The 61,394-nt window shown below is 35.7% G+C and overlaps 3 protein-coding genes and 1 pseudogene across 3 annotated transcripts in view; 2 read left to right on the top strand and 2 right to left on the bottom strand.

The window, feature by feature from the left end:
* Positions 1 to 2,752: 2,752 nt before the first annotated feature.
* LOC146138161 (uncharacterized) lies at positions 2,753 to 17,805 on the bottom strand. The gene is made up of 32 exons (XM_083393391.1): positions 16,448 to 17,805; positions 16,217 to 16,362; positions 15,937 to 16,042; positions 15,732 to 15,865; positions 15,468 to 15,610; positions 15,322 to 15,401; positions 14,832 to 15,059; positions 14,317 to 14,458; positions 13,882 to 14,204; positions 13,539 to 13,658; positions 13,370 to 13,449; positions 13,118 to 13,302; positions 12,783 to 12,825; positions 11,570 to 11,696; positions 11,259 to 11,362; positions 10,944 to 11,175; positions 10,686 to 10,836; positions 10,482 to 10,622; positions 10,323 to 10,398; positions 9,581 to 9,675; positions 9,398 to 9,511; positions 9,178 to 9,305; positions 9,005 to 9,106; positions 8,776 to 8,936; positions 7,976 to 8,060; positions 7,693 to 7,895; positions 7,524 to 7,628; positions 7,134 to 7,251; positions 5,685 to 5,779; positions 4,103 to 4,201; positions 3,444 to 4,005; positions 2,753 to 3,380 (listed from the first exon to the last, which is right to left on the bottom strand). Exons 1-32 carry the CDS (start codon positions 16,936 to 16,938, stop codon positions 2,945 to 2,947), a joined length of 5,355 nt encoding a protein of 1,784 aa, XP_083249517.1. The 5' UTR covers positions 16,939 to 17,805; the 3' UTR covers positions 2,753 to 2,944.
* Positions 17,806 to 22,304: 4,499 nt separating this feature from the next.
* LOC146138159 (putative ATP-dependent RNA helicase DDX10) lies at positions 22,305 to 38,548 on the bottom strand. The gene is made up of 16 exons (XM_083393176.1): positions 38,436 to 38,548; positions 38,090 to 38,252; positions 34,567 to 34,743; positions 34,393 to 34,503; positions 33,552 to 33,720; positions 28,133 to 28,247; positions 27,860 to 28,061; positions 27,627 to 27,789; positions 27,302 to 27,465; positions 27,125 to 27,232; positions 26,126 to 26,287; positions 25,948 to 26,052; positions 25,621 to 25,755; positions 24,997 to 25,075; positions 24,786 to 24,931; positions 22,305 to 24,548 (listed from the first exon to the last, which is right to left on the bottom strand). Exons 2-16 carry the CDS (start codon positions 38,234 to 38,236, stop codon positions 24,309 to 24,311), a joined length of 2,223 nt encoding a protein of 740 aa, XP_083249302.1. The 5' UTR covers positions 38,237 to 38,252; positions 38,436 to 38,548; the 3' UTR covers positions 22,305 to 24,308.
* On the top strand, positions 30,824 to 31,370 carry LOC146138160 (uncharacterized; annotated as a pseudogene).
* A 13,639-nt stretch (positions 38,549 to 52,187) lies between the features above and the next one.
* Positions 52,188 to 61,394, top strand: part of LOC146138158 (akirin-2-like) — a 9,490-nt gene continuing 283 nt past the window's right edge. Inside the window, exons 1-5 of the mRNA XM_083393941.1 lie at positions 52,188 to 52,506; positions 52,925 to 53,017; positions 58,208 to 58,317; positions 59,217 to 59,304; positions 59,825 to 59,896. Coding sequence (XP_083250067.1) covers positions 52,230 to 52,506; positions 52,925 to 53,017; positions 58,208 to 58,317; positions 59,217 to 59,304; positions 59,825 to 59,896 — 640 coding nt within the window. The 5' untranslated portion in view covers positions 52,188 to 52,229. The remainder of the gene's footprint in view (positions 52,507 to 52,924; positions 53,018 to 58,207; positions 58,318 to 59,216; positions 59,305 to 59,824; positions 59,897 to 61,394) is intronic.

The raw sequence follows: 61,394 nt of genomic DNA, 5'->3' as shown, positions 1-61,394 counted from the left end.
AAGAGAGCTAAAACGATTACGTCACCATATGTTTTAGGTTTTTTGTCCCTCAAACGAAGGACCCTAGGGCTACAGATTCATAAACCTCTTATGCACTACTCTACGTCTTTTTTGAAAATTTGAGAATTCTACGATGTATACTTTTTTTATAAGGCCTCGGACAAAAATCGGTCTGAAACATTTTCCGGCAAAAACAAGATATGTCTCCAAATAATAATTTTCGGCCCATATAATACGAGGAAAAAAAGATATGTCCCGAAAATGAATTTTCGGCCCATATAAATAGCGGCAAAAAAAAGATATGCCCCGATATTAAATTTTCGTCCCACATAATTTAGCAAACCTGAAGTTACGTTACGGCAGTGGTTCTCAACCGGGGTGCCGCGGCACCCTGGAGTGCTATTTCTAATTCTCAAAGGTGCCGAGAGATATTTGAGAGTCTGCAAGAATCTGATTATTGTTTAACTATTACAAATGTTTTTGTATGATAAGAGTGGAATAAAATTGTAGCTTTCTACCTTGCTCCAGCTCCGTTTACTGCGACATTATAGTGAATTATCTACGGAACAATCTTATAGGGGTGCCGCAATCTATTTATTATTGCTGAGCGGTGCCGCTAGCCATAAAAGGCTGAGAAGCATTGCGTTACGGCATAGCATAGCCCTAGTTTCCCTGGTAGGCTATAATTACAAGCAACGAAGATTTTACTTTTTATTATGATATTTTGATTTTTGAGGAGCATAACTGTGGTATTCGGGCAGAAGCTGACATACGACCAATACAGAAACCTACTTTTGTATTTGCAAGTTAACGCACGACTCTTGTGTTTTAAACAAACACGCATTTCTTTTTTTCTTTGCCTTCTTTTCATTGAGTAATAGAATTTCTATACAATGTTACTGTCAATGAATGTCACAAAGGTAGGTTTACTTAGATAAAATCAGACGGCGCATTGTGTAAAAAAGTGTTCGGCTGAATTTTTGTGTGGAAAGTATCAGTCAGAAGTAAATTAGGAGAGTAGTTAGCGAAACTATCCTACGTCAAAAGGACAGTGTGGGGTACCATTTTTAATTCCGGCGCCGCGAGTATTGATATGTTTTCAAAGGACGTCGTCAAACAAAAGTTTGGGACCGCTGCTGTATACTTGCTCTGCTTCAAAACCTTGCTAGTTGTGCCGTAAGGCATTGGCGCCCGCACGGGGGGGGGGGGGGGGGGGGGGAAGGGGGGACACTTGCCCCCCCCCTGGAATTTCAAAATGCGATTATTAGTATTATTTATAAGTGTAATATGTATTACTTAAGAAGTTTAAAAATATTATACATTATCCATTGCCCACAGTGGCGTATCCAGGGGGGCGGGAGTTCTTACCCCCTTTTTGTAAGTGACATTATCGTTTTTTGTTCGTTGTCATCGTAACAAATTGTTCGGAGCGGCGTGCTTTTTAAGTAATTGGGTCACACGTCTCAATCTAATGCGAAACCAAAATCGAGCGCAAAACGCCGTTTTTCGTCTTTTGTTTGGTCAATCGTAAACGCTGGAAGTTTTTCTCTTTCGTTATTTGTTTAGGTTGACTGATTAGCAAGTGTGTATTCGACAATTGACAACGCTCAGTCAAACCTTTTTTTCTCGCTCGTCGATTTATACGCAGTACGTTCCTCGCCATTCGGTCTCTGCGCTAATATCCGATGTTCGTGTAACATCGACATTTGTTTAACTGAAGCAGATTCTTAAAAGGAGGTATAATGGTGACTGTCGTGCGCGTTTCAAAATCTCCATTTTTAAGTAATGATGGTTAACGCAAAATTATGCTCTTTAAGCATACTCTAAGACCACGTGCTAAGTGTGCAATGGACACAACTTATTTCCCCTCAACCGCAGCTTGTAACTTAGCTGACTTTCACACAGATCGGCGCAGATGTTGCGCTAATCGTGGCATAATAACACCCGGAAAAAATGATCTTCGTTTAGTATTGCAGGTGGTGAAAGACGTGCTTGTAATTAAGCGCTCGTTCCGTTCATGGAACTTGAAAACTGCGCTGCTGATAGTCGAATTATGTGTGATTCTACCACAATTAATCACACATATTTCACGGTCTTGGTTTGTTTTTTTGCCTGAAGTTAACGATTGCACACCGTGATTTCGCAGCTGGCGCCTGACAGGATTGTCGATGACGCACGTGGTCGCTTTTGCTGGACGTATTTGGTTGTTTCTGATTAGTTTTTTTCTCACGTCTGGATATCACCATTCTATGACGTCATACTGTCACTGTTTTATGACGTCATTATTCAATAACGTCAGACGAAAAATAGGGTAATTCCCTAAGCTGAAAATTCAGGACCCACTTTTTGATTTTCTGGTTACGCCCCTGATTGTCCCCCCCCCTGGAAAAATTTCTGCGGGCGCCCCTGCCGTAAGGTAATTGCATTATTTATTGTTGTGCTTTCTAAACTAACTGTCGATTAGTCATTAAAGGTAGGCAAGAAACCCAGGCCGGCATTTTTGTATAAAATCAATACCTACGTTATACGTTTAAACAAACTCAACTTTAAGGCGATTAGCGCTTTTAAATTATGTAACAAGCAATTGTTTTGCACCTCTATACTAAAACAAAATTATATAGACACTATCCATATGTTCGAAACCATTGCAATTTTGTTAAAACATATTTTGGCATTTTCTCTTTGCTAATAGCCTATTTCGGTCCGCACTGTATAAACTTAACAATGTTGGTGTTCCAAGTTAAAACCTAATTATAAAATTACTAATTTAATGCCATGCAGTTTACCTAAAGCTTAGCAATCTTATTATCAGCCTGACTTTCGTGGCGTGCATTATATTTTTATGCGAAAAGTTCATTAACATAAAACACATATATGCAGTATATACAATAAAATAAAGTATAATGTAACCAAAATACAGTACATTAAAGCCAGTCGTAGGCACTTAAGAACAGGTATCATGAAAACTCCCTCGATTTATTCGAAATGTTATCATTTTTATCGAATCATTTGTTGAATTTAAAGGAACTTCTATTATCTTATTTTCCAGTGGAGCAACGGTTGAATTTGTTTGGTTATCTACTGCATTAAATTTCAAACTGTTTAGCGCATTGAGTTCGCGATTAACCTGTTTTTCACCTAATGGAATTCCTTTATGTTTACCACTAAAAGATGGTGAACGTCGCTCCTTGAAGGATGCAGCAGCATTTCTTCCCATGTCTGGTTGGGAGCATGAACGAAATTTGTTTGTAAGTTTCCATGATTTATGAGGAACTTTGCTGGTATTCGCCAAAGGTTGTGGACAATCGCCACGCTTTATTACGATTGGTGGTTTCCACATTTTCTCATCCTTTTTTGGTTCGTCATTTTCCTGCTCAGGTCTGTCAAGCAAAGTTTGTTCAATAAATAATGAATTTTAAAAAACACTATTTTTGCTAGCTTACTGTATTTGCACGTAATCTCCATCTACTTGCTCTGAACACGTCCAGCTGTACGTGCTTTCTATACTTATTCCATCAAGAGTGTTTTCTTTAAAGCATTTTGATATGGTTTCCTGTTGACTGCTGCTCTTGCCTTCCGACGAAATGTGCGTACCTAAAAATAGTTTGTCTTCCGAAAAGGCGCAGTCAGATTTTCCACTGATATTATCCGAATATACGCCGCTTTCGTTTGATGAAGATGTAGAAACAATTTGGTGAGTACGAAAGGCGTCCAGTTCTGCTTCCTGTGGAGGTTGCATCGATGTACATGGAGTGGAGGATGACCACCTATCCATATCAACGCCGTTTAACGATATTATACGATACTTTTCACCGTAGTTAGTTCCTGTTGAAAAAGATTTGTGTGCTTTGCTTTTGTTAGGAGTGGCAGGTTCGGTTTGCACAGCGACTGAAGTGGTGGGTGGCGATATGACAGGACGAGGAATCCGACGTATCAATCTTGTAGGGGTGGGAAGTACTTGTTTCTTTTCGGCGAACGTATATTCAGGCAACGATTGAAAGCGACCTGTTAAAAGCATTTATACCATTAAATTAACAATGAACAAACTGGAATTTTTGTTCAAGATCAAATTGCTAGTATGTGTAATTGTGTATATACGCACGAGTTTCGTTTACTCCGGTCCATGTGGGATCCTTCTTTTCCAAGTTATCTTTATCGCACGTCTTTGCATCCAAATCGGTACAACGATTCTCAGAGCAATCTGTTTTTGTTTAGGAAAATTAAATTACAATAATTGCGGGTGTGTGTTTATTTAACCGGTCACTTGTAAGACTAGTTTTAACTATTTTTTGCAGTTCATTTTTATCCCCCCTATAGGGGCAGATCTAGGAAGTTTGTTCGGGGAATGACATTTTCAGAGATAATTTGCAAAAGTAACGTAACAACCTGTTATGCTAAGCAGGTTTGCTTAAAATATTATACCCCAAAACGCTTTAAAATATACTAAAAATCCATTAGCCATTGCAAAAAAATTGCCTTTGTTTAAGCAAAATGGTAAAAAATATAGTCTTGTAGGTCATGGCCTCTTGCCCTCCTCTTGGATCGGCCCATGATTACTAATATTTTGTTTTAACTCGGCGACACGCCACTACAAAAACATACATGATTTGCCTGACAAATGTGTTTACTTTTACAAATGTTTAAACGTCAGAACGTATTGATTTTGGTGAATTGTATGTAAATATTCAAATTTTTGCACTACGGCTTCAATAACCGGTTATTTTCTTGCGAATTAATGCTAAACGTCGTAAGACTGTTTATGGATTTCTGTTTAGTTTAGGACAGGGGTAGGCAACCTTTTTGGCCCTGCGGACCGGTTTGAAACTTAAAATTTTCCGCGGACCGGCTTAAAACAACAAATGCTCAGTAAAGGTAGTTTATTAAAACATTTTTTCAATGAACTAATTAAAATGCATACGCTTGTGTCTAACACTTTCCTGCCTGAACATCAAAATAATAAATCGTTTTTCAATGCATCTCATTTGGTCACAGCACACTGGTTTGTTTTGAACCTCACGAGTGCTTAATATATTACCCTGCTACGGACCGGTAACCAACTCCTCGCGGACCGGAACCGGTCCGCGGACCAGTGGTTGCCGACCACCGGTTTAGGACATAGTATGTCCCGTTGCTGTCCTTGGTGGCCCTGGGGCCTGGGTGCACTCAAGTATACACATTAGATTACTACTTTGCATCGTGGCTTTTATCGATGTTCCCAAATGTCAAATAACTTAGCATTTTGAAAACATAATGTTTGTTCATTTATGTTATTTTGCGTTTCAAATTAATTGTTATAACTTGCTTTAACTAATTTCCACACTACTTGTTGTACTGTTTAAGTTAGAAAAAAGTAACTTTGCGTGAGAATAAGACATTACCACAACATTGTCGAAAGAAACCAAAAAAATCGCTAGTTTTATATAAAATGGGTACTTCACTATTATATAAGATGGGTACTTCACTACCAAAACACATAGGTTACGTTAGTGACGGTGACACAAAAATAAAAAAACGGACGAGATTAGATATATAACGTGAAAGTGGCGTGGTCGCAAGTTTAGGAACCCTTGATCTAGATTCTAAACCTTCTGAATTGGCTGAAATAAACTCTTGTTAACAAAAAAAATAGATCGAGTTCAAAATTTTAGTTTTTGAATGACCACTCTTTCTCCATTAAAACAAACCCAAAGCTCGAATGGAAGCGGTTGACTGGGTCCTCGACGCCGTAGTTGTACATCTGCTGCCCTTGGTCGTCACACTTGAATTGCCACTTTCTTGTCTACAACACAGAATGCAACGTTTTGTACTACCTGCTGGAAGACAGTCAAAACGAAACGAAACAACCAGGTTTGCGTTTTTGGCGTTTGTGGAATAGAATGGAATCTAGTTAAGAAAGATGCATCTGCCCCTTTCCCTCTTATCTCCAGGACTACCTCTATTTGTAGTTTAATGAAATTAATTAGGGTGATTCAAACACTGCCAATCCGACAACGTGTAGCTTTCGTGCAACATTTTCTAAAGCAATTATCAAAGCTCTCCTAAAGCTTACAATCTTTATGTTCGGCGACTCGAACATATAATAAGTTTTGTGTTTGGCGCTGTTTCATTCGCATTTTATTTTAAAGTAATAGAATATCTTATTCTTATGTATCTTTTTTAATTGTCTGTTTGTTTAAAACCATTTATTACGCAGTGAACTAAAAGCTGCCACCACTTCCTGCACGCCCCACTGCTTCTAAAATGCTTGTACAAAACCCTGTAAGTGACGTCATGTGGCGTGAAATATTGCCGGCCTAGTGATATTACAACAATGGTTGAATCACTATACATACTACAGAATTTTGGCGCAATTCTATGGGCCAACTAAATTTGGTGTGAATGTAAGTCGGCTAAAAGTTATGCAACGCAGGCGGACCTTCAGGTTGAAATTATATCTACGTTAACGTCCTTTTTGTATTAATAAATTTATGACCTAAAAAAAAAGTTTTAGACCCATCACTTTTTTAAGATTGCTGGAATCCGTGGCTGGGAATCTGTGTGATGGGTAACAGGGGCAAAACTGTTTTTTCATGTCTTAAACTGTTTTTTCATGTCTTTAGCCTACTGTTCGTAATTGTAATTTTGTTTGCGCCTTAAGCTAACCTATTTTTAATTACTAGCATAGTTTACCCCGTTTGACGCCGAAATAAATCAATTATTTCAATTTGTTGTGCTTCACGTGATTAAAACTCGACTTCACTTGCATGATTGCGCACGAGTTCTCTATTATTTTTTTATATTTTTGTGATGTCGTTTGTACATTTTTCATCGCCGGTGAATATGCACAGTAAGAAAAGAAACTCAGTTTAAAAAATCTTGCCGTCGACAGAGAACTGCTTTTGGCATGGTGACAATTAAATATCTGAAAGTGAGGCGTGATAGATGAGAGCTTAAGCAACACTTCGATATATAATAGATTTCAGTTAAACATTTGAGCACGAGTTTTAGCATAAACAGCAGGTTTCATAAAGGTACTTGTTTTGTGAGGTTTTTTCTTTGTGACGTATTTTTTAATAAAATGTATGCCTTATTTAGTCAAAAATCCTGGAACCGGCCCTGATGCATGATACTAACACAATAGAAAAGTAACATACCTTGTCCATTGCTTAGACAACGACCGTGGTTCAAAATCTTTTTTGCTTTGAAACACTTGACGCCAGCCTTTGCAAATATCAGCTTTCAAAAAGCAATGGAAAATGAAAACCCACAGACCTATGAGAATATATAATTAAAAAGACGCAATAAAAACTATAATACAAACTGTGTGGTGTTTAATAATTTCGGGAAAAGTATGCTTATTGCAGGTGATTGCAAAACCATAATGACATATTGCATTGAACATTTTACTGTTAAAACAATCACGTTATACATTTTATTTCATATTTTAATAAAAGGCTGAGTGAGTTGCATTTAAGGAAAATGTTTTGCGCTTGAGATTAGCACGGGTTTCACGCTGTGAAATCGTTGAAAAACGTCTTATATACCTTGGGTGGAGTTGAGTATTACGAAGGCGTAGGACAGAGTCAAGCTGGCTTCTCCAATCTCGACGAACGCCAAGCCCCACGCTATGCCGAGCAATGCCAATAAACCTAACGTAAAATATGGCGATTTATTGTTGAATGGTTGACACGAAGACGGGGGCATAAAACTCACCAACGGCTCCTCTGAACTTGCGTGCATTTTCACGCTTGCTTGGTTTTTTTACTCGTCGCGAGTCGCGCTTTGACAACTTTCGACGCGACGACATTCCAAGCAACTGACCAAGGACAAGAAAAAATATTATACAGTTAAAAATGAAGACGACGCCGAACGGTCCGATCAATGTCCCATACAAGATTGTGGGTCGTAACCAGCAACTGTGAATAAAATATTTTAACATTGCAAGTAAAAGCAAACCTGATGGGTGTTAATAATTTTATATTAGGTTACAACTTACATGTTATGTTGCGGTTTGTGGATGTAACTGGGTTCCAACCAGAAATGTGTCCCAATTGCAACACTTACGAATATTAAAGGAACACCTATATTCAAAAAATGAAAATGGTAAAGGTTGTCCAACGACCCAACTTGAGAAACACTCAGCTGGCATTATGAAATACATCTCATTTATCATAACACCCACTCTTTTAGAAGTGGAGCCCGACAGCTGCTGAGGGTAAATATCACCTTTTTAATGAAAAATACAATCCTATAGACGAAATACCCGGCGTAAGGTTTTCCAAATTTAACAGAGTAATAACCAGTTCAATTCTAAACCGGCGTTGCCCATGTTAAATAGAGTATATACCAGTTTAATTCTTACTTGTAAAGAACTACTGGCGTATTGTCCGACGAAATAAAACTGCAATAAGCGCGACAATTTGCAATTTTTTTTAAATTGCGCGTCCTTCAACAAAATGAAACAATTTAGATCTTATTCCTTATTGCACATTAAGTTGTAACACGTCCGTGTAAATTTGCTAGCCTTGTTTAAATTTTGCTAGCTCCGTGGATAGACCATGTTATAAAAAACGAAATGTGACAATTTCATTAGCGCTTGTATTTAAATTAATTGACTATTATGTTGCAATTCTATTGCTCGTCCTTATACTAATTGTTGTTGATTATTTTTTTACAAAGTATATTACCATCCCAACGTTAACATCTAATAATTTAAACTTCATTATAGCAATATAGGCTACACACATAACATCAAGTTGACTTTACAGTGGTTACGAAATCGCGAGTTGATCTTACCCCATCCTGCAATAGAGAGCTTCAGGTAATACTTTCGATAATAGGCGTTGAATACTCGAATAAGTGCAATGTACATATTGAGAGCTTCAAGACCCATCCACATCAAAGCGCACAGGAGAAAATAATGAAGTAAAGCAGCTACGGTAACACACGAAATTGGGCTGCAAGTACATTTCCATCATAAATGGTTAGTTTTTCATAGACCAAATATATTTTAACTGCTTCATACTTGTCATAAGCCACGCGTCCACAAAGAAAGAAAATGTTGACAAAAATAAGAGCTATACAGAGGCTCATTAATATTTTTGATGGAACATCTTTGTGAAGTTTTCTGCGAACAAAATAGGTATTTTCTTATAAATTATTAGGGACTTCGGAATATTAAAAAATAAGTTTTAGTACCCAAATAATGCGTATGAAATAATAGTAAGGACCAGTCCCAAGATAGAAACTCCGCATCCAATGTAGGTGAGGAGTCGTAAAAGTTTGTTGTGTATTTCAGGAAATGTATCTTGCGTCTGATATATGTCCTAATAATTCAAAATAATTATGTCTTAAAACCCAACTCATTGGCCAGTTATAAAAATCAGGTTGTCATATCTGGACAATAAACAAAAGTTACCAGGAGCACAGCAAAGTTGGTTAGATGGTCGCACTTGCATATGGTTCGGTTGGTGCCGTTTTGTAATGTTTCACAGCCATCACTCGACCAATATCCCTCTGACTCAAAATCCATCTATTAGGAGTTGAAAGCACGTTACGCTTGCAAATTTTTAACCAGACCCAGAATATAAAAAAAACTTGCCGGGGGTTTCCAAAACACGCAGTATGGTTTTGAAGTAGAGTTGTGAGCAATTGTAACCGTAATAGGCTCAGACAGGTTGTGTACAGTATTATTCCCTGTTTTAACAAAAAATGACAGTAATTAATTATTTATTATTTTAGGCTACATCGTTGGTTGGTACAAGCAGGGCTGTGGAGTCGGACTTGGGACTCGATGGATTCGCTTTATTTAGCTTAAGCCGGACTCAGAACTAAAGTAAAACTACTCAATATTACTTGATTCCCGATTTCGGCGTTTCTTTGTACAATAACAGGTTTGGAACAGATAAGATGGCACAATTTCAATCGAAAGCGTGAAATAAATTAGTTGGAATATTTTTAACCCACGCTATGTCGGTGAGTGACTTTTATGACACATTTGTGAATAGATTACTGGGCATTCACCATGTTTTGGTTACATGGATGGGTGGACTACAGGGACATATCTTATTATTTTCTCCTCCATTTTTTCATTTCACCTAGTTTTCTAAAATTTAAAATTACAAGATTCCTAGCCAAATCATGGATCGAAGTTAGTATAATATTGAACAAACAAAATTGTTTTCGATCTCTACGCAACCTTTTCCTTTTTTTCTCTTTTTTTGGGGCGCACACCGATCGCCATCTTGTTTAAAACGCAACAAAGCCTCAATATATAATTGCTACACACATATCATTTGCCCCCACCACACTCAAAACATACAAAATTAGCAGTAAACTTGTACCTATAGAAGCGCTGATAACTTGATCGCTTAGCACGAGTTTCTTCGAATTTCCACCTATATCCCACTTCCCTGAAAACTTCAATCCAATTTATGTGGTGAAAGCAGTGTAGTGAAAAAATAAAAAATACACAAAATAGAACAGAAAAGGATAATAATAACCTTGAATAATTTGGAATTTTTGTAAGCGACAAATTGTACCGATCGCACGATGGATTCTAAATTCGGGAATATAGTTGCTGGCAAAACTATTGAAGCCTGGACTTTTTCGAAGCGTCTGTCATGAAATTCGTCCAAAGTTGTCTAGATACAGCGAAATAAAATTTGTGCATAACGGCTTTTAAGAAATCTCATCAAACAACTTACGACATTGAGGGGAGAAAGGGAAAACAAAAAACCCGAAGCAGGTATCGGAGAATTAGTAACAATCATGTTTAGAGACGTGGATTGAACCTGAGTGGTGTTTGCTGAACTTGATTTCAATTTAAAAGCGGTTCTTTCTATGGCTTTAACCATCCTATTATGAAAAAATATATTAAAGTTTTATTTTAAACATCGAAATAAATAAACGTGACTACAGGAAATAAAAGTTTTTATCTAGCTTCAAAATATTAAATTACTTACAAAACATTAGCTGAAGTTAGCTGACCGGCGAGAGACCTCTCTTTGTCAGAGCTGAAAAGCACATTACTAATTGTCCCGAGAATATTACTTGCCAATGACTGGTTTAAATGAACGATGACATTAACTGCCCGCAAGAGAACAGATGCCACGTTACCAACATCAAATGCAGTTAACGAACCAGGTTGTTTGCTTGTGAGTTTGGCAAGTTGGCTGACTATTGTTGATGCGTTTTCTGGAAGCATTTGCACTTTTTGTTGTATGTAAATTTGGATAGCGTTAATTTATACTTGACTACATCAAAACCAAGCTGCTTACCCGCTGTTATCGTACTTAGAAAAAGTCCCTGAAAGAACACACTTGTTGGGGACAAATTTTGACAATTGCTCATGTTAGGCGGTCTCCATCCGAAATATCCGTCACTACAATTGGTTTCAAATGTAAATAAATATGCTGTTGCTACCAGGCATAGTAAGCTAAACAAGTTCTTCTGGTATCTATTTAACTCCACAACGTGTTCTGAGAATTTTCAAACTTAAATAAGTTAACTTAAACCAGGTATAGATGAGTTAATAACTGTCCCTATCCTATGTACCTCACACTGTGTCGCCTCTGTGCCGGGTACTTACCAAAGACGAGACGCAAACTGGTCGCTTGGAGTTGGACATCGTGCATAAATAACATTTTTCGATAATGTTTCTTTCCATACAATGTAACCTTGATAGTTTGACCCAATGCGTTCAGCAGAACACGAAACTGTTAACAACAAAAATACTGTATTCTCTTGTTTTCTTTCTGCGAACTTAAGAGCAAACTAGAGTAATGTTTTTAAGTTACGTTTCATCCTATAATTTAATTAAAACTCGAATAATAAGCATCATTCGCGTTTTGTGAAGAGTCTGAGTCAACACTGAGCTAGCCGCCTAAAACACATTTAGAAAAATACTTGCAGATGCTTTCGTTTATCTAGTTTAAATTCATTTTAATGTTTTGTTTGAATGACGAAAAACTTGACATGATATCGACGGGGCCTTTTTTCTTAAAATATTACCAGAAAACGGATCCCTTTTTCCCGATACTTGTTATCAACACATATGCATTGTTAAATTACCACCAATAACTCTGGGCCAAATTACATTCTTAAACAAAAAAAAAAAGTTAAACATACTGGAAGTTATACCTACAATATTGGTTTATAATAGTTCTACAAATAAAAATACAAATGTACTTTCATTTTTTTAATTCTCGGATGGTAAAATTGCTGTAAAATTTAAACACTTGTATATTGTATATAGCCAACACTAAGCAAAACACGTATTTTTTGAGCTTTAAATGATTGGTAGGTTTAACACAAGTCGTCCGGAACTTTACGCGGTGCCAATGAATCTTAGGCAACAGAAAAAATAAGCTCAGCCCAACGTAAAACTTGCCTTGGTTATGCGTGTTTGTTTCTGTTGTTTAACTCATTGCATGCTCTCGGGATAAATGTCTTGTAAATTCATACTAGTTACCTTGCAAATAAGCCAAGCAACAAGCGCACTTTGCTACATTTTACTTAAGGCCTCATCATATCGAAATAAGTATGTGCGCAGCGCAGCGCATTTTATGTGGTACTGCGTGTTGCGGTTTTCTCACACAAGCAGCGAAACAACTTAAAAAGCTCTTGGGCAAGTTTGAAGCAAAGTAATGCTATAAGGTAATATAACAAATATAGTAATTTTCTAAGTTACTTAATTTAACTTCCATTTAACCCTCATTTAAACAGATGGGTATAATGTTATATCTGAAGACACGGTTCGCACATATACTGTATCCAAATAAATAAATAAAAAACATTCTCACCATTTCCTGTTGTTGGAATTGTTGAAAAGGTTTCAGACGGTCTCTAAAACATTTGTAATAATATATAAAAGTTTCTCATCATCAATATATTCAATATTTAACAAGCAAAAATTGTTTAAATAAGTTTCTGCCGCATAAGGTCCAACGGCAAGGTTTATGATTTTAACTACTTATTAAAGCACTTTACATTAATCAATATTAAATCAGTTAACATTAATAAATCTAGTTTTTTTTATGTTTCTTTCCTGTCCGTAGATAAAGTCTGCATATAGATATATTGTCGACAGACATTAATTTCCCGAACACAAAACTGCTCATTGCAAACGAACCATTACCGTTGTCAAACAAATAGGGCTTTCTCCGTAACAAGTGCAGTTGTGGTCTCCAGTACTGACAAGCACGCAGGAAGTTGCATTAGAACAATGCCCGTCCAAGCAAACATATGTAGCGCACTTCTCGCCCATATAGCCCGGTTGACACACGCAATTTATACCATTTTCCTTTTCGACTTTGCAAATACCTTAACATATAACCATTCATAGGATCCAATAATAAAAAAATAATAAAAAAGTAAAACAATAAAATACCATGATTGTGACAGGTAATGTTTGGACAAACTGTAAGTTTCTCGCATCTTTTACCCACATAAGGAGTTCGACAGGAACACCTGAAAATGTTGTATAACTTTTATTGAAAGTTGATTAAAGTTGCTACACACAAAAAATTCAAATTAAAACATGTTGCACTCAAACATACGTAAAATCATTAACTTGATCAACACAAGTACCCCCATTGAGACAAGGCTCACCGACGCAATCGTTTATGTTGAGGGAGCAAGTCGTCCCAGTATATCCAGAGACACACTTACATGCGAATCTAACATGAAAATAGTTTGGTTATGGTTTGTAGCGTCACATTTTTGGAAAATATTGGTTAACGATAAATAAAATAAGATTACACACGAAATAGTATGGGTGGGATATTGATCTGCCACTTATGCTATAAAGTTACAGCAAACAGGTCGATTAGATGCCTTGAAAAGATAAGCTTTAGGTGGGCAACGCGTCACGCAAGGATATCTTTAAAACTATAAGCTCACCCGTCAGGCTTTGGCTGACAATAACCTCCGTTATTGCAAGGATTTGATTCACAAAACACCTGCGAAGTAGTCATAGTTGCTAGGAAATTTCTACTGTTAAAGGTTTTTGTAAAAGTGTCAATTGGACGGGTTGAGTCCCCACTACCAGACACAGGGCCTATCGCGTTTTTATCGCACAAACAAGGTGGAGAAACATCCAACATCCATCGACCAGCAGTGCCAACATTGCTTCTTTCAGCAACGTACTTAGAGAGACTCTTGGCCGTATTTATATCTATCGTCGCTACGTTTGTATGTTGACCATTTCCCACGTCGTAACCAACCTTTGAAATACGAAACTTGTCAGTCCGAATACATTTTAGGTAAAAAAGATTTACAGTGCATCGTTAATTGATCGTTTGATAAACAATGTTTTTTCAAAACTTTAAAACTTACTTGAGCTCGAACATTTTCTGTCCAGTTTTTCATTTTATAATTAAGTATAAGGAAGGTATGTTCGTTGTCTTCTGCTAAAACCATTTGAAAAATGTTTCCGCTTTTCGGTGTTGACATAGATTCGTTGTTGTTAACGAGATACCTAAAAATTAAAAAATGAAGTGTTTGGGCGACTACGCTCCACGGTGTTTGACTCGAGTAGAGCAAAACAAATGTTTCAAACCAACATACGTTCAAACATGTTTTGTACGCTACTCTATTGTTTTTTAGGGTTATTTCGACGAATTTTACTATATAGGTTGCTTTGCATAAACAAAGATAACGTGAAGTTTTTGTTGTATTTTGTAATACAATAGGCAGTTTACACGCCATAACTAACCTGGCAGTCAACAAAGATGGGTGCTGTCAAAATGAAGGTCAAATTTGAATAAATAAAACTTTAATTTTTTCAATTAACAAAAGTATTAAAGCGTAACAATATATAACACTACAAAAACAACAGTCGCATCACATACCAGGTGACGACCAAAACAAACTTTGCTTGGAACGAATCAATCGAGTAATTGGTGTTGTATGCTTTAGAAGCGAGTGATTTGATGTCGTCAGTGGCGCGAAGCAGGAGAGTTTTATCGTTGCTTTGTTGGTAGAACACAAGTGACGTACCCGTCGACGTTTTAGTGCGGTTGACTTTGGTCCAGAACGGAGCAATTATCGTTGGATCTGTCATGGGTGGCTGACTTTCGCTGTAGAAAGCGAGAACCGGCAAGTCGTCACGGAAAAACAATACTAGCTTTCAACATACAGATTAAAAACATTTCTACGTTTGCTTTATATATCTTATCAACATTCTGGAGTTCGCTATAAGTGGCAATTGAAAGGCAATAAGTGGCACAATGGCGGCAATATTGCAAAACTCGACGCGAGACTTTGTTGACTCAGAAAAGGGTTGGGACCAATCGATGCGTTTCACATTAAAATAACCTATGCTGAGTTTTATTGTCTTACACTTGAGACGAAAACTTGGCGGGAAGGGATGGATCCAACCCAGATGCATTGTTGAACGTCACCAATCCATTTTCATAAACCTAAAAGTTATATTGATTTGACTATTACTTCATCCAACTTGTATGAACAATTTTAAACGGCATTACCTGAAACGACGTCAAATTAATTGCCTTCATTTTTACAGTGTGCATAAACGGCGTCAATGGCGAAAACGATGCATTTTGCAGTAAAGCGTCATCGCCTTCGTGTACTCCAAAAGGGTAAAAGAAGTCTGGCAGATTGTCGCTACCTGGATTAATAGGTATCCTTGATTTTAATAAAATCATTATACAATTTGAAGTGTTCAGAAACAACATTAAAAAATTAAAATTGTCGTACAATTACACTAAGTTTCGACATGCAAAACTAACATTCAGGTATTTGGCAGGCCTCGTAGCGATTTTTATGGTCGGGGTCTGTTGTGTAGCACCACGGCCACGAATCGTTGTCACTGTTGCGACAAAAGTTGCTGACAAGACCAGCTTCCGGATATTGTGTTGGATTTCTAAGTGACAAGCAAACAGGTGATCAAAATATAGTTGTCTTATGCGCTGTGTGGCAGATAAGATTTCTTACGTGAAATGACTGTGCGGTTTGTTTGAATCCCACCGCTGACACTCTATCCCTGAGTTTGTAGTGTGTGCTGTACCCCGATAGGAGCTTCCTTTTCCGACAACGCACTCTATAAATTGACAGCTCCTGGTTTATGTTTGTACTTATTTTTTCAAGAGTATATTGTTTTTACAAGAATGTTGTAATTTACTTAAGGGATATGAAGAGTCATACACACTACGATAGTCTGAGATCAAAAAATGCTTAAAACACTTTTATTGTGATGGTTATTTTGGCTTCTTACCCCGCATTTTAGGAACTACTTCAAAGGATGACAATCCTCGCCATGTTTCGTTGGTAGAAATGCGAACGTTAGCATGAAAGCGTATTTTCTCATGAAAGCTTTCGTGAGCCGGTGGTGTCCAATATATATTCACAATTTGCCGTATTCTATCAATAAAGCATAATTTGTTTTTTTAAGAGCAGTAACAAGAGTTATTCAAACTTACAATTAATACCGAAACTTTGTACTTACCTAAATGTGTAATGATCTTGGACGACTGTGTCCTTTTGTGTGATATTACCGCAAGACAACACGGAAATATCAAAATCAGACAAACTTGTGTTAAATTCCCCAACCACTTCAGTGGTGTTATCTTTGTGAGCTTGTATGAAAAAACGTTGAATTAATGGCAACTTGGTATAATTACCCAAAGTGGTAAACAACTGTATTCGGATCGCCCTTCCTATTTCGTAGTAGCGCTTGGAGAGAATAAACTGAACCGGCGATGTTGAAGTTTTGGCGTCAAATAGGACGACAGGACCGATGGAGGGCACGAACGAAAGGTTACTGTTACACGCGTTGTGATTTGAAACATTTTCTTGCTGTGTCAAGCGCGTAGGCATTCGTTTGAACACTTTCCTCTCATCAAGTGGACTTTGTGCCTGAGTTAATAAGATAGCGCTGAATACAGTAAAGGTGAACAAACTAGACAATAAATGAGTCAATATTCCTTCTTTTTCCATTTGAAAATCAGAGTTGTTGAGCAACTTATGATATCCAAAGTCGACTTTACTTTATTTAAAAAGAACTTGATTGGTTAATCCAGAGATATTAAATTCTATAATTTCGCAAAACATTGTGGCCAAATTTTCAGATGCACTATTTAGCTGCAATTCAATATTAAAATTTATCAGCTTAGTTAACACTCACAACAATAAGTAAATACCATAATGTCAACAGTTATTTAATGGACAGTGTGTATTCAGTCTCACCTATGTGTCTCCAAAATAACAGAAAGTTTCGCAGCAAAAACAAATTAAGAACCACTGGCCTGCATATTCCATACCAACACCGCTGGTTGCATCAACTAGCACTCCATGTGTTAAAATAACACAATAGTCATCGTCTAGTTCTTTTTAACGACAGCGGCGAGCAAAACTATAGCAACAATTTATGCGGGTAATGTTAACACAATATAAAATGACTTAAGTTACCCATAATCCACGCTTTTATCGAATTATACCATAAACGGAATCTAACTCTAAAGATTTTCAACACCTGGTATTTAAAGTATATTCGTCTGTTAATCTAAACTAGTGGTTTAAACCCTTTTCTGACCGTAAATCGCCTTGTGTTTTACCGCCAAGTTTTTGAAAAAATAGTTCGCCCAAATTAACTTGTTTATTATTGTCAAAATAATTGATAAAAACGCTTTAGTAGAGCTCGTCGTAGACCCTATATTATAGCATAATTAAACGTGACAAGGGGGAATATAACTTACATTCAATTTCTAAACGTCACAAAAGACCTAAAAGCTGATAGTACAACCTGATAATCTTCGCGTACCACCAGTGATACGTGTACCACAGGTTTAGAACCACTGTCCTAATAAACGACCAGCGCAGAAACGCGAAACAAAATACGCACCATGCGGCTTGCCCAAATAACTTTGGCAACTGGATGATAATTAAGTTTATTTGTTATGGCCAGATGGCGTAAACAGAAAGCTGAAGAGAGAAAACATGCTACAGTGAAACTCAAAACCTTTCACTTTCTTTTTTCATAACTTCAAATGTTTGTACAAAAGAAATCACGCCAGACCTATAGAAGAAAAAAAAACGCTCAACGAGCAAAATGCTTGGTTTCCTTTGGGCCATCAAAATCACTTTTCTCATGATCATTGGTCTTGCGGGAAAACAACAGATACCGACAACACATTTCATTGATAGCTCTCCAGTGAACCTGACATTTTGCCGAAGCCACTTGGGACTCGAAAAAAACATTTTGTCACCACTAGTTTTCTTCCCTGGCAATAATCAATATGGCTTGTCTTAGACCCGTCTACGGGCGACTGGCGCTCTCTTTGCCGAACGAAATGTTATGGGCTTTGAATTCTGACGCCCCATTGATACTTGGCCTAGAAACGTCGCCTATTACAGTCATCCTTCACTTTCTTGTGCGTCGTTTGTGTTTTAGCCGGCTTAAGTTAACGGACCATTTATTACACTTATATTTTTGGGCTATAAAAATGCTTTTAGGTGGCTTTTATAGTTTATAAAATATATTTTCACATATACCGCATGTCGGCCACATGTTTAATCAAAACAGTCCATATATTTTACCTTCACATAAGTGTTTGGCAATAAACACAAGAAAGAGATTAGTAACTATACAGCCGATTAGCCTTCGGCACTTCGAAACAGATTTTATCGCAATGTTGGACACAACGCGTGTGTCGTTGGTTGCTACAATTGCAATATAGATGAATTTTTGTTATTTTTTAATATTCTTTTTTTAAGCGTTAAGTTTAAATCAGCCACTGCAACAATTTTCACTTTGTGCGAACACTTGTTTTCAACAAATCGGTTATTGGGTCAAAGAGGAATATATCGCAGAAACCTAATATTATGTTTTCATTGAAATGTTCTAACCAACTTTTTAATTTTTTTTTCAGATTTGATTTTATTATAAAATTTTACATACTAAAAAGAGCTGGACCTGCATATTCCAATGTATAAACGTGCTAGCTAGCCTTCAACTTAGTTAACGAGGCTGTAGCAGGTAGAATGCTAGATAATTTGATTCTGTAATGTTCAATGGGTGTTGGAGCCTGACAGTTTGGAGCTGCCGTTTGGGCGGTGACTAATATGTGGATTGTTTTCTGTTTGGGCACTAGTGCACAGCTAGCGGCTATTGGAATAATAACTTATGCTACCGGCAAGCTGCGTACATTTATGTTATATTTTGGGCCGCGGTGCTGTGAGAAAACTTTACCGCCGCGTGTCTGTAGCAAATTAAGAACAGATCGTGTCGACGCAAAGCCAAAACAACAGACGATACAAACTAGAACAAAATCGCGAAAATAGTTATAGAATAAGGCGAGTCAACTTTAAACTGCGTAGTGGGCACCAGAGTTGAATCAATTACATTACGCAAGTTTGAATTACAAAATTAACATTTTTTCAGAACATTACAATTACAATTAAAATCACAATGTCCTGAAAAAAATCGAACTACAATGAACATTTAATTAATTACCAATTACAAATACATTTAAATGTAACTAAATTTTCCATCTTGACACACAGTTTTTCACACTCAGGGGAGGATAAATAATCGCTCTTTTGGGGTCAAAACGAACTTGTCCGCTAATGTGCAACTCAAGCAATTCTAAACACATTTAATCGTCGTGACGAATTGGACAAACAAAATGGCTTTTATTGATGTTACCTAGAAGTTGTGAAGGCCATTAACCCCACAGCCGTATGGCTACACAGGAACTGCGTTGCAAAAAATAATATAGCGCGGTCATCTTGTTAAAGTTTTAAATTATATTGCATTAACTATATTGACTAGTGTGACGCGGCGCTCGCAAAAACTTGCAAATAGCGCATTACATTTAACAGGTTTAAAAATTGAAAATATACTTTTTTAATTGAAACGTTCTCCATGATATGTCCATATTCAAATTACGCAAAACATTCGGACTTAGTGCGAAAATATGAGTTTATTTTGAAGAGTGGAATGGCTCGCACAGCTTTATTCGGTGAAAGAAATACATCTGACCTATACTAGAAAGTCAAGTTTGGCAAAACAAATTTAGATTGATAATAATAAATTGTAAAGCCAACAAGGTCGAGTAGATCGACACTATCTTGATTATTAAGACATTTCGATACGAGCTTGTATCCTCTTTCAGTTAAATCTTTACAATTTATTATCAAGCTACATTACAGATCCGTGCATAGTGTACCCATTAACAAATTTCATTTACAAAAGTGGTTTGAAGAGCATTGTCTCGACATTTTTAATCTGAAATAATACCCATTCTCAACAAAAGAAGGTATTTTGATGCAACAAAGTCCAGTTCCCTGTCGTTCGTAGGGTGGCACATGCAATATGTATTTTCAAACAGAATTCAACGTACCCGAAAAATCTTTAGTTTGATCTTACCAATGATTGACATAAACCGAAGCGATCCAACCTGCATGTTATTTACTTTAGTATTTAAATTAAAAATGCCGAACGACACAAAGTTCATCTCACTATACCAGAGCCTTTACAAAGCAACCTTAAACGACTGGTATTGCGATTAGGAGGATACAAACAGAAAGCGGTTGACCGCTTAGGATGTTTTGCTATCCTATATTCGTATATAATTTAAACGGTTAACCGGATAGCATTAGTAACGTTTCCTGTTCGTTTTTACTCCTTATCAGTCCGTATTTTTCCAAATCGTCTATTTACGTAAATCTTGTTTTAAACCAACGCCAAAGTGTGTGCGTTGGACGTTGTTGTTCTTTTCGTTACCTGTACTAGTTGCTTATTATCTAATGTTTGCAACATAGTTTGTGAAATCATTAAAGTTGAATAATAATTTAATTAGCTTTTATTGGAAATAGTGTATTCCGATTTTGCTTTACATTGTCTTGTATGAAACAATTACACTAAATATATGGTTTACTAATGTTCGCTTTTGTCTTAACTTTTTACAAGTGTTTGGATTTTTTAATAGTTATTACTAGGGCGAATATTTTTTGACGTCAAAAAAAGTCAAAATTTACACTTTAGGTCAAAATTTTTTCACCTAAAAATGAACATAAATCGTTTACAAATTCAAAAACGTAAAGTCAGCTTTTCGAAATTGTCGTTCAGTTAACATTTTATCATAACAATTTAGTTTTTAATTGAGTCTAAACAAACGACATGTTAACCGTATTAAATCTTTATTAGATCAATATTACGGTGCACGCGAGCCGGCAGAATTAACCACCCAGCAGGTCTATAGTTTATCGCATTAGGTTATGCTTTATATAGTTGTGTAGTCCTGATTTGTCCAATGGTTTTGAACAGTATTTCATTTTTTTTCACTTGTGATTTGCAATTAGCCTATTTCTTATTTGGATAACATACTAGGTCATAAGTGAAAATTTTCTGCAATTATTTTTACCTTGTATTTCAATTGTTCTCACAACATTTTTCTAAAATAACCAGCGTCATATTTTTCTTTGGTATTTTTATAGCTGTTTGTGTTTTTGAAATGACAAAAACATCAATTAAGCATTTTTATGAATTTTGCGTAAACCTGAAAATTTGGTCAAAAAATATTCGCCCTAGTTATTACATCTAAATCATAAATCAGGGGTACTTAACCATTTTTGTATGTTTTACCCTTTAAACAAAGATGAATGTCAGATTTACCCCCAATATATTTAAATGGTGCTCATTTATTAAAAAACGACAGTAACAAATAACACTAGTTATATTTAATTCGACGGCTTTTCTTACTTTTTGGCAACGAGTTGTTCAATGTCTGGTAAACTAGTAGACAATGCACAACGAATATCAGAATAAACATGAAGTCGGTTTTGTGCTTTAGATTTTATAGTAAGCAATGCAGAGAAGCCGCATTTGCATAGGTAAGTTGAAAAAAACGGAACCAGAATATTCGAACTAAACTTAAAACACGATGCTTGCAGACACGAAAATCTATGCCGTGCGGCCGAAAAAGCTGAAATTTTAAGCAGCAAATGACGTAACAATGAAGTAACTAAGAAATAAGGATGTTACCAATAAAAAAAAAATTATCAATTAGCGAAGTATAACGTTACCGATACTAGACGATAAAGAATCACTAGGCTAGGACTACGGAGCTAGCTTCAAATGAGCGGTTAATCTGAACTAGCAAAGTAGGCTACCAACACCTACAGCTGGCACAATTTTTCTGTCCTGTTAACTGATGTTTTGATTGATAGCTGATTTACACCCTAAAACGAGGAAGGGGTAAATTTACCCCACGTTAAGAAAGGCTGTTCTAAAGGGTGCTTAAAAAAGCATTAGCTACAAGAGTATTTTCCATAACGCAATTGTATTGAAACTAATTGCGCAATCTTAGACATACATGATAGAAGTACTAAAATCTAAACGTTCAGATCAGAGCAGTTAAGGTCTGATTTACTTATAGGTCTTTTTTCGACTTGGTTAGTCTAATTTTGGCCTTAATTTGAATTAGCTTTTATTGTCACATTGATGTTACCCCAATTTTGGTAGTGATAGGCCTACTGGGGTGAATGAGAGAATAAAAACATATGCCAAACTTTCGCACAACTGTTATCTGATCAGATAAAAGTGACAGTAAAAGCAATTTCAATCACAAAATAAGGGCAAAAACGCAAAAAGGGAAAATAGATAAAGTGTTACAGCCTAACCTTTCTGCAACGGCACTTAATTACGAGGTGCTTACATTTTAACCAAGTATTATTAAAAAAGTTGATGCGAATAATGATTTATCGGGTATTTATGTTTCACGCACTAAAACCCACCGCAGTCAGACTCCGGCCAAATTTGCCGATTCTGTCGAGTCCCGCTCGACTCTACATCCTGTACTAACCCCATTTATGTAGGCCTAACTAAAATGGGTTTAATATACAGCAATCCACTCAGAAGTTTTATAAAATTCAACCACTCAAATAAGGTGACAGGAAAATATTCCACCTTTACGATTTAGAGTTTGCAGCCTTATGGCTTTCGAACTTGGTACTGCGCATGCGCACGTTTGACTCCGCAGCCCTGGCTACAAGTATTTCAAAGAAGCAAAAATAGAACTATCGATTCCAAAAATTATAAGTGAACGCTATTATACCAGAGAAAAACTAGTATGACTAGACTTTTTCGCGTCGTTAATTTGTTTGTTTTAAGTAATGTACGGTTGTGGGAGAATGCTTGTCATTTGAACTAATACATTTTCTTTTTTAATTGTGCTATGCCAGGGGGTTCGGCAACCCTTGGGACGCGAGATGATTTTTCAGACACGCTAAATGATTTAACGTGCGCACGTTATCTTAACAAAGTGCAACCATTACATCACTAACACTAGAGCTAGTTGCATACATTTCAATTTCGATCTGGAGTGTTCGTGTAACAAATTAGTGCCTTAACTGTTGTATTTAACAATATTTCATGTGGGCGTTAAACTTGTTGTCTGCGACTTACCGATCGCATTACGTCACAATGCCCAAAAAGTGGCGTGATGTTTATTGCGTTAAGTCCACTGATCTCTATTCATAAAAGCGTAACTGATAGTTAACACTTCTAGGTATCGGCTGAAAAGTCTTATGTATATTCCAAAATAGCGGGGACAGTATTGCGTTCGTGACAGTTCGTTTTTTTAGCAGGGTTTGGGTATATTACAGAATTTGGGGCTTGTCTAGAATCCTACCATATTTATTTTAACACCAACGAAAGAGGTGTAAAAGTTAAAATTGAACGGAAGGCGTAGGCCTAAATATGTAAGAATAAGTATAATAATAATACTGGACCCACCAAAACCCAAACGCTAACTTTCACCCTAACCCAACCATTGTTGGCAATATAACCACCCGGACAAAATGTGGTGGGATTCTGGAGCAGCGCCCAGAATTCAACTTAAGAAATTTGGTAAATGGCGTCTCACAAAAAACGTTAATTAGATGTCAGTTCAATTGTAAAATTAGTAAGACTAGGTAAAACTACCAGAGTCCGACGTTGCGCACGCAAATTTCGAACCTAATAAGGCAGCCAACTGTAAATTGTTAAGGTGGAATAGCATTTGGTGACATATTGATTTTCTATGGGCCCTATGAGTGGATTGCCGGATATCCACCTTAATTTGGTTACGTAAGTGGGGGAAACACAGGATGTAGAGTCGGAACCAGACTCGGAACCCGACTCGCAGCCCTGGTAGCCAGTGCAAAACCAAATATAGAAAAATTTTGGCACGCGAGTTGTTGATATTTTAACATTATTCATAAACTGGAACACTGCAAACGAAAGGTTGCCGACCCCTGCCATTTACTTGATATGTGTACTACACAAAATACATGCAAATCCGTTTTTTTACACAACTGCACGAATATCAAGAAGTAGCGCGACGTGATAAAAGATGCAACACCAAGTCTTCCTCTTCTGCAAGACTCCAGTCGGGAGCGGGGAGCGAGTCTGGTGGTGGGTTAGTATTTTCTTTCTTTCTCCGTTTCGTTGGACGGGGGTCGCTTAGTGATTCATCACTTTCATCAAACTCACCTTCCGAAAAATTCACTTCGTCTTCACCCTCGTCGATTAACGCTACTTCGTCAAAGTTTTTGGCACCACGTTCCTAAAATAAATAAATATACATATAATATATATATTGGTGTACTGGTCAACACCAGCGATTAGAACGCGAATTACAAGATTTCAAAAGTTTTGAACACTGATTTGAAAATATTTTGTGTCAAAATTATCAAACTTATAATTTTAATTATGTAAGGTTTGTACGTAGGCTGGGACTTAATTATTCAAAACTGATTCAGCTAAACAAGTGACTTCTCTTTTGTAAATAACCTACTCCTACTTTATTTTGCTGTTGTTGTCGCCTTTCCTCTTTTGCCTTTTTGCGAGTACTCGTATGTTTCTTCCTAATATTAAGCGCATGTCTTAACCGGTCTTCTTTGTCTCGTTCGGTCATTTCGAACTTGGTTCGCTCCACGTTTATTCCACCTTAATCGAGAAAGGGGTTAAATAAATAGTTTTACTGCAGTTAATACGAAAAATAATTTAAAAACCTTCCGGGTTTTCATCGTCAGAAGCAATAGATTCCCTCTCGTCAGTCGAATCTAGTGCAGACGGGATATGTTTCTCCACCTGTCGTATAAGCAGGATTAGCATGTGCCAGGCCGAAAAAATAAGCACGATAGGCTGTGATGACCAAAGCCGGATCCAGGATTTTTTTGTGGGGGGAATATGCAAATGTATAGGAATAACGTCATAAATTTAATTCAAACTGTTATGTCATAAAACATATATTTCAAAACAAAACACCTGTTGTACTCCAGCAAACTTGTGAGCAAAATGCAGCTTAGTTAAAATCTCTCAAAGCACAGAAAAAATTGCGTTTATTTGGCGTGACGCCTTATATATTTTGGCGTGACGAAGAGATTCGCATATTGCTCGAAATACCAACATTGATAGTCTACTTTAATATAAATTGCGATTTGTAGAGTCTGAGTCACACGGCGCAACCTCTCATATTATGCATTGTGCCTTACGGTTAAAAACTGACAAAAAATTTGGAGTACGGGGTTCTCAAAAAAATAAGCACAAATCTAAAATAAAACAATGGTAATTCTGGATATTGGGTATTTCTTTTCAAATACATAAAACGTGAGCAACATGCACGTGATAAGCACCTCGCCTTCTTCACTGAACACTATCTTCGTGTTGACTTTCATACCCTTCCTCAGAAGTTGTTTAGCGGCCGCAGCTTTGCTTTTTTTTGACCTCTCTGCTGTTACGTTGGGGCTTTCAAAAATTATTTCTTCATCCTGTAATAAATTATTAAAAATCAAATAAAAAATAAGAATAGCAACATTAGGCAAATATTGACCAATACGCTACGCACCACCAATATTGTAGTAATTTAATTTTATATTAACAACTATGAATTGTTCTTGTTGGATGTATTACTTTAATAGTTCGAAAACCTATACACAATATATTATAAAAATTCGTCGAACCTTGACAACCCTCTCATCAGGCTTGACAGTAAATAGACTTTCGTTATCGACTTCGGTATCTTGGCTCCAAACATCTTTTATAGCAACACTCTCAGTGTCTTCGTCCTGTTTTTTAATATATATAACTATTTACGTTGAAACGTGTTTAACAAATTTTTATTTTTTATTTTTATTTAACCTGGGGTTGCTGTTTTTGTTTCTGTTTATGTCGCAAAAAGTTAACTCTGGGGGGACAGGCTAGACCAAGAGATGAAGCATATTCCTCCAGCGGCAATTTTTCCACAGAAAAAACAGATTTGTTTTTCATCAAGTGAACAGAACGAAGATAAGTGACAAAACACTAAACATAAAAAACAGTAATGATTTTTTTGTGTAGATGTACAAATCAAGTTTTAAGCTTGTAATTTGTAATAAAGTAGGTTAAACTTGTTTATTCAACATACTTGTTTTCTCGTAAAAAGCTAAATCACCGCCCTAATTATAACTGTTCTATACTTTTTAAATATCAACTCAAAGTGCCCTGTTATTCGTATTACCTTTTACTGTACATGACTTGGGTTCTCAAGCGAGGTAAACTTAACGCAAGGGATAAATTTGACTTGGCTTGTGTTTTTTGTAAGCAATAAATTTCTAAATTTTCAATAAATGTTACTTAGTTGATGAAGAGTTAAGTTTTCCAAAAACAAGTTAGTTATTTTTTAAATTTTAACAATACAGTAACCGCAAACTATTTATTGACTTTGATTAAAATATTTCTATGTGATTTTTCTTTACTTTGTTGTAGTGCTCATTGCTCAACTTCATTCAAGTAATGTATTTTCAATTTTTTTTGCTTTAAAAGCAAGTTTGTAAAACTTTGTTGAAACAAAATGATGAATGGTTATTGGTAAGTAAACTGGAAACAAAATATTCTTTGTGAATTTAGTATTCCGAACATTCACAATTAACTGGCAAATCATACTCTCAATCTGTCATATTATTACAAGCATATTTTATTATTTCCTTTAAATAATTACATTTTGGGAGGGTTCTTATTAGCTGTAAAACTGGCTGTATATTACACAAGAAATCCTACTTAAAAAACGCTGTTAACCAGAAAAAAAGTTTTTAGGAGACAAAAAACTAAGAATGATGAGAGTTCAGTAACCTCAGCCTGACAACATTGAAGAAAACTTACCCGTTTAGCTTTCTCTTTTAGTTCATTATCTTCAGCACAATATGACTGCAAGCGATTTTCCAAATTTGTTACCTTTTTAGTGTTTAATTCTGATTCGACAATTGGCACCTTTAAAACATGTTTTGTAATTAAAAAAATCTTTAAAAAAATTAAATCTTTACATTGTAAAGTAAATACCTTAAATTTTTTCAAGTCATTTACTATTGCTATTTCACAAGGATTTAGAAGCATAAGAGCATTGCCATTTCCATGGTACCTGGCAGTCCGACCAACTCTATGAATGTAAGTGTTTGCATCCTCAGGGCAGTCATACTGCACCACCCAGTCAATATGAGGAAAGTCTGTAAAAGCAAGGGGTATCCTTAAAAAAATAAAATTGTTTAACAATCTATTTGTTTATAACTTATTGGTAAATTAGAAGTACAAGCCGTTATGGTTTTAAATGCCCAATTGTGAATGGACATACACTAAATTACAAAAATAAAAGTACTAGTTTAAATACCTAGTCCACGTGCAGCAACATCAGTAGATAACAATAAAGCAAAAGTTTTACGACAAAATTCCTGATAAACTGAGATTCTTCTCTGCTGACTCATTTTTCCATGAAAGTGCATGACTGGTATACCTGGCCGTAGGCGACACAACACCATAAAAAAGTATTGAACCTATGTATACAAAGTAATTCAATGAAAACACATTTTCAATAACGAATAACTTTATTTTCTGCAGTTATACCTGTTTGCAGCTGGACATAAACACTAAAGTTTTGCTTTTGATATGATTGCGTACAAATGAATAAAGAATATTAAACTTTTCACTTAGTTGACAGGTGATGTATCTCTGTTTTAATCCAATTGGTGTGCTGTGTAATGATTCTGAGTGAACAGATACAAAAACTGGGTTTTGAAGACTTAATCTTGCAAGATCTTTTATGGATCTATAAATAAACAATACTTGTTTAAATTTTGATTATATTCTATGCTAACAAACATAAATAGAAAAACCAACTGAGTTTGTGTGGCAGAGAAGAGAAGAGTTTGTCTTTCTTTAGGAACATTCTCCAACACAGCATTTATTGTAGATATAAATCCCATATCTAAAATTTTGTCCGCTTCATCTAACACTAGAATGAAAAGAGAAAATTAAATGTACTTTTTAGGTTGAATTGTGAAGATCTAAAAAAAAAACATGCCAAATTCATTATATTTTAGAATAGGAAATTCAAAGTTTATAGCGTAAAAATGGGGGAAACTTTTGTTTTCTGAAGAACTGTGTTGGATATAAAGATAAAGATACAACTAAGTAAACATAACAAAACTTTTCTTTTGATATTTAAAGAGGGTTACCATTTTGTGTCTATTTCTAAGATTTGTGGTGGTGTCCTAGAAAATACTAATGTGTATATTTCTCAGAAACATGCTTATTTTTGAGGTGTGTGTTTGTTTGTCTTCTTTTAGTTTTTTGTAATGTTTTTTTTTATTAAATTGGATATTTTAAAGGGGGTCCCATAGGTTGAGAATGTCCACTTGAAAGTTTACCTCGCCTGATTTGTAGATTTAGACATTCAGTTGATTTACAAACCAAATATAATTTAGATAATGAATAAAGCTTTGCATGATAAATTTACAACTAAATCGCTAATATCAAATAAAAATTTCAGCTAACTTACTAATAAGAGGCAACCAATATCACCTCGAGGTTGAACTAAAACTGCCAAAGCCTGTGAACCTTGTCTTTACTTTAATCTTGTAATTTACTCTTTCAAGTAAATTGTACAAAGCTTTGTCATGTCACCCAACTGGTTGGACTGGCCCTAAAAGTTGCAGCCTCAAAGACAAAGCTAGTGTGATGCATGGTTTTGGAAAATAATTTTCTACATGCATCAATTGATTTGCACATGGGTATCATTTCGCAGTAATTAATTTATTTTAGTCAACACAAAGGTAGTACAATCATATTAGCACAACTTCAAAAACTTATTCAGATGAAGGGATAAAAAAATTGATGATGATGCTTTTGGCCTTGTGGAGGCTGAAAATATGGGTTTGATCTTTCACAATTGGTTGCTAATAGAAAAGGTAAGAAAGGTGGTAGTTACCGTTGTTGTGCAAGTCCTTTGAAACTCAAAATTCTGAAAAAACTTACCCAAGCACTAAAATACAGACCTGAAATAAATTCTAGATTTAACGACCAGGGGGGCACTTGCCCCTGGAATTCCTGGAATTTCAAAATGCGATTATTAGTAATATTTTTATGTATTTATTAGTTAAAAAATATTATACATTATTATCCATTGCCCCCATCCAGGGGGGTTGGGGCTCTTGCCCCTTGTAGGTGGCGAAAGGCGTGCTTGTAATTTAGCGCTAGTTCCGTTCATGGAACTTAGGAAACTGCGCTGCTGATAGTCGAATCATGTATGTTTCTACCACAATTAATCAAACATATTTCACGGTCTTGGTTTATTTTTTCTCCTGAAGTTAACGATTGCACACTGTGATTTCGCAGCTGGCGCCTGGCAGGATTGTCGACGACGCACGTGTTCGCTTTGCGTCTAAAGGTTCGCTTTTGCTGGTCGCTCTTTGGCTGTTTCAGATTAGTTGTTTATGACGTCTTGCAACCACCATTCTATGACGTCATACTGTCACTGTTTTATGATGTCATTATTCATGAACGTCAGACGGAAGATAGGGAAATTCCCTAAGTTAAAAATTTAGGACCCCCCTTTTTGATTTTCTGGTACGACCCTGATAAAAAACTTAATTTAGATCAACTCAAGCAAATTCTACTGGAAGCTCTAGTAGCGGAAAACAATGCTGGTGGTAGTATAATTTCTTGTGTAGGTGATAAATGCAATTCAAATGTTGCAGGTAATGGTAAATTACATGGCCCCGGTACAGTCTTTATTGACGCTATAAATTCTTATGCTTTCCTCGTTTTTGACTACGTTTATTTTTTTAAAAATATAAGAATTAACTTGATAACGGTGCATGTTAAGGAACTTTCTTTCACAAAAGATGGAAACACATATATTGCATGATGGAAGGACATAGAAGCACTGTACAATGAAGATCGGAAAAACAGCATCCGTCTTACCAAGATCACATACACAGCTGCATACCCAAAATTGCAGAGACAAAGTGTGCCTTTTATATTCCAGATCTTCAATGACAATGACAAGACAGTTGCTGCTCTTTCAACTCTAAAGGATAAACTTGGCATTAACGAGGGCACCATCATTTTTGTCAAACTCATCACTGATTGATGAAAGACACACACAAACATATGTGTTTAGTAACATCTGTGATCTAGCCCCTCGGAAGTTGCTTTATGACCAACGATTACGGCTTCCGTATCAATAGTACACCGAAAAGCCATCGCAGACTCGCCGAATCTGTCGATCTATGATGCTTTTTTTTTTTTTTTTTTTGATTGATACGGACTGATGATCCCCCAGTGGGAAGTTGCTTGTACTAACAAAATGTGCAAGTATTGGCGCATGGTTGTTTCTCGACTCGCTCCTGTCTGAGCCTGCATAGCTCAGTTGGTAGAGCGACGGTCCCGGCTTGACCGGAGGTCGTGAGTTCGAACCTCACTGCAGGCCAGTTGTTTTTCTGGCTTGCTCTGCTTGCATCATAGATCGACAGATTCGGCGAGTCTGCGATGGCTTTTCGGTGTAGTATCATCACTGATTGGTTTCACATGATGAATGTGAAAGGTCAATATTCCGGTATTAACATGCATGATGAGTGTCGTTAACCATAGACCAAGAACTGCAATAGTTTCAAGAAACTTAATGAAACTTGTGACATTATAGCCTCTTGTGCATGGTCAGGTGGTCGATGTCGGACGACATAGCTTACCAATCAAACTGCAGAAGAATATTTGGAACACAAATATCAAGCTAATATCTTGCGTAGCGAAACTGAAAATGACGACGACCATCGGATTTATTCGGAGTTTCTCGCAAACTTAAATAGAGGTGGACTAACTGTACCTCTAGTCCTCTACTCTCAACAGTACATTTCGTACACTCAGCCTATAAACTGTTTGATAAGTGCAACTTGCATTGCTGCCGAGCTCATCTCAGCCATGCTTTGCTTCGTATCGATATTCCAATGTTGTAATTCAAGGAGCATGTCTTACTTTATCAAACATTCTTTTGAAAGCATTTGTGCTTGACAACAGTGACAAAGAAAGACAACTTGGCTGTTTGAGAAGAAAAGAAAAACCCTCTAGTAAAAACTGAACAAGTATCTTTAGAATGCCCACAAGTAGTTTGATTACTCATTTCTACAAATTTCATTGTGATGAGTCCCTTGAAATAACATTGTTCTAGCAATTTTTACCTAAACATGTTAAATATATATTGTAGAAAAATTAACTTTCAATTATGTTGTTTCAAGAATAACTAAGTTATTCGTCTAAGATATATTTCTGTTGAATTATCCATGCTAAACTGCCAATGTATAGATTTTAATTCAGTCAAAGGGTAACATACTGTGTGTTTCAGTTGTTTAAGTGAGAAAATATGCAATATTTTGAGTGATTTTGCACTATTTTTATGTGATTTGACCTTTAAATGACCTTCAGATGACCTGGTAGAAGGTTAAAAGTATGAAAAAGTAATTCCTCACCCTTCAAAAAACCCCAAGAGACACCAGAATGAAGGTTCTACCATGTATTTGACACAAATTATGGTGGGACCCAAGTTCCAGATACCGAGCATAGAAGATACCAGTCCTTCTATTTAAGGTGTCTATGATCCCAGCGGTTCTCAAGTGGGCCATGGAAACATTTGAGACGGGCCATAGACCATTACAAAAAAGCTAGATTTATTTAAGAATTTAGTATCATTTGTGTCTGTTACAAATTAGTTTCTAACAGTTGTATTTAACATTCTTCCTAAATGCGTTAAACTTTTTTGTTGTTTACAACTAACTGTTTTGTGCTACGTCACAATGCCTAAAGAGTGGCATGATGTTTACTACTGCGTTAAAGCAGGACATTCGAGATAAAACATGGCAAGGTAAACATCGAGTGGTTTATGTGCGATTTGAAAACCAAGCGAAAGCGATACTAGTAGGCTAGTTAACACTTCTGAACATACAGGCTGAAAAGCGTCAAAGTATATCCAAAATAACGGGCACATTATTGTGTCCGTGACAGTGCCACTTCAGGAATTACTACACATAGTATTAACATTGCAAGTATAAATAGATAAATTTCCAAAATAGCTTCTTCTGGGATACAAATTATTTGTTGTGCACTCTCTTCAACCCGTCCAAAAATTTATGAAATGATCGATAAAGTTCAGCAGCAAAAATCTCACTAATGCACGGTTAAAGTAAAACTCTGTCTTGAAATATGCCCTGGTTTGTGCAAACTAAACTTATTTTATACCCTTTTCTTTCATAAAAATTTACTGGGCCACAAAATTCTTGTAAAACCAAAATGAGCCATGAAGGAAAAAAGGTTGAGAACCACTGGATCCCATCAAATTTACTCAGCAGGAAATTTAGATTATGAATGAGCTGGTTTATCTTCTTGTACCTTCCATACATGCTTTTGATGGACTTTTCAAATAAAAATTCTACATTTCTGACAATGCATGATGTAGTAATTAACGCTCTCTCTAATCTAAATTCTGGGTTCTAGGCATCTCTTAAGTTTTAGGTTTTGCTAAAAATCAAACAAATGACAACTAAACTTTTGCTAAACTGCTAATGGACAACAGGCTTGATACTTTTGGCCAATATGGAAACCAAAGGCAGTTTATGCTTTTGTGTTGTCCAGAAACCAGTAAAGAAAAACAGTTTGTATCAATAGCTTCTACTTCATTATGTAATGAAACCAAAGTTAAATCCCTAAAGGAAGAACTCTAGGCATGAACAGTTACTGTTTCAGTTAACCTTGGGAAAAGAGCAGTATAAAAGGAATTTCATCCATCTTCTGAAAAACAGACAATTTCGGTTCTGTATGTGGGCCTGATACTATGTTGCCAAAGCTGTAAATTTTAGAAATGTGTGATTTTTTTTATTTGCATGCCATGTGTGAATATTTATTATCAACTTTTTGTCTATTGTGGTACAAAAAATATTGTATGAACTAACCCTAATATAGAGTAAGATAAACTCATTGCGATTAACACATTATTTTATATCATGACAATTTTGAAAATCAACTGTTGGTTTATATGCTGAGTAACCTGGATGCACTCTCCCTGTGACACAAAATAGACCACATATATTACCATGAAAAATGTTAACTGCATTCCAATGCCAAAGTCAGAATGCTACCTTGCATTTGTCTAAGTATGTAATAGATTTTCGAAACTGTTAAATACATTATTAAGCCTGGGTATGTAACAGATGGGTATTCGTCTAGTGATTTCTAAAAATAATTTATTTTCCTTTCAGGTGCAACCTACCTAAAATTTTTACATTGTCTAAAGTAAAGTATGATGTTTCATCCAAATGTTGCAGCAGTCGTCCTGGTGTACAAACCACAATGTTTGTTTTTTGGAGCCTTTTAGCTTCTGCTGACACATCTGTTCCTCCTATTATTAGGCCGGCCGAGAAGCTGTGTTTGCAACCAACCTAATACATACATCATGATAACTTTAAAACAAATTTTATTGAACACAGTTTGAATTTATTTTATTGAACAAAGTTTACAAATTTATTGGATAGGACTCCCAAGGGTCCATGAGGCCCCAATAAATAAACCCTGGCATACACAAAATGCACACAGCTTTTTTTTTGATTAATAAAACTTTAATTATCCTACAATTAGTTATCCATTTAAAAAACAACCCTAGTGAATGTAAGATTACAAATAGCGTAAGTAGCATAATGATTTGAGTATTTTAATATCTATTTGTTGAGATTTGACAGTCAATAGGGATGTTCTTCGCGCATCGCAAGAAACTAGCAAGAGAAGGAAAAAAGATTTGTAGGGATGTTCAAAGTAGAATCCTGTAGTGTTCTAGCATAGTAGTTTTCAAATCTAGAATAACGAATCCAGAATATTGAATCCTAGTACACTTTTAATTATTTATTTACCTTCTATTTTTTGGTGGAATATTCATGAATATAATATATATATATATATATATATATATATATATATATAGCTTTCTGTGACAAAACAGCAATTTGTGTACTTTCTTAGTATTAGTGACACTATTCCAAAAAAAGTAAAACACATCTTACCATAATTCTTTTAAACATACTTTTGTGTGTTACTCTTGTTAATTACATAGCTATTACCTTTTGTAATACATCAAAAATTTGAAATGCAAGTTCGCGTGTAGGTGATATTATAAGAGCACCTGGGCCATCCATTTTGTTCCAATGATGTCGATGTAAACATTCTAGAACCTGTGGTGGCACAGAATTGTATCAATGACAGAAAACTAAACCAAAAAACAATTTTACACTTACTGGAATGATAAAAGCCAAGGTTTTTCCAGAACCTGTCTTGGCAGCTCCCAGTACATCTTTCCCTTTTAGGGATGAGGGCAGAGATGCTTTTTGAATTGCAGTTGGTTTTACATAGTCATTTTTTAACAATCCATAACTTGTTTTGCTGGAAAATGGATATTCCTCAAATTTATTAATCTGGAACAAAACAAATCAGTTTTACAATGCAAATATTTCCCAAAAAGTTGGCTTCTCAATTTGATTGGCTATTTGTGAATGTTGCTGGATACTAGATAATTAAGATCAAGGCAGTGTTTGCAAAATATTGCATTTATTGCAGCAGTTTGAACAGTAGTAAGTGAATTTTCAAATGAGATTGTTCATACGTTTGGCGCAGTTTGGAATCTGGATTCATGTTTGCTTGAATATTACACTATGTTTCGACTTGCTACAACCAGGGCTTTGGAGCAGTCGTAAATGTTAAACGGCTCCGGTCCCAGCTCCGGAGCTCTCTTTTATCATAGGTTAGCTCCAGCTCCAGCTCCAGAGCTTATTGATACCACAGCTCCGGCTCCATTACGTCAAAAACTGAGGTTTAAGGCTGAACGCTTAATTTGCAATATCTAGCGTTTCAAAATATTCACAAACGAAACACCACAATGGTTAGTTCAAAAAGGTGCGCCAAAGATGCAACAATTCCTAATTTTGTGAAGAGTTGCTGTTAAATTATGTGAATTCAGCTATTAGTGGAAGGCTAGTAGCATAGCCTCTTATGAAATACATCGGAGCCGGAGCTATATTTTAAACAACTGGCTCCAGCTCCATTTAAATTTCAGGTGGAGCTCCGGCTCCGTTAAAAATGTAGGGCTACGGGGCCGGCTCACGCTCCGGCTCCAAAGCCCTGGCTACAACATAAAGTTTTGTTACTTAAAAGACGTGTGGCACACTTGGCCAAGTGTTGTGTATCAAGTATTTAGTCGTACCACTTTAAAAATCAACACACAACATTGTAATTTGGTTGCATGTTAAATTGTCACAATCTTTTTAAACCATCGGCTGTAATATGCGGTTTAAGCCAACTTTTATACCACGCCAGTTGATTAGACAGCTTCTACAACATTTTTTTTCCTAATAAGTGTTAGTTTTTATGTGGGGAAGCATTTAGCTAAACCAGGGGTGGGCAACCTTTTTAACACAAGGTCCAGTTAGGAAATGTAATGCTTACAGGAGGGCCGCACATCAAACAACCACTAATTCATATTTTCAGCTTTTACTAAAAAACTAATGAGCTACTAGGCAGCAACTACGGCAGTTTTGTGAGTTGTCTACTTGTGGATTCGGAAATAACTTTTCCTACAATTTCAATGAAACCTTTCTCGTGCAGATCGTCTCAGTACAATTTAATTAACAGCCTTAAATCAAAACCAGCTGTTAAACATAACATCTCAGTCAATATGCGTGGCAAAAGTCTGTTACACCTTGATTGTACTAAACCACCAGAGGTGCCCAACCTTTTAGCTCTTAAAGGCCGCATTGACAGTCTTATTTTTCTTACGGCCGCTAGTTAAATTTTTTTAGGGATGACTCAAAAAAATGTCAAATCATGACGTCATAACATAATTAATATTAAAAAGACGTTTGGTTGTCTAACGAACTCGTAGGAAAATATGGAACCGAAATGCAAATTCATAGAGGAAAGCGCGAAAAAGAAATGCGTTTATTAGGTTTACATTTGACAAAACTTTAAATTCAATGGAAATGGGCTTAGGCACATAAAAGAATTGCATATTGTTGTAAACACAGGCATTTATGTTCTTAAACAAAAAATTGGATTTTATTAGTAATGCGGCGCAATATGCCATGATATACTGCAAAGGGACTAAAACAAAATTAAAACAGATCGAAGTTTGTGCGGAACGCGAAAAAAATGTATTTGCATAGAAATTTGCCAAAAAAATACTTTTTAGGGTGCATGGCCAGGCGTCCCCTCTAGATCCACCCCTGCTTACATTGCTTCTAGCCAATCTGATGACCAGCAATGGTAGACGGTTGTCTGGCTGGCCTATAACATAAAAACCCCGTCTAAGTTTAAACCTGTCTGGATTCGAATCCAAGGATTCGATATTCTACTTTGAACATCCCTATACATCGCACTTCAAACAGAAAACTGATAGAGCAAAAGTCCCAACATGGTGCACACTAATAGCCTTATATAGGGAAAAATAGCTGGAAGAAGGTGAAGGGCCGCACAAAAAAAAGAAAAGGGCCGCACGTTGCCCACCCCTGAGCTATACCATTTCAGACACAATGGGCAGGAAAGAGTCAAGGGATGACCAGCACCTTAATTTTTCAAAACCGAAAATGTAGTGCAATGCATAGGCTTAAGTGAAACTGTTATGCCAGTTAAAAATATATTATAGCATTGTTTAGCCAACTGACGTAAACGTTACGCTTTATGTCACATGAATTGTTTCATTTAGTATGTAATCATGAATTTTTCACTGACAGTAATGTATTAGTATTACAACTTTCTTCTAAACAATATGGAGTACGCTACATTGGAGCCAATTTTTACAAATGCCATTCCTATCCAATTCTGCCGTTCATTACGGGTATTTGAAACTGATATAATTTTGGTGCGGATGGTTGCGCCCATAGGCACCAAACGTGGGTGTGCAGAGCGATTTTTGACACCCTGGATTTCATGCAGCCTGGTGTCATAACATCCTACAATTTGACCAAGTATCATGTGCAATTAGTGTGTAAAATTCCCTTCTGTGAAATTAAAATTTTGATAAATTTTGAATTTTGACAAATTTTTACCTAAAAATAATTTATTTAGACAAAATTTTGACCTGTGAAAAATATATTGAGTTAAACAAGATATTGTTATTTGAGTACTGTATTGGTGTCTTGCCGTTACCAACCACATGTTTTTATTTACTGACTACAAATCGAACACAATAATCAGTTATATATTTTTGAGTTAATGCAAAACTCATGCAAATAATTTTGGTATTTTTGCCGTTTCCAACAAAATATATATAAAAATACCAAATTAGAAAAATGTGGTGTAAGCGTAAAATAATTGCCGAAAAATTAACAAAGACCAAGTTATTAAAATAGTAACTGGGATAATTGCAAATTACCAGCGAAAAAAACAACAGCAAATACTGTTCATTACATTTGTTTAAATCAGAGAGGCCTCGTTGGTTACTTCTCATATGGCTCTAATAAAAATGTGTTGTTGAATATGAATCAAACCTTTTTCTTTGATGAAAAAAAATTAACGATAATTTAAAAAAGCTGACTATTTTGTGAACGATTTACGTGCATTTTTATTTGATTCTGACTTGAAATAATTTTGTCAAATTTTGACTTTTTTGAAGTCAAAAAATAATTGTCCTACTGATAACATAAAAAATAATTAGTTATTTTGTACTTAAAAATAAGTTTTTTCGGAAACCTGCTATTTAATAACTACTGAAAAACGTATAACTAACAAAACATTCAAATTTATTTTTTGAATAACTAAAATACCTACCTGGTCATTGTCTAATTCCCAATTTTGTGAAACTGCAGGTTCAACATTATGTTTTGAAATTTTTTTGAAATTTCTTTTCTTTGCATGGTTTTTATTGAAAGGTTTTTTTGCTTTCCATTTGTCATAACTTGAGTTTTGGTTAGACATTTTTTAAGAAGAACCCCTAGAGAAAAAATGTCAGTTGGTAAGAAAGAAGCATAATTATCACATAGAAATGCATTTTAAACTTTCTTATCAACTTCAGTATATAAAACGTTTAATCATTATGCATTCAGGTAGATGTTTTTTCTGTGTTCACCAATGTTTGCGGACCTAGATAATTTTTTTCTAAAAACACTGCATATACCTTTGTTTAAAGTGAGGTGCAGTTTAGACCAAGCCAAACAGTCCTTACAAGCCACAACTAGGTTTTTTAACGTCCCTAACACAGGGAAGAAATACTGGTGACTTGGCGACTATCTAAATGATTTTAAATAAATATATATATTATATTTTTTTAAAAGAACTATTTTACAAAAAAAAATAAGCTCTACTTTTATCGGTTTGAATGTCATAAATAAAAAAAATATTCCACTTTGTGCGCCCTTATACTAGTTTTACTATGTTTGAGCTTTTTGTGTTATTCAGCCCAAAGGCGACCTGCATACTATGACATGTTGCGCGTCAAGGTTTATCAATTCGTTGGGCGAACACAGCATTTAAATTTAGGTAAAGATCAAAATACAGGTGGGAAAAACTTGAAACAATTATTATTTAACATTTTGTTTTTCATGTAGTTATGCATCAAATTTAGACAAGTAAAAAACTGCTTTAAATGGCCAGACTTTAGCAATTTGACTGAAATAAAAATAACGTCAACATAGAAATAAAACACAGTTGGAATATGTTTAATATATAATAGGCGGAATAAGGTCTAAATTGGAATGCCCTTATGCTGTCGGAGTAAGACATAAATGGCCAGAATAAGGACAGATCCACACTGGGCTTTTTTTACCCAGTCTAATACACACCTTTAACCCGAAAAATTAACAAACAGAAAAATGCCAAAACAGTAGCAAACAGAAAAATGCAAAAACAGTAGCAAACGGAAAATGCCAAAACAGTAGCAAACGCAAAAATGCCAAAACATGGCGTCATTCAAACTAAAAGATCCAAGTGTTATGTCGATACCCAAAGGCCGATGTCAATGTCAGACCAATCATCCCACAAACTAGGATTGCGGACAGGTTAAGGCCTTATTTCGATGAATTTCGGTCTTATTCTGTCCTAAATAATACTGTGTATATAGCTTAATACTAGGCTAATTTAGACAATTCCGCTTAAGATAGTGTTGCTCTATAGTTCTTATTATGAGTTCCTATTTATGCCGACTAGATTTCATCCCTAGGGCTCAAATAATTGTTAAAACTACGCAAATGACTAGTTTGGGTGCGGGTTAGCGTTTTTTTTATGGTGGGTTAGGTATTATCAAGTTGATATTCTTAATTTAAAATTTTTTTGTACTGTTTACATTCTATGTACGCAGGCGGCAATTTTATATTCATGGGGGTTTAACTAAAGTTTAAGTATGAGTGACAATAAACTGTGCATGCGATTTGAGTCCTAAGATATAATAGAATTATCATGCCAAAATAAATTAGTTTTTTTTTAATTACATATCAGTAAGACAACATAACAAAATTCACTGTTAGCAAAAAATATTCAACAAAATTTAGTTTTATTTGGTTAAATTAGTTAACTGTAATTCAGGAGGCATTTCACATTGGACACACAACAAATTGCTTGTATTTGTAAGCTGATTTGACAAACATGTTGTGAGTCAAACAATGGTGCCCAAATGTCGACAAATTGTGCCCAACTCATGTAAACAAATTATATTGCATGTGTACAACCTAGATAACATTTGCACAACTTACAACCAGTGGCCATTAACACAATACTCAAAAACCATTAAAAGAGCAAAAACTGACTAAAAGTAGTAAAACTACATTAATGTATAGCAAGCGTTATATTAACTACATCGTTTGTGACGTAACAGTGCATGACAATTGAAGGTGTGGCATGTCTGTGATCAACTATTGTGGTACTGCTCATAACAAATGCTATAGAACTAATATTGGGAGTAAAATATTTATAAATTTTTTTTGGGGGGCCATGGCCCCTGGCTACGCATATGCTTACAACTGTACCATATTGTCCAGCTTCAACATAGCCAAAATAGGTCTTAAAAAGTAGCAATTATAGTCCAAAAAACAAGAAACTATTAAAAATTAGTAGCAGAGCTTGCAAATTGGCCAATCATGAACCATTTCTTAAGTTACCCAATTACAAATACGTAATTCTAACGCATAACGCAAAGCATAGGACGTCATAAAAACAGAATGATACGATTATAGCCGTTGTCGGCGGTCTAATCCTACCACAGGGTAAATTAAAAACTCAAAGCATATTATTTGGGTTAGGCTGAGAGTTAGCGTTTGGGTGGAGGTGAGTCAAGCATTATTATTATATTTATTCTACCAGTTTTAAATTTTAACACTGGTTTCGTAACTCTAGATTCATTACAGGTCCAACACTTAACTTAGGTACCGTACTTAAAGTCGATAGATGAGACAAAAATTCAACATCCCTTGAAAGAAAACACGCACATTAATCGCACAAAAAGGATGTTCAGATCTATTTTTATGTCGTGAAAAGTTAGTTTATCCAGGGTTTCGCATTCACGGCTTACGCATGCACAGTGCACACATAACATACCACGCACGCACTCAGCCACTCATGCACTGGTGCTAACTTTTTTCTAAATCGGGAAGTCCCCTAACAACTTCAAGTATATGTAAAAAAATTGGTATCGTAAGTATCTAAATATCAGTTCCTGTCAAAAAAAAATACTTAAGTAAAAGCAGACCTGGAGAAAATGCGCCCGCAGGCCACATTCGTCCCGCATCTGCATCTTTTTCCTAGCTTGTTTTTTAAAAAAAATATTCACCATTAAGTAAAAACAAGGGCAACTTTTTACATGTTTGATTGTAACATTATATTATAAACGCATTCTTTTCAGGAACGGATCCAGTCATATCCCAATGTGTTTGCCTGTTTTAAATACTAAACTGGAAAACTGGTTCCGCGCTTGCCGCGAATCACAACTGTCTTTCTCGTATGTTTCGCGTTTTTTGTATCTTTACAGGCCAGTGCGCCCTCTGTACTGTGTTACTCTTTTAAACGAAAGTTTGTCAAACTTGATATTTATAAATGCATTTTTCCGTACAACCGTGTTTAAAATAGGAACAAAAATTATTATAACATCCGTAACGCACTGTTAGTTTTTTGTGCCTCGCGCTATATTTTTTACTTATTTTATGTGCGCAACCTTGCAGCTGTTGTTGTGGTATGCAGTGTGTGCCAAATATTTCAATTTTTATACATCGCGTGTTTTTACTTGTTTTGGGCCCATTTGGGGCTTCTGTTCTTTTGAATATTTGTAATGATTTATGTTTCTATCTTAATTCTAAATTCTATGGCGTTTAATTTCGTGCGTTTCTCATTTTATTGTTGCCTCTCTCCGTAATTGTCATTAAGCGTCCTGCTTCTTGTTTGCATTCCTTCCCTCCCTTTATAACGTGTCTCAGTTCACTATATTTCGTCCATCTTTGTTGTATTTTTATTGGGACACCTTATATTCGTCATCTATATTAACGCTCTTTTTGTTACAGCGACTAAGTTAAACTATGTTGTAATTTGTTGATTAAGCTAAGTAAACGTACTCAAAACACCCGACAACTTCTACATCCGAAAACTTTGACGATCAAGAGAAAAAACTTTGGCGATCGAGCACGAAGCTCCTTTCGTTCCGTCAACGACTTTATCGACCATTTCGAAATAAGCGATATACCCTTTCCTCTGCAAACAGGAATTCCTAATTGTTTATCTCCAAGGCCCTGACAAGTCCCTCGCGGAGAACTTGTGGGAACTCAAAACTTTTAACAAAGGATTTTGTCCTGTATCTGCTCATCAATATAAAGACATTTACCAGAGATTCTTTCAGAAAATGGTCTTTCGGCTCCGTTTATCAGTCAACGTCTCTTGGAAATCGAAGATTTGCATTTAAGCAAGGCTTCCTCTCTGCTCGCCGAAGATTTTACAAAGAGCAGCAGCAGTCTGCTTTGATGAGCAAAACTTTTACTTTGGCGTCTGAAAGTTAAAGATCTGAAAAGCGACGGGCACGAGAGTTCGCAACTTCTGCCGAATCTCTTTCTTTGGCTGTTGCTAAACAATTTTTTGTGCTACTTCTGCGGAGTTGGACAGCACAGCAGCCGCGCGACGTGTCCTGCTCGTAACGCTACTTGTTACCAATGTGGAAAAAAGGGGACACTTTTCGCGAGTCTGCCAAAGTCGTTTTTCTAATTCCTCCCACCGAGTAAATTCACCGCCGTTGGTTCCCGGTCGACTCCGCCCGTATTTCTCGCCGAGCCCCTTTCTGCCTGGGTCCAGCATTAGTCGATGCGACTATACAATCTGCTCCTGTCAAAGTTTTCATCGACCCCAGGGGCGTCCGTCAACGAAAGGTGAGCCACCCAGCTTCGCTTGGAGACTGTCGCAAAGCGCTGGTAGCATCCTTGTTTTTAATGCTTTTGAATAGCTACTTCTGGTGCATGGAACTAAAACCATAATAAAGAAGGCCGTTTGATCTTCAAAAATTTACAAAACATCAATCCCTTTCCATTGCTTAAAACTAGGTTTGGGACCTTCATTAAAATTCGTAGATATGTACTATGAACAAGGCATACTCATCAAAAAGCCTTTTGATTTCCTTGTTGACGTGGTCGTCATGCCCCTAACGACGTTTTGATTAACCCTAACCAGATTAAGAAGGACCCCGAGCGACTGGCCAAAACAATTTACCTCCAGATTGGAAAATTAATTGAGACGACCAAAGAATTGTATTCGAGTGCCAAGGTAAATCCAGTTTTGTTTTGCTTACTGCTACAATAAGAATTTTTAAGTTGTCTGTATATTTTGTTAACTAGGTGGCCTGCTGTGGCTTACATTGACTACATTGGTATAACATTGACTACATTGGTACCGCGAAGGCAGTCATCTACTAACTATCAACGCGACCATTTTAAATGCCTCAGCCAGAAACGGAAAGTGTCATGTCTCTGGTATGATGAAATTCACCTCTCCGATGATGGCGTGGCAATTTGCATTGCACAGCTGGACGATTAATGCCTTTGCTACCACGCCATAACCCACCGACGGCACCTGACACTTTAAAACGTTCACCCACGGCGCCATAGTATCGTGATAACCAGTGTTGTAAACAAGTCATTTTAAAGTGACTTAAGTCCCAGTCAAGTTATTTGTAAAATAACTTAAGTCCAAGTCAAGTCTTTTCGAATAAATAACAAGTCAAGTCCCAGTCCAAGTCATCAGTTGCGCAAGTCAAGTCCCAGTCAAGTCATAATTAAAGCAAGTCAACTTCAAGTCATGTCCTTGTCATAAAAATAAAGCGTTAAACTATTAGAATTTTTAAACTTGCATGATTATGAACAATAACTGAACTAAAAACTAACGAAAACGGAACATATAGCAAGCAATTTGTATTTTTTTGTAAAAATTTGGACAAATAGCTCAATTTTATATAAAATATACTTAAAGAAATTCTTTATTTCAACCCAAGTAATTTGTTCAAAAGATTTAAGTCAAGTCAAGTCATTTGTCCGAAAAGTCAAGTCAAGTAATTTTGCCCAAAAGACTTAAGTCAAGCTAAGTCATTTAAAAATAGTGACTTAAGTGCACTTAAGTCAAGTCATTGACTTAAGTCATTACAACACTGGTGATAACCTTCAAACTCTCGCTGAAGATGTTTTCGAGTCTGGTAACAGGGACGATGCATCGAATGTTGGCGTTTTCAAGAAGCGCGAAAGTCCATGTTTTAGATAAAAGTGAGATTATGGTTGTAAGAGAATAGAGCCGGAAAAAAGCTTCAAGGCATTTTACGTAAATGGTCCGGTCAACCGCGCTCAGTTATGTTGTTGTCAGAGGACAATTTGGACAATTTATCCTGATAGAGCGCGCTTCGATGCTGCCTATATTGACGCCACTGACGTATTATGTTAAAATCCAACAATCCGAAACCGTTTTATATTTATGAAATTGTTGTTCGGTATCCGTGTAAGGGAAAAGCGCCATTAGCAGTTGGTACCCCAACTTTTCATCGATAAATATTTTATTGCGTCTTTTAAAAGCGACGAAAATCAAAGTTTCGGAAAATTGCGCGCTTGTCTTTTAATTTGCGATGGTATAGTGTCGTATTAATTCGGTTCGTGTTTGCTGAAATATACCAAGAGAGCTTAGAAACGTTTTTATATTTGTTTAAGTAGTGACGGGTAAAGCGAACAAATGTATATCATGCTGGGCTTGATTACTTGCGCTGTTACCATGGAAAAATTAACCTAAATTCTTCACTACCTGGTTATTTTATTCACGCGAAATGCAATTAATGCGGAAAGCAGTTGGCGATTTTTACGTCAAAAATTAGAAATTACTTAAACTGAAATTGATTCGGATGTTGATAAGGAAGAGATGCCAAAAGACGACAACATACTTATTGATTTTGAATTAAATACTTGGATATTTTTGCGAACTTCATGAGAAATGCAAAAACACCTGTTTAGCTGTTGTGCAACGAAATGTATTTTAAGCTTTATGTCAAGTAAAACAGATTTCGCAGATATAACAGAAAATGGTGAATGGATATCGGACTCGCATATAGACGCGGCGGTGTACGTATAGTATCTGGTTTGCAATGTTGTTTGGCGTTTTTCTCTGGCAATTCTCCAGTAGCCTACATACACCAAAAGGTACATTTGTTCAAATTAACCAGTTCCCAGAAAATCTTATGGGTTACAGCGTCAAACATGTTTTCAGCGAACAAATGAACAAACATTCTTTATACATTTTTCCAGCGCCGTACAGGGTGCTGAAAAAACAATTGAGTTGTGCGTTGTCTTATCGCTTTGTTTTTTTGAACGTTGGTTCGCGCATTTTATCTCCTTTTTTCTTTGTATCATTTTACTTTGCGTCTTGTTGGCCATGTGTGCTGTCATTCCCTAATAAAGGCTTTCTGAATAGTAAGCCGAAACGTTGGTTTAACAAATATATACCGAAAGAACTTATTTTTAGTATACTATGTCTGGTAGCAACAGCATATTTATTAATTATGACACTGCTTGCTAGTGTTCGTATACTGAGAAATATAGTGAAATTTCTCGGAATTAATTTCCTGTCAGAACAAAACAATCGAGGGCATTTTCCGAATGTACAAACGCAGTCCGAGTCTGGTAACTGTGGTCCATTCCCGACAGCCCTATGTCTGGGAATTCGGCCCGAAGAAGTTAGTATTGTCGGAAAAGATTACACCCGGTGGTAGCAATGTGGCTTAAAAATAAAACCATAGGTGTAATGCTGGCGTTCCCGCAAATGTAGCAAATGACGGTGTTATCTGGTTTTGCGATAACGGTAATTTATCATTTCTGTTTTTTGTTCAATCATTTATCAAAACAAATTTATATGATTAAAAACAATTTGGACTTCCAAATAGGCTACAATGAAACAAATCATGTTATTTAATGACTCTCATGGTCTGGTCTTCACGAATTGAATACGTAGTTCTTTAGAAAACTAGAGGTAGAGGTAATCATCGATCTGATTTAGGCTACCTTCTAAAAAGGAAAATAAATACACCCTATGAAATTTGATGGCATATTAGGGGAAAGCGGGCGAAACGGGCCCCTTATTTTTCTTGTTAACGAAAATTGCCAGGGACCGTATTTGTTTGCTCAACAGGGATCGACTATCGTCGAAAAAATGTTTGGGTCCAAAAATTAGGCAGTTTCGATTTTGCACAAACAAGGGAGTGGAGAAAATGTGTTTGGGGGACTTTGATATAAGGATAGCACAGTTAAATTATGTGTTTGTTATTAAAGTTCAAGTAAAGGCTAAGTTACTTTTTGTTAAATAATTTGTAGGTAGGCTAAGGGCATGTTTATTAATCCGAAACAGTTGGCTTTTCAAGTGTAAAGATGTTAAGGAAATCAGGGTTTCATTCGATACATAGTGTCGGGACAAAACGGACCCTTCACAAGTTAGTCCGTTATTACTAGCGTAGCCTAACTGAACTTTTCAGCAAGACATTTCAGTTGCTACCCTATTCATCAAAACATATTTTGTGAAACTCGGAATACAGCATTTATCCTTAATACAAGCGATGGCTCTTTTTAAAGAGTATGCCTTGTAGTTTATAGTGAGAAATATTGAACGAGAAAGCTTGATAATTTGGTGTCAATATGGCTGTGAATCCTGAATATTATAATAATAATAAAAAATGAATATTAATATTTTTCGCTAAGAGTGTGTTTGCTGGATTGCTAAAGCCAATACAAGGACTGTAGAAAAAATTCAGCTCACAATTCTTTGGGGATAAATTTTGTTTTTTTATTGCTTAAACACAACTTATTATGGATTGCAATGCCGGTTGGTGGTAGAGTATAACAAACAAACAACTTTGCGAATCGAGAAAAATATGACCCCACTTTCATTTTTATTTCGTATTTAGATATTTTATACGAAATAGATATCCTTAAAACACTCGTTGCAATGTCATACACGGCTTATTCTAATTTAGCGAAGCAAGGCAGAACAAAACCACTTACCAAGCCGAGAAATCTTCTTTATTTTAACACAACAGAGTCGAAACATATTTTACCATTACCCCACTTTTATTGTAATCCGCCGTTGAACTAATTTTCGTTACCACAGTGATGTGCCATGAGATAGAATTTCATAGGTTCATTACCTATGGCAGCAATAGTTTAGCTTTAGCCTATTAATAATTTTTGTAAGCGCCTTTTAATAATTTTTTGTTAGGCTACTGTGGACCTAAGCCTACATGACAGCTGTTTGATACATGCATTGTTTCTAAGTTTCGCGCCCCCTTTTCTGAGCTACCGTCCTTTTTAATATTTTACCGCACATATAAGCTCAATATAATGTTGTTGAATCGGTCGTACAATGCAGTTAAAAAAACGCGGATACTAAATTTTCAGCATAGCTGTTCTGTTCTGTCAGTTGCGAAATTACGTCCTTTTATTAAGTTATGAGGTGCATCTACAGTACGTAATTAGGAGAGTGTACAATACATCTTAAGCGTTTATTTTTCACGTAGTAAATTAAATACTTTTGCAGTGAAAACCTATGTTAAGCCAAATACTTTTTCGTTAGAGCGAACAATTTTACCGGTGCTTTTACCCTATTATAGCCTTTAAAAAAATTATTATTTAAAAAAAATATATTTATTGGTTACATGGTAATGTGGCAAACTAAAAAAAGGATCAGCAGAAGGAAAGTGTTATAAATTGATTTTGTTTTATTCGCGTGTTGACCGTGGTTAGATTTTGTTCTACCTTTCAAAAACTGTTTGGTAGTTTTGGGGTAAACGGAATTAAAAAATAAATATAAAAGATACAAAAAAATAAGTTGGTCGAAACTCGAAATAATCACCCGATCCGTTAGAAATCGCAAAAAGGTCTACGACAATCAGGGCATCCAATGGCAGAAAAGTCTAGACTTTTAGACCTTGAGGTCCTGGCAATGCACTGATTTGGACCTTTAGGTAAACTCCCGGCGTAGATAAATTGAAAATATTCATTAAAAGTTCAGAAAAGATAACAAAAAGTATGAGATAGGATTAATAACACTTGACCCACCTAAACCCTAACGCTAACCCGAATCCTAACCCAATTAATGTGCGTTATTTTAATAATTCTTTAAATGCTAGGGAAAAAAGCCCATACTCGGATGGGCATAAGATAGTTTCTCGTCCATTGTATTTAAGATTATTACGTCACAAATTGAGGTATTGGGGCCTGAAGCGTTATAATTATTAAATTATCACACATTATTTGGATTAGGGCGCTGGTTAGCGTTTGGGTTTGGTTGGGTCAAGTATTGTTAAACTTAATCTTCTTATGCACATTTCTTAATGCAAATTAGTGCATTGTCCAAGACCTCAAAGTCTAAAAGTCGGACTTTTTGATCCTTTGAATGCACTGATTGTCGTAGACCTTTTTGCTTAGAACTGCACTGATTTCTGACGGATGGGGTGAAATAATAGTGGTTTAACTTGCTGCAATCTTGATTTTTATACATACCCTAAAATACACCTGGGCGAAGTTGGCGCGCTGGATTGGTTTTGGGCAATATCTCCAAAAGTTGTGACGATACAAAGTTGAAATTTCTACACAATCCTTATATTGCTTACATCTTTCCAGAAAATTTCAGATCTCTAACGTGAATATTAGATGGTATTTGGGGCATTTGAAATCAAAAGGCCATATGTCGAATTTGAGCAGTTATGAAATTTTTGATCGCATATTAAAGCAAGGCCCGATTGATATTGACTACAAGCTATGGCTCATTTTGAAGAGTATGTCTTGTAGTTTATTTCGTGAAAAAATTAGCGAGAAAGTTTGAAAATTAGGTGTTAATATAGCTGAATATTAATATTCATAAAAATGAATATTAATATTTTTTCGTTAAAAGTGTGATTGCTGGAAAGATGTAAGCAATATAAGGATTGTGTAGAAATTTCAACTTTGTATCGTCACAACTTTTGGAGATATTGCCCAAAACCAATCCAGCGCGCCAACTTCCCCCAGGTCTAAAATACGAGGCTGTTAATATTTCCAACGGGTTGCCAAATGAGGTGTGATCGTTATCAACCATTGTAAATAAATGAAGGTGCTGTCAGGCTTATTGCGTTATTCCCCAAAGCGGCGCAGAATCCTACCACAACGTTGAAACATTTATCAAATCGACGCACAATATTTGGGTTAGGGTGAGTCAAGTAATATTGTTGAATAATAATACTTGACCCACCCTCACTCAAACACTAACCTAACTAGGGATGTTCAAAGTAGAATCCCAAGGTATTCTAGAATAATAGGTTTCGAATCTAGAATAACGAATCCAGAATAGCGAATCCTAGTATATTTTTATTAAATTATTTAACCTCGATTTTGTTTGGGGAAGGGATTAATCTTAATCTACCCTACAGGGCCCACAATCACAGCAATAAATCGCCCAAACAATTTTCTAACATGTGTTATAATTAAAAAACTCTCTCATATGTTTAACATTCTTAACAACTGTCATCTGAAGCCGTTCTGTAAACTGTAATATGTCAACTGTCCAGGTTGTGTCCAAAACTTATATTTTTGCTAATAGTGAGAAAATGCAACACTGCACACAGAAGTCTTAAGCAATTCGGTCCTGATTTTGAAAGCATTGTTAAGTCTTATTGCTTCTTTTTTGACTAACATGATCTGTTATGCAGTCAAATGATGTACTGCAAAGAATACAAAGTTATTATTGACATAACGAATTCTTGACAATTACGTTGTGCATAACTGCATAACTTCCCTGAATATTGGCCTAAGGTTGACCTGAAGTAACCCCATAGCGCATTTTGTGGACGGCCAGCACGTTTTGCAACGCTATGTTACTTTTGCAACTTAACGCATTTAGGGAAATTGCGAACTCCACACCTGACATTACACGTTAGCCGCTCGCCCAATAACGCTTGATTGACACTTAATTATTAGACGAACGTTATCGCGAGACGCGGTAATTGGTCGCACAAAAAAACGCTGACACTGCACTACGAGGTTACATTTAAAGCAAGCACTATAAATTGGTCGCCGCGGCGACATGCCAACTTACCACACGCGTTTGTGCAATTAGGCGCAACAATCCGCGGTAAAACATTAAATTATATCGGTTCCAATTACCCGAAATAAATGGCAGAATTGGATTCGAATCCCATCTGGATTCGAATCCAAGGATTCGATATTCTACTTTGAGCATCCCTAAACCTAACCCAAATATTGTGCATTGCTTTAATAATTGTATCAGCGCTGTGGTAGGACTCTAGAGTCTAGACCAGTGTCAATTATGCTTTACGCAATATATTTGGGTTAGAGTTAGCGTTTGGGTGTGGTTGAGTCAAGTATATTATTAGCTTGACTCACCCTAACCCAAATAATGTGCGATGCTGTACTTGTAGGATTCTAATAAGCATAATTTGTAGACGGTAACTTTTATTTTTTTTGCGGTACTTTCTAGTACCACATTGATAGAGCTGTAGGGGTAATCTTATTATTTGTTCTCACAAATAACTTTATGACGTGACGCAAACGCAGATAAACATTTGACCGTGTCTATAAACAAGTAACACGGAGGCGTTACCCGTTAACACGCCTCTGCCAAATGCCTTTATGGCCAGTCGATGTGTACTAAAGCCTAACGAGACGGGATCTTAACTTAATCAGTAAATCATAACTGGAACTGATCTGGACAATTTAACCAACTGAAATAATGTAACGTACAGACTTTATTATGCTGGACTGTGTTAGTACTGTACCATGGACTTTAAGCTATTCCTATAAGTTGATTACCGTTCTTATGTTCTCAATAAACTCAGATCCGTTTAATACCTTGCTGTGGCTAAACTGTTAGAACATGCAACCTTTCAATCAACCTTCGATCACCTCTAACAAACGAACACAGTTTCAATCTCAGCAGAAACCAGCCTCAGTCTTCAAACTTAATTCAGTTCTAGCCCTGCAGAGCCCCGTATTCTAGACCAGCTCCCGAACCCAAACGCTTATACTTGCACCCTAAACCAAATATTGTGTATTGATTTAATAAATGTTTCAGTCTTTTAATAACATTTGTTTTTAAGTGAAACATTCGTATAAGCATTGTGTGTATTATATGATCAAACCCTTCTGGAATCATATACTGACCAACTATAACAGCTTTAGCAATAAGCGGGTGTGCAGTTCAGTTACGGCTAAATAGGCGCTGATCCTGAAGGCGAGGGCCGCTGGCTGCTAAGTTTCTTACTGTTTCTTGTTTACACCGGACTCCCAAGAAGCAGGCCGCTAAAACCTGTCCTTAACTTCTTGAACTTTAGACAGGCTCACTTCACTCAGTTGTTATTGCTCGTTGAGTATCTATTCACAAATCTCAGTACACACGATAACATAACGTAGTGATTCAAGCCGCTAAATAAAAGCTGTATTAAGTAGAATGCATCGCGAAACACCAAACACACTCACCTGGGGGTTGGTCACACTTCAGTGGACACCAAATACATGCCGAGTGCTGTTGGGCAACGCAGTGGTAAGTCTTTCATATCGCTACAACAGCACTCATTATATAGTACAGCAGATGCCTTCGCAAAAAAGTTATCGAAATCCGTTGGCCTATTAAGGTGTATTAAATAATTTAATTGTGAATATTGTTTTAATGAGATTGTATGTACGAACAGGAGGAAGCAGGCTAGGGTGCTATGGTCCTGTGAGTTGTGACACTCATTATTAAAGTAGATCCACTATAATCTATTATTAATTTAATATAAGGGCGGCCTAGTTGACACATCTTCTGACTCTTAATTGTTCTGGTTACATGTCTAACTTGCAAGCCAACCACAATAGTTTTATAAAACAGCAGAGCAAGTTAGCATAAAGCCCGACTGCATTCCTTAATTTGTTACCTCCAAAGATCCTCTTTAACAATTTTTTGGTCAAAATTTTATTTTTATTAAAGAGATTTGTGTGCCCATCTGAATTGGTATATTGCACACTTAAATTATGTAAATAGCTAAATTGTGGAAGGATTACAAACCTAGGGTGTGCAAAAACATAAGTGCACACCTGCATATCTCAAAACAGCGTGCTGCATACTCAAGATCTTGATGTGAAGAGTCATGAAATGCAAAAATAGCTCTAATTAGGCTGACCGATTTTGGTAGGCATTATGAAAGGCATCTGTTTTATTCATATATTTGTTTTGCTTTGATGCTTCTGGTATTGTGATAGCAGCACCACCTGGAGTAGGAAGCAACATGTAGCATGTTTTACCACAAAATTGGTTAATTGAAACAATTTTGTATTGAGACATGCTTAAAAGTACTTTAAACTGTCTGTCAGCCATGATAATATCTTGTTTTGGTATTTTTCTTATGAATATCAATTAGATTAATTTTACAATGTAATCATTGCATAAAGGCCTAGGGATGTCTTGTCGGGTTGCAGTTAAAAGAAAATGGGAATTTAAACCTGTCCATTCTGGATTGTCTTCATGCAAAGATGATACTAATAAACTTATAAACACTGGTAAAAAGCGCAGAAAAAATGTTGATTTCAATCAACCTTCAACAGAGAATATTGTTATGCCCAATGATTCTAGCAAGATTTGGAAAAGGTTTGAAGTTGGCAGATGTGAGAATACAGTTCAATCCTCAACTGCAACATCTCCCTTTGATACTGTAAAAGGCCATTCTTCTGCTAAAGGTTATTCTTCTGAGATTACTTAAAATATAATTCCAATTGCCAGCATCTTGTAAAATAATTCTATGACTAGTTTCCTGAAATTTTTGCATTGCTTGAATCAGTGGTTCTTATCCTGTGAAGGGTGTTCAGGCAAAATACAAGTGGCCTCTCAGATCTTTATGCATGTCAGCAAAATTAACATGACTTTAATTTATTGCGACAGCTGTAGATTAGGTTTATCTCCCTGCCACATTAAATCAACCTATAATCTAAATCTGCAGCTTAATAGCATAGCCCTGGGATTGAGTTAAACATTACCAGATGGTAATATATGTGGTCTGAAAGGTTAAGAACCGCTGCCTTAAATGATGTCAGAACTCTTGTACTGAAAATCTGGAATTTCTCTACATATAAATTTATATATGTTATTTATTTTCAGAACTTATCACTGATATTTTGCAACAGTATCGCCTTATGAAGAATTCTCAAGTATTTCAATCACCCTCACAGCAAGTTTCTTCATTAAATAAAGGTAAAAAAATGTGTAATCTTTTGATCTTTTTAATGATTCTTTAGATTCTATTAAAAAAACTTATGCAAGTAATGTTTGGAATTTGGTATTAAAAAAAATTGAAAATTCAAGTCATTTTTACTATTTTAGGTCAAAAAACAGTTTAAAATCGTTCTTCTTATGTCGTTAAGTGTTTTGCTAAAAAAAAAAAGCATTGTCGCCTATAACTACATGTAGCAAGTAAACAGAAGTACACATGATTTGCTGCTGTTATATTTGCTAATCCAGAGGTTCTCAAACTGTGCGATGCGACACCTTAGTGCAGTGTTTCTCAACCTTTTTGACTTGGGGGCGCACCTAGAGACTTTAAAAGAGTGGCGGCGCACTTTGCGAGAGAAGCGAGCACGACATTTTTGAGTATTTCTCTTAAATCGCTTGCAATTTTTTGTTATATAGGCTTTATAGTTGTATATCTTTAAAGGGAGTTCAGCCTTGAGACCAAAATAAAAACAATATCAACTTCGGAACAAAAGACAGTTAGGAATAATGCGAAAATAGGACTAATACCTATGGCAAACTAAGGCCTATACAACGGCAAACTAAGGCCTATACAACCTTTAACCTAACCCCAAACCCCACCTATAACTATCACTCCCCAAAACCCCCAAAAAACTCCAAATATTTTCAAACCTAACCCAATTGCTAACACCACAAACTACCCGCCCATTAGCCCAAACAGGGACAAAAATCCAGGGCCAAAACAGCGGAGCCCAAATGTCGACAGCAAACGGCCATTGCCAGACAGGTGTCCCCAATCATCCCATACCCTTTCCCTATACAGTCTAGTTTAGTAGTATTCCGATTAATTTTGGACTTATTACGCCATGTATAGGCCTTATCTAGACTATTTTAGATTTTAGTCTGTCGTGGTTATTACTACGAAATTGGCGTTATTAGGTCGCTGCTGATAGTTGCGTTGTAGATCTAACTTTGTAGGTCATATATTGTTGCTTTGTAGGTCAAATTGTGTTTTTCACTTGAAAGTACTGTGGAATCAATGGGATAAGCTTAATGGGAATGTAAAAAATAAATGTTTTATATATATTAAATTATTTTTTATTTTGCTCGCTGCGCACCTGGCAGCCTTCCATGGCGCACTGGTTGAGAAGCGCTGCCTTAGTGTGTCGCTTTAATTCCAAGGGCACAATGATCTGTAAAGTCAACTGTAGTAATAAAATGTTTCAGATATTATTATTCCCTGGCATGTTTATATAAATTTAATATTACAAAACCAGGAAATTATGATTTAGCAATCACTTATTTTGTGTGTCAAAATAAGGTCTGGATAAGTTAGTTATATCTCTTTCAGAGGTGAAAACAACATAGTGGAGTGATGAGCAGAGTTGCTTATTTTGGAATTAATACTTTATGATAAAAAAATTCTGTAAAGATTCCTCTAAGTGACATTATTAGTGATTTGAAGAGTTCAAGCAAAAACTTGTGTTTTAAAAGTGGTGTATCATCAAACTTGGTGTAGAAGTTATAAATGGCTCCAAAACGTTCCATGACTAAACCAACATACTTGACAGTAGTAAGGATTCTGCTTCTATGCTAAGCAATTTTTCAACGGGTAGGCTTTAAAAGCAGATAAAACTAATCAGTTTTTTACAACCGCCAAAACCTTTATTAATTTCAACAAGTTTTGCACAGAGATTTTATAAACCACAGTGAAAACACAACTGTATGGTTCCAGATTTGAGTGTCTTGTGTTGCAAAATAAAACACACACAAAATATTGGATAGCTATATGCAGTTTATATATATATATATATATATTTGTTGTCAGTGCTTATCTGAGGTCAATAAATAATATGTAAATTTTCCAGCTTTTGATGCAATTGTTTTATCATTAAAAATCCCTAAACTCTTAGACGCAATGTACAATGCTATGCTTAAATGTTGATCAAAAATTTTTTAAAAAGGGGAAAAACTTGGTAAAAAGTTTGTTGTTAAGCAATCCCCTTTAATTTTGCAAAAACTTCTCTTTCATACGCCGGTGCATGAGTTGTATTGTAATATACTTTTATAACCCTGAAACTGCTTGTGCTTGGTCACATGAAGTATTGTAATCTGATTTTTCTTGTTTGCCATACTGAGTGATCAGAAACTATAAATTAAATCAAAATGTTGTATAGACTTCAGTGAAGGTTCATTGACGAGGAGAAATTAAGGTGACAAAAATTAACATTTAATTGTCATATTACTTACAGCACCTGAAACAACTGCAAGATCGGTTAAACAACTGCACTGTCTGATTAAATCAAACATATCAAGATTGTCTAAACATCTGTTGTTCTACCTCTTTTGCATAATGCAATAGTCACAAATGCATAGAAAAAAAACTGCTGCTGTTTACCTAGCATATATTAAGCACAAAGTAACAAGTTTAATTGGCTACTTCAGATTGTCTGGCTGGCCTTGTTCTGGCTGCAGGAATTAAAATCATTTTGTTGATAAAAATCTACACGTTCTAAGCAAAAAGGTCTACGACAATCAGTGCATTCAAAGGATCAAAATGTCCGACTTTAAGACTTTGAAGTCTTGAACAAAGCACTAATTTGACTTAACAAATGTGCATAAGAAGATTAAGTTTAACAATACTTGACCCAACCAAACCCAAATGCTAACCAGCGCCCTAACCCAAATAATGTGCGATAATTTAATAATTATAACGCTTCAGGCCCCAATACCTCAATTTACGACGTAATAATCTTAAATACAATGGACGAGAAACCATCTTATGCCCATCCGAGTTTGGGCTTTTTTTCCCAGCATTTAAAGAATTATTAAAATAACGCACATTATTTGGGTTAGGATTCAGGTTAGCGTTAGGTTTAGGTGGGTCAAGTGTTATTAATCCTATCTCATATTTTTTGTTATCTTTTCTGAACTTTTAATGAATATTTTACTTTATCTACGCCGGGAGTTTACCTAAAGGTCCAAATCAGTGCATTGCCAGGACCTCAAGGTCTAAAAGTCTAGACTTTTCTGCCATTGGATGCCCTGATTGTCGTAGACCTTTTTGCTTAGAAATGCACTGATTTCTAATGGATCGGGTGAAATCTAAGTCTAAATATTTGACATCTCTTACTTCTTAAGGTGGAAGGAATGGATAAGAATGTACTACCATTCAATATTTATCATTGTGTTTGTTATCCTATATGTGAAACTTATTAATATAATATCCCTAATTGGTGACACACCTGGTACAGAAAGACAAGTTTTGGTTTTGAAACTTAAATATATATACTAACTCTATCTTCTTTTAAACCACCTGACAAACACTGACATGTGAAGAATATAGGTAACTTTTTGTCAAAATATGCATTTATATTACTATGGGTCTGTTATGAGTCCATAAATGCTGGATAGAGAAAAAAATAGAGAGAGAATCGTTCTGTTCTTAAATATTTATATGAAGCATTTACATAGTTAAGCCCAATTTTACATATGTAAGCGGAAAGTTTGTTTTAAGGTCTGTTGCTGTGTGAAACATTTATAGTGATTGCTTTAAGTGCCATGTAGTACAGTATGTCAGCGTTTTACCATTAACTGTCCGCCTGATCATTATTAGGGGTCAATCAAAAGATATTAGGAATGGGCTAACATCTATTGCCAGTTGAAAAGTTATTTTAAGTACGTTGCAAAATAAACATTGTATCATAAAATGCACTGGTCTCAGACAAAATGTGATGTACATGGGTTTGTTACTGGCAGTGGTTACTTTGTATTCTTTGTAGCAAAGTATTTGACTACATTACAGAATTTGTTTTCAGTAAGGTAGCCTTAAAACTAGGGATGTTCAAAGTAGAATCCCAAGGTATTCTAGAATAATAGGTTTCAAATCTAGAATAACGAATCCAGAATAGCGAATCCTAGTATATTTTTATTAAATTATTTAACATCGATTTTGTTTGGGGAATGGATTAATCTTTTTCTACCCTACATGGCCCACAATCACAGCAACAAATCGACCAAACAATTTGCTAACATGTGTACATTATAATAAAAAATGTTTTACATTCTTAACAACTGTCATTTAAAGCGGTTGTGTAAACTGTAATACATGTCCACTGTTCAGGTTGTTGCCAAAACTTATATTTTTGCCAATAGTGAGTACAATGCAACACTGCACACAGAACTCTTTAGCAATTCGGTACAGTTTTTAAAGTAAATTGCGAACTCCGCTCCTGACATTACACGTTAGTCGCTCGCCCAATAACGCTTGATTGACACTTAATTATTAGACGAACATTATCGCCAGACGCGAAGTAATTGGTCGCCCGAAAAAACGCTGACACTGCACTACCAGGTTGCATTAAAGCAAGCACTATAAATTGGTCGCCGCAGCGACATGCCAACTTACCACACGCGTTTGTTCAATTAGGCGCAAACAATCGGCGGTAAAACATTAAATTATATCGGTTCCAATTACCCGAAATAAACGGCAGAATTGGATTCGAATCCCATCTGGATTCGAATCCAAGGATTCGATATTCTACTTTGAGCATCCCTACTTAAAACATAACATTTTTTTATAAAGCGAGTTAAAGGGTTGATTGTGTGGCATTGCACTCACAAAATTGGCAAAAAAAGTTTTGGCAACAACTGTATTGCATGTTAGCAGATTGTTTTATGATTAATTACTGTAACTAAAGCTTTGTGCTTAATCTCTCCCAAGGTAAGGAATGGATAAGAATGTACTACCATTCAATATTTATCATTGTGTTTGTTATCCTATATGTGAAACTTATTAATATAATATCCCTAATTGGTGACACACCTGGTACAGAAAGACAAGTTTTGGTTTTGAAACTTAAATATATATACTAACTCTATCTTCTTTTAAACCACCTGACAAACACTGACATGTGAAGAATATAGGTAACTTTTTGTCAAAATATGCATTTATATTACTATGGGTCTGTTATGAGTCCATAAATGCTGGATAATTCTCAGCGATTATTGTGTTTTGCTCTCATGCAACCTAAATGTATTTTTATTAAGGCAGTTTTGTGTATCCTTTAGTATTGGGAGGCCTACAGTGTGCACCCTTCAGGTATAGCTTATTGCATTATATCATTGGCAAGCCCTAATTCAAATATAATACTTATATTCAATATTTATCATTATGGAACTGAAAATTCTCAGATCCATCTGCTGCAGGAACTTCACTACAAGAAGCTATTGATACATCTGGCATGTTAACCAGTGACAAGCATCAGCCTCAGCCTAATGTACCACTGTTCACAATAAAACAGGTGTGAGAGCTATAAAAGTATTCAAAAATATTTATAAAGTTACCAATTTGGATGGAATATTAACTTGTACCTTAAAAAGGTATTTTTTTTGTTTTGCAATATGGATGCATTTTAAGTTTGGTGCTAGGACACAAAATTGCATAAAAATTGACAATTTCATTTTTTTCTAAATTTAGTTCCTAGGGGTAGAATTTTCTGCTGAAAAAGCATTCCCATGATGACATAGTTGAATTACACAGTTTCTGTGTATTAAGTTTAGTAAAATATACTAGCTTGTAGTGGCAACCTTTTCAGTCAGAATCCAAGCTTTGGCACAGTTGGTTAAAAAAATAAGACATCCAGTTGTTTCTTTTGTTTTAATCTTACTTGTTTATGTGGGGGCAACTATCAAAAGTTAAAATCATTTAACATAATAAACCCTGGAGTAAAACTAGGACATTTTCCCTCTTTGTAATTCAGCACATGTAAATTATTTTCACTGAACCAAACTGGTTAGTGGTAAACCAAGCACTACAATTAGAACATTGAACAGCCTTTGTTAGGAATTTAATGTCTGTTTCTGAATTAATGAGTTTACTTTTGTTAGATGACATTTTTTGATGTTTAAAAGAGCATTGGTTAAATTTGTCTTCTAAATTCTTTTTTGTTTATTTTTTAAGTGTTTGGATAACTTACTTCTAAATATGCCCCTAAGATGATTTTTTTATTGCTATACAATACACATACACAGTATCTTTAATATTTTTCAATTCCTTCAAAGCTTTGTCTGTTTAGCAGTTTAAAAATTGTATCTGTTATGTTTAAAGGACCATTGTTTTATAAATATGTTTATAAAGTTTTTATGCATTTTTGTATCATCGGATTCATCCCCACATTTTTTTTCATACATTTATTTTAAGGTTGGTGTTATTTGTGAACAACTTTTACGGAAACAGCAGCAAGTTCTTCGTGCTGAATATGAAAAGGCTTTGTTGGATAAATTGTCAGGTACCAAATAATTTTTCAAATAAAAACAAAACTGTTTTGGATTTTTATTTAAAAGTTTTTACCTTTTTATTTCAAAAACATAACTATTTAAAACATGAGAAACGTGTTTATAATAATTAGTGTTAAATAGTTCCTTGCTTGTAATTATAATGATTCAAATATCTATGTTTTAACAGTTGATAAAATAGCAACAATTAAAATTAAAAAATGAACAAAAAAAATAGGTAGTTTTAATTGTTTGCGTTTTGGTTATAAGGTCTTGGTGGTTTCAATCTCTCATGATATTATTACTGTGGATGTGTAAAAGTACTCTTTGTACTTGTTTAGCCTCCAACACTGAGTAGATAAAATGCGACACTTTTCAAATGAATGCCTGCCTATCACATATAGTTACTGGGTTATTTTTTTATTATGAAGAGTTTTGCATGCATGCACACGTAAAAATCTCTTTGAGAACCACTTAGTTTTATGTTGTATTGTTATTGTTATTATCATCATAACTTTGAATCATCTATTACAGAACAATATGATGCCTTTGTGAAGTTTAATGAGGATCAACTACAACAAATGTTTGCCCACCAAGCCATGAGCTGTAAGTACATTGTTGTGCTCACCCTGTTACTGTATCAAAGCAGCTGTACACTACAGGCAGAACAAGTCATTGACAGCACTGTCAATTACTATTCCAACTATAGATGACAAAAGCATTTTAAAACCTAATTAAAAATATAGTAAAGATTTATTTTATGTAACAACACTAAACTTTGTTGTGTTGGTTAGGAAGCCCCTTAAAAGATCATAGTATTAATATAAATGTTACTTGCAATTTGCCCTATATTAACTGTCAAAGTTAGAGTAAGAATAACAACACTTTTTGCATGTGACAAAAACTATTCCTACTATAAAAAATATTTTTGTTGTTGCGACCCCCATTATTAGTTATCAGAAACTCACGCAACCCCTGAATTTTGGTGTATTACACAATACACATGAACTAAATCGAATTATACTGAAAATATTTCTTGCCGGATTGCATAGAGTTGTCTGTCAAAGTCAAACCATGTACGGCTTACTTAAAAAGAGTTTTTGTCCAAAAAAAAAAATTTTTTCGGGAGAAGTAAACCATGCCTCAGAAGGTCATGGAGTGGTCACTCTTTTTTATCATACAAAACCTTCAGCCATGTTTTACAAACAAACAAAATGGGGATGAGTGTGAGCTTTTGCTCTTTCCAGTTTTATGTTTATGTTTTTTCATGATTTTTTTTATAACAAGTAGTATACAGCCAACTCTTTGTCACCCTCTTTTAGGGGTCGAAGTTAACCATAAGTTAGTTTAATTTGTCTAAAAAAGGTATTTTATGTTGTGAATTATATAAATGAGAACAGCATTTAAGTCCTCAGTAGAAAGAGAGTGGCCCAAATAATAGATAAAAGATTCATTCTTTTATTAGCAAACGTTTCGGCAATTTCTTTTGCCATCATCAGTGCAGTAAGTGCTCTCTTTGCCCTACTTTCGCCTTACGGATGTGATGTACTTTTTCGTTGCAGTTCTTATCTCCGTTACTTTGCGACTTCCTTTTTCTGTTTATATAACGTTCTAAAACGTCCGAGCATCTATATAGTGACTCGTTTTTATCTTAGCGTCACTTACTGCACTGATAATGGCAAAAGAAATTGCCGAAACGTTTGCTAATAAAAGAATGAATCTTTTATCTATTATTTGGGCCACTCTCTTTCTATGGAAGATAATCTACAGATCCGTGTTTAGTATTTAAGTCCTGTTGTTTGTAAAATCTTAATGCATAGTTAACTATATACTTGAGTTATATGGCCTATGCACGTTTCTTATACGGTCAACCAATATGAAAAGTTTATGGCACGCTAAAGAAACAAGACTTTTGTTCAATTTGCTTAAAATAAGAGACACTCAGAAAATCTTAAAATTGTTGATTTAGTATCAATTTAAACTTAACCCTTTGGAGTAAGTAAAAAAGAAATAATTTAGTCACATTAGTCCAGCATTAAGATTTGCTGTGTTTGCAACTATTCATTTGTTGAGTACCACAGTAGAAACCCTATTTACTATATTG

This window comes from Ascidiella aspersa, chromosome 7 (assembly GCF_963924565.1).
Source record: "Ascidiella aspersa chromosome 7, kaAscAspe10.2, whole genome shotgun sequence".
Classification (NCBI taxonomy): Eukaryota; Metazoa; Chordata; class Ascidiacea; order Phlebobranchia; family Ascidiidae; genus Ascidiella; species Ascidiella aspersa.
The sequence above is the reverse complement of the archived record's forward strand: the minus strand, read 5'-3'. Positions and strand labels throughout refer to the sequence as shown.

Coding starts and splice junctions, on each gene's coding strand:
- LOC146138159 (XM_083393176.1), bottom strand. CDS start 38,236: ATGTCTAACCAAAACTCAAGTTATGACAAATGGAAAGCAAAAAAACCT. Junction 33,721..34,392: donor TTTTTGATGTATTACAAAAG/GTAATAGCTATG, acceptor TGTATGTATTAG/GTTGGTTGCAAACACAGCTT. Junction 25,756..25,947: donor CTGATGAGAGGGTTGTCAAG/GTTCGACGAATT, acceptor AATTTATTACAG/GATGAAGAAATAATTTTTGA.
- LOC146138161 (XM_083393391.1), bottom strand. CDS start 16,938: ATGGAAAAAGAAGGAATATTGACTCATTTATTGTCTAGTTTGTTCACC. Junction 15,866..15,936: donor AAACCGCACAGTCATTTCAC/GTAAGAAATCTT, acceptor CTTGTCACTTAG/AAATCCAACACAATATCCGG. Junction 8,937..9,004: donor GGACGCGTGGCTTATGACAA/GTATGAAGCAGT, acceptor ATGTACTTGCAG/CCCAATTTCGTGTGTTACCG.